Genomic DNA, 72089 nt, shown 5'->3' on the forward strand with positions numbered 1-72089 from the left:
TCATGAGATTTCTCTACTCCCTGTGGTAATACGGAAAAGCCATGAATAAGACAACATGGAAGCTCTAGTGTGCCAAGGGCGGGGCAGTCTGCCCCGGGTGCAGGGAGTTGGGGAGCGCATGGAGCGGCCATGGGCAGAGGTCCACATACACATGGCCATCAACTCCACCAGCCCCTCCCCCCTCTGACCTCAACAAATTCAAAAACAGGTCTACTAGTACTACGTCTATTCTCTCATTATCTGTGAGAAAAATCAACAGTACTGGGCTGAATAGTGAATATAAATGTTACTTTTTCTCTGAGCCTCACGGACCCCCCTGAAACCCATCCATGGACCCCCCCCTAGGGGGTCCAAGGACCCCAGGTTAAGGACCCCTGCTCTAGAAGTACTTTAGAGAATTACCCCAAATATATTTCGAGAGAGAAATTTTCAAAGGTGTTTACCTAGGTCCTATGGCCTAACTCGGTGTCTCTCAAACGTTTTTTTAAGCTCCGGCACACTAAACCGTGCAAAATGATTTTCGCGGCACATTATAATTGAAATTGTAAAATTGCAAAACCAACCAAAAATTAATTTTGAGAGTTATTTATTTAAAGTTCTTTAAGCTATGTATGGGTAATTGTAAGAACGGTGAAACCAAAGCAGATACAACAGAATTGGTAATCAATGGGATGGATGTGCTTGTTTTTGAGTGCAAATTAACTCAAAACGCGGCTCGATAGTCGACAAGCAAGCATGCGTTTCATCATCCACCATCTGCAGTCATTCTCTTTTTTTCAATTTAATTTCTGTCAGAGCTGAAAATCCAAGTTCGCAAAGATAAGAAGATCCAAACGGTAACAAAGCCTTGATAGCTTTGTTGCTCGAGTTAGAATAATTACTGCATAAAAAATAAAAATATAATTACTTGCCATTGGTTTTCAAGGATCAATCACGTCAACGAATGATGCTTATCTGGGCGGTTGTATCCTAATGCACTCAAACGCTCATAATATTGACAGACTCTTGCGTATGTGATGTACATGGCATCTATTCTAGTGTATACTTATGAAGGATATTTTTTTAAAATAAAGTACGGTATGCATGTTTCTTGCCTTATTAACTTTTAGTGTACTTTCTATACTAAACTCAATAAAAAAAATTTTGAACTAAAAAAAAAAAAGTACAATTCCGGAATCTCTTTGGGACACACCAATGTGCCGTGGCACACAGTTTGACAGACAATGGTCTAACTGAAAATTGCACTAATTCAATTAAGCTGAAACTACAGAGGTTCCATAGGGCAATAAAAAGAGACCTTCTTGTGGGCAGGCTTAGGCCAGGAAGGACATGGCCCTGCATATTTGCTTTTCAAATAGAGGCAAGTTATTTTGCAGCATCTCAACCCATGCCTCCCCTTCCCCATGTCCGGAAATGGGGCAAAATATTTTAAATGCTTCAATTCCTGAAGAACACATAGCAAGTTCGTCAAGCAAGAAAGATCTTCCTTTGTTGAAGCCATTCTGGCTGGTCCTCATCAGATTGTATCCATCAAGGTGATCAATGATACGGTCCTTCATCAGCGCCTCTACCATCTTTCCCAGTACCGAAGTCAGACTCACCAGTCTGTAGTTTCCCAGATCTCCCCTCGAACCTTTCTTGAAGATCAGCGTACATTCACCACTTTCCAGTCTTTCGGAATCCTTCTCAATTTGATCAACAGATTGGCTATTAGTTGAAGCAGTTCAGCTATGGCCCATTTCAGTTCCTTGATTAGTCTCAGATGGATGCCATCCAGTCTTGGGGATTTATTGTTTCTAAGCCTATCAATCTGCCTGCATACCTCTTCTATACTGACTGTCAACCCTGTTAGTTTCCCATCTTCATTTCCTGCATATAGCCTGTCGGCTTCCAGTATGTTTTGTATATCTTCTTCGGTAAATACAGACGCAAAAAATGTGTATAGTTTGTTGGTGAAGGCTTTGTCCTCCTTTAGCACTCCCTTTATTCTATGGTCATCCAATGGCCCCACTGCTTCCTTCGCGGATCGTTTCCCCTTAATATATTGAAAGAACGGCTTGAAGTCTTTTGCCTCCTTGGCTATTTTTTCCTCGTAGTCTCTTTTGGTCCCTCTTACCACCTTATGGCACCTGCTTTGATGTTGTTTGTGCTTTTTCCAGTTTTCATCCGTTTTTGACCTTTTCCATTCCTTAAACGAAGTCTTCTTGTCTCTGATTACTTCCTTCACTGCTACAGTGAGCCATGCCAGTTCCTTGTTCTTTTTCCTCTTGGATCCCTTGTTAGTGCGCGGTATATATAGATTTTGCACCTTGGTGACTGTGTCCTTAAAAAGGGGCCATGCTTGCTCTAGCGTTTTTACAGTGCTTATCCTCTTCTTAATCTTCTTCCCCACCATGAGTCTCATGCCTTCATAATTCCCTTTTTGGAAGTTCAGTGCCGTGGCCGTCGTTCTGGATCGATATTTTGCCCCTGTGTCCAGGTTGAAGCGGATCATATTGTGATCACTGTTTCCCAGCATCCCTTCTACTTCTATATCTTGCTCAGGTTCTCATAGTCCATTTAGAATTAAGTCCAGAATTGCATTTCCTCTTGTATTTTCCTTGACAAGTTGTTCCAGGAAGCAATCGCCTACAGCATCCAAGAACTTGATCTCCCTGCTGCAGCCGGAGGTGCCTAGGTTCCAGTCTATCCCCGGATAATTGAAATCACCCATGATAACTGTGTTGCCTCCCTTGCAGTTGCGTTTAATCTCGTCTGTCATTTTTCCATCAATTTCTTCGGACTGCCCTGGGGGTCGGTAGTAGATGCCGATCTTCGTTTCCATCCCATTTGTTCCCGGAATTTTGACCCATAGAGAATCTACCTTATTTTTCATTTCTGGCATGTTCTCTCCGGTAGACTTAACTCCCTCTTTGACGTATAGGGCAATACCCCCACCTTTTTACCTACTCTGTCTCTGCGGTATAGCTTGTTTCCCAGTAGCACAGTGTGCCAGACGTTTTCCTCATTCCACCATGTTTCCGTGATGCCAATGACATCAAGGTTATCTTTTTGTGCCATAGCTTCCAATTCCCACATCTTATTCCTTAGGCTCCTTGAGTTTGCGGCCTGTTATTTTCTTGTATTTCCTTCCCACTTGTGTCCCTATCGATCCGTCTGGATTTCTGTCTTGCCTATGATCCAGTGAGTCTTCCCCGCTATCTTCCTGCACGGTATCCTCTGGGTATACCGGTTCCCAAACCATGGACTCTTGGTCAACTGTCGGCTTTCCCCTTCTTCCTAGTTTAAGAACTTCTCAATTTCTCTCTTGATGTTGCTAAGAAGTAGCCTCGTTCTGTCTCCGCTGAGGTAGAGTCCATCCTTCCTGAATAGCTTGCTCTTCCCCCAGAGTGAAGAGCTTATGTTATGTCATCTAGAAACATACGTAGAAACACAATGGCCCATCCAGTCTGCCATCTGCAACATCCACTAGCTCCTCCTCTTCCTATTGGCTAAGGCTCTTAACATTTGCATCTTCTCTTCCTATAGGCTAAGGCTCTTTACACCTGCATTGTGAGGTCATGGAGCTTTATGATTATAGAAACATGATGGCAGATAAAGGCCAAATGACCCATCCAGTCTGCCCATCCACTATCTCCTCCTCTCCCTAAGAGATCCCACGTGCCTGTCCAATGCCTTCTTGAACTCAGACACAGTCACTGTCTCCTCCACCTCTACTGGGAGACTATTCCAAACATCTACCACCCTTTCTGTAAAAAAAGTATTTCCTTAGATTACCCCTGAGTCTGTCACCTCTTAACTTCATCCTATGCCCTCTCATTACAGAGCTTCCTTTCAAATAAAAGAGACTCGCCTCATCCGCATTTATACCATCTAGGTATTTAAAAAGTATCTATCATATCTCTTCTCTCCCACCTTTCCTCCAAAATATTAAGATCTTTAAGTCTGTCCCCATACACCTTAAGATGAAGACAACTGACCATTTTAGTAGCCTTCCTCTGGACTGACTCCATCCCGTTTATATCTTTTTGAAGGTGCAATCTCCAGAATTGATTCTAGCTTCAGCCTGCACACCAGCATTGGCAGGAAGTGGAGGGGAGAGACAGAGAATTTACAGGCTTTCTCACGTGCTTCCTATTGCTTGGATAAATGAGTACAGAGACTCATTAACAGAAGGTCTTAGTAGAACTACAATGCCCACAAAGCAGCAGCATTAGAAAACCAGGCCTAGATCACAGTAGCCTGTTCCCATGTGTACTTCAAATCCAAGCTAAAAGCCCACTTTTTTTTGAGGCTTTCAAATCCTGACTCCCACTCACCTATGTCATTCCTATCATTCTCTCTGCAAGGAACTCTCCCACCCTCTGTCCAAACTATTTATTTGTTTAGATTTCTGTCCCGTTCTCCCGGGAGCTCAGAATGGGTTACAATTGACATTCACAATAAAGTTACAGGAAATAAAATTATAGGCATTCGAAGAAGGGATCGGTGAGAAGACGTAGAGAGAGAAGGGGAGACAGGAAGAAGGAATACAAGAGTAGAGAAGGGGGAGGGGAGCAAGGAGTTAAAGGAAGGGGAGCAAGGAACAGGAGAGTGGGGGGAGAGAGGGAAAGAAAGAGATAAGGAAGGGGCGCGAGGAAGAGGTTGTCCGGTTGTCGCTCACAAACTAGATTGTACGCTCTTCAAAGCAGGGGCCGTCTATTTACATGTCAAATGTACAGTGCTGCATACGCATTTCAATGTTTTAGAAATGTTAAATAAGAACATAAGAATTGTCATACTGGGACGGACCGAAGGTCCATCAAGCCCAGTCTCCTGTTTCCAACAGTGGCCAACCCAGGTCCCAAGTACTTAACAAGAAGTAAAATGCTAATCTTAGGAATAAGAAGTGGATTTCCCCAAGCCATCTCAATAATGGCTTATGGTCTTCTCTTTTAGGCCCCCTTTCACAAAGGCGATTATCACGGCAGGCTGTGGTAATCGCTCCAGTGCCCATAGGGATTCAATGAGCGTTGGAGCGTTTGTCAAATAGTAGCCGCTACCACGCCTTTGTAAAAGAGGGGGGGGGGTAGGAAATTATCCAAACCTTTTTTTTTTAACCCTGCTAAGCTAACTGATTCCACAACATTCTCTGGCAACACATTCAGGAGTTTAATTACACGTTCTGTGAAGACATATTTTCTCCAGTTTGTTTTAAATCTGCTACTTAGTAGCTTCATTGCATGCCCCCTAGACCTAGTATTTTTGGGAAGAGTGAACAAACGATTCACATCTACCCTCTCCACTAAACTCAATATTTTATAGACCTCTATCATTTCACCTCTATCATTTCACCCCTGAGCTGTTTCTTCTTCAAGCTGAAGAGCCCCCGGCCACTTTATCCTTTCTTTATAGGAAAGTTGCCCCATCCCTTTTATCATTTTCATCAGCCATCATGAAGTTATCCTACTCTAGATTTCATGCAAAGAGCTCAAAAGTCACTAGTTCTAAGGTGTTATCTGGAAAGCAATGTTTGGGCAGGACTCTATAGACAGACCACAAAGTCCTCATGATGTTCTTCACCTTGCTTTCCACCAGTCATAGAGAAACGAGTTTAATTTAAACAATGTGCAGGAGCCAAGCCAATCCTCGACTTATGTCCCCTCTAAGCAAAACGGACGAAGATTCAATGTCAGACAACATGATGCACGACCTACTCCTACTAGAGCGCTGGTCTAGGACCTGGCAACTCAGCTTCAATACCAAAAAATGCAAAGTTATGCACTTAGGCAGCCAAAATCCATGCAAGACTTATACCCTTAATGGTGAGATCCTAACAAGAACGGTAACAGAACGAGACTTGGGGGTGATCGTCAGTGAGGACATGAAGGTTGCCAGTCAGGTGGAGCAGGCTTCATCCAAGGCAAGACAGATCATAGGTTGCATACGCAGGGGTTTCGTCAGCCGTAAGCCGGAAGTCATTATGCCATTGTATAGATCCATGGTGAGGCCCCACCTGGAATACTGTGTGCAATTCTGGAGGCCGCATTATCACAAGGATGTGCTGAGACTGGAGTCGGTGCAGAGAATGGCCACCCGGATGGTCTCGGGACTCAAAGATCTTCCATACGAAGAACGGTTAGACAAATTACAGCTATACTCGCTCGAGGAGCGCAGAGAGAGGGAAGACATGATTGAGACGTTCAAGTATCTCACAGGCCGCGTCGAGGCAGAGGAAGACATCTTCTTTTTCAAGGGACCTGCGGCAACAAGAGGGCATCCGTGGAAAATCAGGGGCGGGAAACTACGATGTGACACCAGGAAATTCTTTTTCACTGAAAGGGTGGTTGATCGCTGGAATAGTCTTCCACTTCAGGTGATTGAGGCCAGCAGCATGCCTGACTTTATGGCCAAATGGGATCGACACATAGGATCTATTCACAAGGCAAAGGTAGGGGAGGGTCATTAGGGTGGGCAGACTAGATGGGCCGTGGCCCTTATCTGCTGTCTATTTCTATGTTTCTATGTTTCTAAGCGGAGAGCATAAGCAATTGCTCATACATTCTAGGAGCGTTGCTCACAGATTTACATGTCCGCTCACAAAAATACTTGGAAATCTGGTTTTTAGAACTTGTTGCACACATGAAATTTTTTTTTTTTTTTTGGAACTTGTCCCTTACACTGAAAGCAATTTGCATGCACTCAGCCAATTCTTGTCCCCCTCCCAACCCCCACCTTCAATTCTTTCCCTTTCCTGGGATTTGCTCTGACTGCTTCGTACGTGCCAGTTGCATTATAAGGCTTTGCCTGAAATGATGTCACCTTCTGGCATGTCAACGGTACCTCTCTGGCCTCTCTCCAGAGGTAAACAAGCTCTGATGAGGGCTGCAGGAAGAGAACTCCGTCAAGTCTTTCATTCACCACTGGGAAGTCAGAACGTCAAGTTTTTCCTGCTTTCTAATGCAGAGATCCAGGACATTGAATGCATAAAAAAAAAAAAAAACCCAGAATAATGCAACATGAAGCTGCAGGTTTTTCTATTTTGTCATGCACCAAATTGTTCTCCGGAGAACATGTTTTTGCAAATGAAGCTGTATCTAGCATTCATGTTATTTTATTTAATTCAATTTTCTATACCGTTCTCCCAGGGGAGCTCAGAATGGTTTACATCAGTGGTCTCAAACTCAAACCCTTTGCGGGGCCACATTTTGGATTTGTAGGTACTTGGAGGGCCGCAGAAAAAATAGTTAATGCCTTATTAAAGAAATGACAATTTTGCATGAGGTAAAACTCTTTATAGTTTATAAAACTTTCCTTTAACAGTTAAAAGGAAAGATATATAAACTATAAAGAGTTTTACCTCATGCAAAATTGTCATTTCTTTAATAAGGCATTAACTATTTTTTCTGCGGCCCTCCAAGTACTCTATTTTTTTCTGTAGCACTCACATTTAAAGTTCAATATTTTTTCTTTCTCAAAACTGGCACATTTCAATCACTAAATTGAAAATAAAATCATTTTCCTACCTTTGTTTGGTAATTTCATCAGTCTCTGGTTGCACTTCATTCTTCTGACTGTGCATCCAATACTTCTTCCCTTCTTTCAGCCTCCTGTATGCTTCCTCTCCTCCAGACCTCATTCCCTCCCCCAACTTTTTCTTTCTTTCTCTGTCTGTCTTTCTCTGATTCCGTGCCCCATTTTTTGCTTTGTTTCTGGTTCCCTGTCCCCCCTCCTTCTTTCTTCCTTCCTCCGTGCCCCATTTTTTGCTTTTTTTTCTGGCTCCCTGTCCCCACCCCACCTTCTTTCTTTCTTTCTTCCTTCCTTCCTGCCCTCCCCCATGCCACCGCCGCTGCGGAATAGGCTGCTGCTGCTGCCGCTATCGGGAACAGGCCATCTCCCTGCTTCTCTTCTGCATGGGGCCGACAAACTCTCGCTGCCCGATGTCAATTTTAATGTCGGAAAGGACGTTCCGGGCAGCCAGGCAGCGATTGGCTAGCCAGAATGTCCTCTCGACGTCAGAATTGACGTCGGGCCGCCAGAGTTGGTCGGCCCTGCAGGGAAGAGAACAGTGGACCGCCCCCCCTTGGTACGCCACTGGAGCAGCAGCGTATCTGGCCGGCTCGTTCGTTCAAAGCCGCGGGTGGCGGCTCCTTGCAAGATCCGCGCCTGCGTCTGAAGCCTCTCTGATGTTGTGACATCAGAGAGGCTTCCGATGCAGGAGTGGATAGCGCAAGGAGCCGCCAACCCGCGGCTTTGAGCGAACGAGCCGGCTGCTGCTCCAAAAGGAAGAGAATGATGGCCTCCAGACCGCGGGCCGCAAATAAAACCTGGAGAGCCACATGCAGCCCTTGGGCCACGTGTTTGAGACCGCTGGTTTACATGAATTTATTCATAGTAAACAATGGCAGATAAAGACCTGAACTTATCCCAGTGTTACTGGGATCAGTTTAAATTAACATAAGCATTGCCATACTGGGACAGACCAAAGGTCCATCATGACGTGTTTCCAACAAAGGACAAGTAGATGGCAGCAGCATAGGGGTAGAGGGAAGGGAGAGAGAATGCCTGACCCCTTCATTCCACTCTTAGCCCCCCCCCCCCCCCCCAATGGACTTCTGGCTACACCCTTGTCCCAGAGATAAGCAGCGGCTTTCCCAGCATATAAGTGGTTTACATTCAGGTACTCGAGCACTTTCCCTATCTGTCCTGGTGGGTTCACAATCTATCTAATGTGCCTGGGGCAATGAGGGGATTAAGTGACTTACCCAGGGTCACAAGAAGCAGCGTGGGTTTGAACCCACAATCTCAGGCTGCTGAGGCTGTAGCTTAAACCACTTCACCACTCTAGAAATCAAAATGTAATAAAAGGGAGCCAGGTTTAGGACAATCAAGCCATTGTGACATCACTGATGAGGTTAGTTCTCAGGCATTGGTGGAATCAGGCATTATGATGTCATAATACCAGCTGTAGTTATCAGGGGGGCTCAGATCGGTTTACATGAATTTATTCAGGTTCTCAAGCATTTTCCCTGTCTGTCCTGATGGGCTCACAATCTATCTAATGTACCTGGGGCAATGAGGGGATTAAGTGACTTGCTCAGGGTCACAAGGAGCAGTGTGGATTTGAACCCACAACCTCAGGCTGCTGAGGCTGTAGCTTTAACCACTGCACAAGTTTTCAAGTTTCAAGTTTATTAAGATTTTATATACCGCCTATCAAGGTTATCTAAGCACCACTCTAGAAATCAAAATGTAGTAAAAGTGAGCCAAGTCTAGGGCAATCAAGCCATTGTGACATCACTGATGAGGTTGGCTCTTATTGGTGGAATGAGGCATTATGACATCACAATACCAGCTCTGGTTATCAGAGGCTGAAGCTTTTCTCACTATTTATTCAATTTTCTCAGGTGAGCTCAGAGCGGTTTACATGAATTTATTCAGGTACTCAAACATTTTTCCCTGTCTGTCCCAGTGGGCTCACAATCTATCTAATATACCTGGGACAATGAGGGGATTAAGTGACTTGCTTTTTTTTTTTTTTTTAAACCAGCTATACTTAAGATCCGGAGCTTAACTATGCAAAAAAAGCATTTTCTCCTATTTTTAAAAAATATGGCTGTGACATCATGGAGTGTTCCCTAGTTTTTATACTTTTTGGAAGAGTAAACACTCGATTCACATTTACTCATTCAGCTCCATTCAGGATTTTATAGACCTCTGTCATATCTCTCCTTAGCCGTCGCTTCTTCAATCTCAAAAGGCACTGTGGCTTATAGAATAACGCATCATCCGGACGTGCACGCCAACTTTAACAAATGCTGATTAACATCGATAATTGGTTGTTAGCAGACAATTATTAATGGTTAGGAGCTCATTATCCAATTTATTTTTATAAACATCTCCAAAGCGCACCTGAAATTAGCGCCATATGTAGAATCCAGGATTAGAACATAAGAACAGCCTTACTGGGTCAGACCAATGGTCCATCTAGCCCAGTATCCGGTCACAAGTACCTATCAAAAACCCAAATAGTAGCAACGTTCCATGGCATCGATCCAGGGCAATGTGTGTCTCACTAGCAATGGACTTTTCCTCCAGGAACTCCAGAATATGTCCAGGCAACAGTGACAGAAGTAAAAAGAGAAGAGCTTCTACAGTAGGAAGGATCCATCTCGGATGATATGCACCTACGAGGGAGACCTACTTCCTTGGGCCTCCTGGACTGCAATGGCAGCTTGGGTGGACTTTAGTTAGGGTTGCCAGATTTTCCACATGCGCAGACTTCCTCCCTGCCCAACGCGATTTGAGGAGGCTTTTCAAAACCCAGACAAAGTGCTGGGTATTGAAAAGCTACCTAGACCCCCAGAGGACATGTCCGGGGAAATCCGGACGTCTAGTAACCCTAATTTAGTCCACTGCAGGCAGAGAACACAAACCCTATAAATACATTGTAGAGGACTTCTTAAGCCTTTATATCAACAAATCTATCGTGTTTTCCTTTTTTTTTTTTTTTTTTAAATCTTTATTTATAATTTTAATAATTGACAACAATTACAAGTCAATAAAAGAAAACATACACTGTAAATTGAAATTAAATCAAATTTCCAAACAGCTAAAGAATATTAAACTATACAACGCATTATTAGTCCACAAATTTGGAGACGAAGCTACGTGTTTTCCTGTATTATACTCCAACAATAACGTTGGCTCTACCCAAAAGGAAGAAATTGGTAACTGAATCAGGTGGGGAAGGCTTCATCCAAAGGCTAGACAAATGATAGGTTGTATCCGAAGAAGTTTCGTCAACCGGAAGCCCGAAGTTATAATGCCGTTGTACAGATCCATGGTGAGACCTCATCTAGAATATTGTGTACAATTATGGAGACCACATTATCAAAAAGATGTGTGGAGAATTGAGTCGGTTCAGCGAATGGCCACCAGGATGGTCTCAGGACTCAAGGACCTCCCATATGAGGAACGGCTGGACAAGTTGCAGCTGTACTCACTCAAGGAACGTAGAGGGAGAGGTGACATGATCGAGACGTTCAAATATGTCACGGGCCGTATTGAGGTAGAAGAAGAAATCTTCTTTCTTAAAGGACCTTCGGCGACAAGAGGACATCCGTTGAAATTCAGGGGTGGGAGATTTCATAGTGACACCAGGAAGTACTTCTTCACCAAAAGGGTGGTCAACAATTGGAATAGTGGGTTGTATCTGAAGAAGCTTTATCAGCCGGAAGCCCAAAGTTATAATGCCGTTGTACAGATCCATGGTGAGGCCTCATCTGGAATATTGTGTACAATTCTGGAGGCCACATTACCAAAAAGATGTGCTGAGAGTTAAGTCGGTTCAAAGAATGGCCACCAGGATGGTCTCGGGACTCAAAGACCTCCCGTATGAGGAAAGGCTGAATAAATTGCAGCTATACTCACTCGAAGAACGTAGAGAGAGAGGAGACATGATAGAGACGTTTAAATATATCACCGGCCGTATTGAGGTGGAGGATGATATCTTCTTTTTTAAAGGTCCCTCGGCCACAAGAGGACATCCGCTGAAAATCAGGGGTGGCATACTATTTTTTCAGTGACTGCTCCTCAGTCTTGGAATGATCTCCCACTGTATATAAGACAGGAAAAGAATTTAGATAAATTCAAGACCAAACTTAAAAGTTTCCTTTTTAATGATGCTTTTAGTGAATAATTAATTCTTTTATCTCTTTTTATCTCATATTTCCTTTTTTTCATTTTGTCTTCCCTCCTAATGTTTTTACCTTATTATATGAAATTTATATTGATTGTAACCTTTAATAATTTCCCTGTTGTTTTGATATTGTATTTACAAATTATTTAATTTAAATGATTTAATCTATGTGTTAGAATGTCCTTATCTGTTTTTTAACTCAATATGATAAATTGTATGTCTGTGTATTATGTTACCCACTTTTTATATTTTTAACAATTTGTACATCGCCTAGAATGTTGAATAGGCGATTAATCAAACTATATAATAAACTTGGAAAGGGTGGTCGATCGTTGGAATGAACTTCCACTTCAGGTGATTCAGGCCAGCAGCGTGCCGGATTTTAAAAGGAAATGGGATACACATGTGGGATCTCTAGGGGGGTAAAAATGTAGATGGGATACACATGTGGTATCTCTAGGGGAGTAAATTCAAGGGGGTGGGGTTGTTAGAGTGGGCAGACTTGATGGGCTATGGCCCTTTTCTGCCGTCATCTTCTATGTTTCTATGTTTCTATGTCTTTCAATTCAGGTAATTGAGCCAGCAGCGTGCTGGACTTTAAGAGAAAATGGGATAGGCATGTGGGATCGCTACAAGGAAGAAATTAGGGGGTGGGTTAGTAGAGTGGGCAGACTTGTTAGGCCGTGGCCCATTTCTGCCGTCCTCTTCTATGTTTCTATGAATGTAATATTTATTCCCCCTCCCCTTTTACTAAGCCACAGTAGAGGTTTCTACGCTGCTCAGATGTTCATTGTAATTCTATGAGCACCAGCGCAATTAGCACTCCGAGCCTCAGTAGAAATGTCTACCATGGCTCACTGGTAGAGCTGCAGCCTCTGCACGCAGAAGCTGGGAGCTCAGATCTCATGCTGCCACCCTGTGACCCTGGGCAAGTCACCCGAATCCTCCAGTGCCCACCCCCCTGAATGTCAGCCTTGAAATGCCAAAGCCAAACATAAAAACATGATGGCAGATAAAGGCCAAATGGACCATCCAGTCTGCCCATCCGCAGTAGCCATTATCTCTTTCTCTCTCCGAGAGATCCCACGTGCCTCTCCCAGGCGTGCTTTAATTCAGACACAGTCTCTGTTTCCACCACCTCTTCCGGGAGACTGTTCCACGCATCTACCACCCTTTTCGTAAAAAAGTATTTCCTCAGATTACTCCGGAGCCTCTCACCTCTTAGCTTCATCCTATGCTTTCTCATTGCAGTTTCCTTTCGTATGAAAGAGACTCGACTCATGCATATTTATATTACATAGGTATTTAAACTTCTTTATCATATCTCCCCTCTCCCGCCTTTCCGCCAAAGTATATAGATTGAGATCTTTAACTCTGTCCCCATATGCCTTATCACGAAGACCACACACCATTTTAGTAGCCTTCCTCTGGACCGACTCCATCCTTTTTATATCTTTTTGAAAGTGTACACTATATTCTAAATGAGGTCTCACCAGAGTCTTATACAGGGGCATCAATACCTCCTTTTTCCTACTGGCTATACCTCTCCCTATGCAACCTAGCATCCTTCTAGCTTTCGCCGTCACCTTTTCAACCTGTTTGGCCACCTTAAGATCATCACATACGATCCCACCCAAGTCCCGCTCTTCTGTCGTGTACATAAGCTCTTCACTCGGGTTTTTGCAGCCCAAATGCATGACCTTGCATTTCTTAGCATTAAATTTTAGCTGCCAAATTTCAGACCATTCTTCAAGGGCAGCATATAAGTCCCCCTTCCCTTCACGTATCCAGGAAAATCGACGCACATTTTCACGGCAAACTAATATCTCTTGAGAATATTCAAATTCATGTAGCAGTAAACAGCGTAGACAATTTGTGCCATAAGATAAACATAAATGTTGTTCTGAATTTTTCTGGCATTTGGAGAAGCTGATTTTAATCTGAATTGTTGTTTTTGACTGCTGCAGCCCTAGTGTAATTCCCAGGTGTCGAATCTGTCTTAGGTTCAATCAGGTAGAGTGATGTGTTGTGAAAGAGATTGCATACGGTTTTAATTTTCTTCTTTTGGCCAAATGCGCTATTCCCGGACACCACAAATCATGTTCGTTCAGGACTAGCCCTTTGCATCGGTTTTATTCAATGCAAAACCCAAAATCTTTTGGGGGGCCTCAATCCAGCTATTTCACATCACAGAGCTCTGCTAAAGCAACTGCTCAAGTTTTGGGGATAAGAAATATACATTCATGACCGCTGCTGTGGTTCCTTCCCCATTGTTTAGATCATGGTGGCACAGTGGGAATTCTGGTGATATTACTGGGTGGTAAATTCTGTGGACCCTCCCACCTTTCTCAGGAGCATATATGAGGAGAATCCCCCTTCCATAGTCTTCAGAATCCCATCTCTTTACCATTAAGGTTACTATATGTCTGGATTTATCCAGACATGTTCTCTTTTTGGAGGGCGTCCAGACAGTTTTTCTAAAACCCGACAGTTTGTCCAGGTTTTGGACTCTCTCTGAGCCCAGCCTTTTTTTTTTCTTTTAACCTTTGCAGGGGCCCAGGAGGGCAGAGGAGGCAGCTGGGGTCACCCACAGGTGGGAGCTGCATCAATTGTGGTCCCACCGTGAATACCAGTGGTCTGTTGCAAGCCGCTGGAGACTCGTGTGGTGCTGGCTGGAGGTGGCAGGAAAGGCCCCGGCTCTGCCTGAGCTCAGGTCCATTTCTGGAGGGCGTCCACGCGTGCACACGATGTCTTTGCGCATACATACGCTCGGAGGCTCTCCAGTTGTGACCCCAAGCTCATGCAGAGCTGGAGCCATTCCTTCCACCTCCAGCCAGTGCCAAATGAGCCTCTAGCAACTTGCAACAGGGGTTCCTGCCCTGGACCACGGCAGGACCGTGATTGACATAGCTCCTTCCCATGGGAAACCCCGCTACCACAAGGTACCCATCTTGCAGGGGGGGAGGGAGGAAAAGAGAGGAGACTAGGCTCTGTGGCTGTTTGTGTGAGAGGTAGGGCTGGAGTGGGAGGAGCGAGGATTGGGGCAGAGCCATGCAACCTCTTTTTTATTTTCAGAAATATGGTAACCCGCAGGAACTCAATTTCCCCATCCCGTCCCCCGTGAGTTTTGTCGCTGCCCCATTCCTGTAAGCTCTGCTTTAACCGCACGAGCCTCAAACACTTACGATTTTAAGTGTTTGAGGCTTGTGCAGATGAGGACGATGCTTACAGGAATGGAGCAAGGACGGGAAAAGAACTCGCCGGGACGGGATGGAAAAATGAGTTCCTGTGGGGATGGGGAAAAATGTGTCCCCCGTGTCATTCTCTACTTGGGAGAATAGTATAGAAAATTGAATAAATGAACAGTGTGAAAAGTTTCAGCCTCTGATACCAGAGCTGATATTGTGACATCATAATGCCTCGTTCCACCAATAAGAGCCAACCTCCTCAGTGATGTCACAATGGCTGGATTGTCCTACACTTGGCTCACTTTTACTACATTTTGATTTCTAGAGTGGTGCAGGGGTTAAAGCTACAGCCTCAGCACCCTGAGGTGCTGGGTTCAAACTAGAGAATGACACAGGGACAAAGAGGAAGAATTCGGGTGGAGGAGAGGAAGGGAGAGATGATTGTCATACATTAAAAAAAAAAAAAATAAGACATCCCCCGAAAATAAGCCCTAATGCGTTTTTTGGACCCAAAATTAATATAAGACACCGTCTTATTTTCAGGGAAACAGGGGTAGTGCTAGAAATGATAACAATGAACCTTTACTGTAGAACCATTAATGAATTATGTAGTAGACTAAAGTCAAGACACGGAGAAGGGACAGATCGTGGAATCAGCAAAAGCACACAGACTAAGTGCGAGGAATCCCAAACAACCACTGGGATCTTTATTTAAAGTGGTTAATAGCCACCGATTCTCTGATTCTATTAGCTGCCTGATCTTTCTGTGGCATGACAACCCACCATCCCTCGGCAGACTCTGGGTTCAGAGTAGGAGAGATTGCCGGCTGGAAATCCTTGGCTGGGAAAGGCAGAGGTTACTAAGCGCTGGTTCTCTTTCCTCTCCCTCACCCCCAGTCCCTGCCCCTCTCCTCCCAGTAAGCAGCGGGGAGAGAATGCTGGCAGCTCTCTCAGACAATCCAGGGTGCTGATCGGTGGCGTAGCCTGAACATGTTTCGGAGAGGCCTTCGGTGATCCTTGGGTGTGCACCGGGCATTTTAAACCTCTGCCACCCCCCGTTTGTCTTCATTTCCACCCCGAAATTAAAATGATCAGTCATTGGTCCCAAACACTCCATATTTAGTCAGTTCAAAAATTTAAATAACAAAAAACACTCATTCTCTTCAGATGGATGGCCATGTATCTGCTCAAAACTATGCCCCATAGAACATAAGAACATAAGAAATGCCTTCACCCGATCAGACCATAGGTCCATCTAGTCCGGCGACCCGCACACGCGGAGGCTACGTAGGTGTTCCCTGATGAAGACCTTGTTTACTTGAATCCCTCAATGTGATTTGCAAGAAGGTGTGCATCCAACTTGCCCTTAAATCCTAGAATGGTGGTCTCCATGGAAGCTGGGTGCTTCGGAACGAAACATAAGAACACTAGTCTTTAAGCCCGTTACATTAACGGGTGCTAGAATAGATGTATCTGTCTGCCTTTCTTTCTTTCTCTCTCTCTCTCTCTCTCTCCTTGGCCGCTTTCTGTCTGTCTGGCTTTCTTTCTTTTTGTCTCTCTCTCTCCCCTTGGCCGCTGTCTGTCTTTCTTTCTGTCTGTCTCACTCCTCGGCTGTCCACCACCACCCCTTCCCTGCTCCCCCTGTCCAGAAGCAGCTCTTCTCCCTGCCTTTTACCTCCCCCCTGTCCAGCAGTACCTCTTCCCTGCTCCCCCTGTCCTGCAGTAGCCCTTCTCCCTTCCTTTTACCTCCATGTCCAGCAGCACCCCTTCCCTGCTCCCCCTGTCCAGCAGTAGTCCTTCTGTGTGTGCATTTCACTCCCACCTACCTGTCTTTCAGTGTGTGTGTGTCTCTATTTCTGTCTGTCTGTCAATGTCCCTGCCCACTGCCTGTCTGTTTATCGTGCCCCTTCTCCCTCCTACCTTTTTTTTTTAATCACAGGCAACGGCACACAGTAACTGCTGCTGCATATAGTACACCGCAATGCACGTACTCATCGTAAACCACCGAACGCGCACATGCTGAATGCGCCGAACCCGCACTAACATTTCTCTGCCGGCCACGGAGCTACTGATCATGGAGGCAGAGATCACACAGGTAGGAATGCACATGCGCACTTAGGGTTTTATTATTAGTGATAAGAATAGCCTTACTGGGTCAGACCAACGGTCCATCAAGCCCAGTAGCCCGTTCTCACGGTGGCCAATCCAGGTCCCTAGTACCTGGCCAAAACCCAAGGAGCAACAACATTCCAGAATCTCAAAGATTAGCAAGATTCCGGAACCCCAACTAGGAGCAACATTCCATACAGAATCCCAAAGAATAGCACGATTCCGGAATCCCAAAGAGTAGCAACATTTCATATAGAATCCCAAAGAATTGCAAGATTCCAGAATCCCAAAAGGTAACAAGATTCTAGAATCCCAAGGAGTAGCAACATTCCATGCTACCGATCCAGGGCAAGCAGTGGCTTGCCCCATGTCAACATTAATCAGAACAAACATCGTTCCCTTGGCCAACAGAGCTCTTTCCCAAGATGAGCTACTCAGACATTAATTTTCTCTCATGTTGCATCTGAAGATCTCCAGGCAGTCTTCAAAGCTCATGCCCACGTGAACTTTGGAATGTCCCAAAGAGCAAGGTTTCACACTCTGTAAAGACCTCACCAAACATCCCACTTTTGTCCAGGCAGGCTAGTTTTTCTTAAACTATGCATCCTCTGAAAGCTGAAAAAGCAGCAGGCACTTGGAGCCAACCCTGAGGCATCAGAAGAAAACATTTGTAACTGATCCCCTCCTCCTCCTCATTAAAGCAATTCATTGTATATGCTAAAACTTTACAATGCTACGGTAAGTGCGGTTTCTGAAATAACTTAAGTTAGCTAAAAATAAATCGACAATTTAACATCATCTCCTTGCATGGTTGTTCCTTCTAGAGTTGGCGTCAGAAAGAACTTTGAATCACCAGCAATGAACAAACAATATGGCTGCCATAAGAAAAACAGTCATCTGTTGAGTGAGCTTTAAATCAGTAAATTGCTTAATCACGTGAGAAAAGCATAAGCAAAATCCAAATCCTTTCCCTAAATCTGAATGAGTTTCACTTGTACAAGGCCATAGGTTCATTAGCAGTCATATTTAAATGTTTGCTTTGATCATTAAGGGGTTCTTTTACTAAAGGGAAAGGGATTTGACACACTGTCTTTCTGTGGTTACAATCTACGGTAGTATTAAGAAATAAAACAAAAAAACAAGTGAAATAGGGTGATACCTTTTTGTTGGACTAACTCAATGCATTTTACGATGAGCTTTCAAAGGTAATCCTTCTTCTTCAGATCAGAAATTAGCAAATGTTGACAAATATCAGTAAATATAAGGAAAAACATGAAAGCATTTTGGGGATAGGAAGTGGGAGGGATGGGTGGGCAGGAGACAGAAAGGTGGCAGAGCAGTTTTACATGTCTATATAGTGGGAAAGCCCAGATCTCTGTTAAGTCCAGTCTGGATCAAAACGGTTTACGAGGGTGGTTTGAAAAGATTGGTCTCAAACTCACGGCCCAGGGGCCGCATGCGGCCCGCCAGGTACTATTTTGAGGCCCTCGGTATTATAAAGAATGATTCTTTATGGAAAACTTGTGCCTTAAATGTCTGGCGGTCGCATTCTGGAACGTTGCCCGCCTCACTGCTGTAACCTCACGCAAGGGCGTTCCTATGTCTGTGCGCATTTGTCCAGTGGTCGCGTCCGCAACCTCCTTCAGCTCTCACCTCCTCCAGCGCCGGACACAACCGCCATCTTACATCAAGCAGTCACCATGAGGAGAGGCGCTGAATTTTGCGACCGTTCACGAGATTACGTACACACGCACAAGCTGCACTGCCTCTAATGGTTACCTTACGTTCTGGAACGTTGCCCGCCTCACTGCTGTAACCTCACGCAAGGGCGTTCCTATGTCTGTGCGCATTTGTCCAGTGGTCGCGTCCGCAACCTCCTTCAGCTCTCACCTCCTCCAGCGCCGGACACAACCGCCATCTTACATCAAGCAGTCACCATGAGGAGAGGCGCTGAATTTTGCGACCGTTCACGAGATTACGTACACACGCACAAGCTGCACTGCCTCTAATGGTTACCTTACGTTCTGGAACGTTGCCCGCCTCACTGCTGTAACCTCACGCAAGGGCGTTCCTATGTCTGTGCGCATTTGTCCAGTGGTCGCGTCCGCAACCTCCTTCAGCTCTCACCTCCTCCAGCGCCGGACACAACCGCCATCTTACATCAAGCAGTCACCATCAGGAGAGGTGCCGAATTTTGCTCAAGAAGCGTGCTTTTGTCTAACCACCCCACCCCCACCCCTCATTAAAAGACAATATGTGAATCATGTAGGGGTTTATTTTTCTCATGAGCCACAGTCAAAACACATGCCAAAGGTTCACTTTTCACCGTACCGGCACCCCCTGAGCAGTCGATTTTTGGTCGCCAAAAGTCGATGCTGCATTTGGAGAATCACTCGGCAATGTTGACGACTCCACCGGAGTGCTCGTTTAAATACCGATGAGCCCATTTGCATGGCAGGATCGGAGACTGCTAGGAAGCTCGGAAAAGGTCATGGTAAGCTGTCTTGATAATCCGCTGCTTAAATGCAGGCACCCTAAACCGGTTTCGCAACCGCGTTAAAGGCAACCTTAAGCTTTGAGAATCTGGCCCTATGTTGTTTGACTCGCTTTTTCACCAAACTTTTCAAACCACCCTCGTATATACAGTTAGTATTTATTTTGTACCTGGGACAAAGGAGGGTTAAGTGACTCTCCCGGGGTCACGAGAATTTCAATCCAGTTCCCCTCATTCTCATGCCACTGTGCCAACCATTTGGGCTACTCCTCCACTAAAGGGCATTAAGCCCTAATGATACCACACCGTATACTACGTGTTATTTTTTTCAAATATTTTTTGCAGGGGGGGGGGTCTGTCCCAGGTGGAAAATGGGCGTGGAAGCATTGTCCAGCGAGCACATTTTGATTAGAGTGTGCTAAGCAGATAACAAGGAGTTTAAGTTTCAAGTTTATTAAAAATTTGTTGTGCACGCAATGTCAAAATACTTCAATGCGTACGACAGTTTAAAATTAGAAGACAAGCAATAAAACAATTTTATACAAATAAACGTACAGTGTATACATACAAATAATCACCGGTTCAAAAGGAAAGGAGGGTGAACTACAATCGTTAAAGAAAATAGAGATACATTTAGGGAAAAAAACATCTGCAGGGTAATAAAAATAATCTTGAAAGTATGGCTAAACCTGGAGATTACGACCTGTACGTAAAGTCTGATTAAAATTAGGTATTAGAGCAAAAGCATTAATGATAGAGGAATTATGCTATCTATGTCTCAAATGCATCCCTATACAAGTAACTTTTTATTTATAACAGTTTTATTGAAGAAATCAGTAAATATACAATAATATAATACAATAAAATAGTCATTAAATTAAAATTCATCATATTAATTTCCATCAAATATCTTTCATTTCTTCAAAATATATTTCCAAAATACCCATTACATCTCTCAATACCCTCCCCCTTAATTCCTATCCCTTTCCCTTTTCCCTACTGACCTCTCCTCCCCATCCTCCTCCAAAATTTAGTTTCTAACTTTTTATTGAAAGAATCATACTAACCCCCCCCAACCCAATGAAAGTTGACAAAAATAAAAAATAATAAAAGAACTGGAATTTTAGATAAATAATCATAGCTTCAATGTAAATCATTAAGAATGAAACTTCTTGCCTTAGTTGAAAGATCCTGAATATACGGATCCCAAATTTCCATAAACATACAAAATACAAGTAACTTTTTAAAGAGCTTTTAAATTTTTCTAGTGAAGATTCACCACGTAAGTAAATTGGTAAGTTATTCCAGATCTGGGGTGCTGTAACCGAAAAGATAGTAGATCTCCTAGTACCTATTACTTTTAAAGAGGGGATAGTCAGCAGATGCTGTTGGGTTGATCTAAGCTTAATTAGTGCTGATAATTGGCAATTCACAACTTTTAATTGACGTTAATTGCACTTAATTGTATGCTAGGCACCTACCTTGGTGAGCACCTATCACTTTGAAGTAGGTGCCTAGTCTGATGCGCCTCCCAGAAAGTAGGCATGGTTAGGGGGCGATTAGTGGGCATGCCTTACATGTAGGTGTCTGTTGCCTGACTTAGGCGCAATCCTTTAAGCCAGTGTATCGCAAACTGTGCGCCATGCTAGTGTGCTGTGGCAGATTCCAGGTGTGCCATGAGACGCTGGCGAGGAAGAGAGGGCCGCCGCGAGAGGCACATTCTGTAGGCAGTCAGCTGGAGCCGGCACCTCTCCTGCTCCACGTGCCTCTCTTTCGTAGCACCCCACCTCCCTCCGAGGGCTCAGGGCCCTATCTGAAGGGCCTTCACGCAGCCGGTGACATGAAGACATCACACATGAGCGTGACATCATTAGAAAACATAGAAACATAGAAAAAGACAGCAGATAAGGGCCGCGGCCCATCTAGTCTGCCCACCCTAATGACCCTCCCCTATTTAACTCTGTGTAGAGATCCCACGTGACGATCCCATTTCTTCTTAAAATCAGGCACGCTGCTTGCTTCGATCACCTGTAGTGGAAGTCTATTCCAGCGATCAACCACTCTTTCGGTGTAAAAGTATTTCCTGGTGTCGCCGTGCAATTTCCCGCCCCTGATTCTCCATGGATGTCCTCTTGTCGCCGTCGGACCTTTGAAAAAGAAGATATCTTCTTCTACCTCGATACGGCCCGTGAGGTATTTGAACGTCTCGATCATGTCTCCCCTCTCTCTGCGTTCCTCAAGTGAGCATAGGCGTAATTTATCCAGCCGTTCCTCGTACGGGAGATCCTTGAGTCCCGAGACCATCCGGGTGGCCATCCGCTGGGCTGACTCAAGTCTCAGTACATCCTTGCGGTAATGAGACTTGAGTCAGTCCAGCGGATGGCCACCTGGATGGTCTCGGGACTCAAGGATCTCCTGTTCGAGGAACGGCTGGATAAATTACGCATTTCCAGATGCCCTTCCGCCGCAGCACAGGGTTTAGTGTGCTGCGGCTTCCGGAAGTTTGCGAGACACTAATTTGAGCCAAGAAAACCATGGCATAAATACAGTGCGCCTAAGGTTCGGATGCCTGTCGACGGCCAAGTTCAATTTAGTTGCCGCTAGGCCCAATTCTATAAAGTAAGCCTAACTTGCACAGAATCACACTTATGCAGCACACAACTCGGTACCTACGTTTTAGGCCTCATTTATAGAATCGGGCCCTTGGTGCCTCCTTAATAGGAAGAGGTAAGAGTTCCTGCATTACTTTTTTGTGGATACGGAACACTAATGCGAAGATTAGCTTCACGATTTGCCACAACAATGAAAAAAAGAGAAACCACTTCGAAAATAGGTCATGGCAAATCAGGGCTTAGTGTGCGGAAAAGTCCTACGTTAGAACGTGCTAAGTCCAGCTCGAAAAAGGCCCAATAGGATATTAAAAACAAGCCGTTGCATGAAAACAAGTTGAGGTGAACGTTTGGAAGGGCAACGTTTGGAAGGGCAACCAAGTGGCCACCTCTCACCTTAACATCTTGTGCAACAAGTCTAGGGCAAGCTCTCTCTCTTTATATTATCCCACAAGCCATTACCATCTCTTTGTAGGTGTCTTTAACTTCCTCAACAATGTAGTCCAGTTAAAACTCACGCATGCTTGCCTGAACGAGTTCAGCAGGTCTGGTGGCATAATATGTCAACCTATCATACGCTGCGAAGGCCTGCAGTCAAACCTCTCTGCATGTGTTACAAAGAGCATACCGTGATATTATGAAATACAAGGAACTGTCCCTGGTGGCTATTTGACTTCTGTAAACAGAAAAGCGTTAAATTAGAATTCCATGTTATTGATTACCATCTCTTTGAAAAGGCCCGAGGCAAAGCCAGATACTGGTGTTATTAATGACATCTTTAAAAGAATATATAGTTCACAGGGAGTGGAGTGGTAGAGCAGAATTGGTTAAATATCAAAAAATATGGGTTTTTCCCGATGCTACAAAGGTGACTCAAGATCGCAGAAAATTATTTTTAGCTATGCAGGAAGAAACAGTTAAAATGGGGGCAAATTTTTTGTTAAATTACCCCTGTAAGTGTCAAATTAAATACGCTGGAATTAAATATGTGGTTTTTTTGCACCAGAGCAACTTCGACACTTTTTGGTAATATTTCAGATAGTAGATCTCCCTATCTTATTTCTCTTGTTTCTCTTCAAGGTAATATTGGGGTCTAAGAAAGAGTATTGGAATACCTGTAAATTTTATATGATTTAGTTCTTAATTATCATATTAGAGTTTTTGTAATTAATGTTTACATGTTTCTTTTTGTAAATCATATTAAGTAGAGTGGGGGAGTTCCCCCCCCCCACATCCCCCATCAATGCCCTTTAATATACGGGTTTTCTTCGGCGCGATTAAGCCCTGCGCTCAGTTGTCCGCGCTCGGTGGTCGGCGCGCCTTTGTCCTCCCGCGCATATATATATATATATGCCTCAGTGATTTTTACGTTCTGATTTACTGTATCGAGTGGATGTTTGTAAGAGATTGAAATACTAATAAATGTGATCTTCTGAAGCAAATCCCAGAGACCATCATTTTCGTCCCGGGTTTGAAGGCTTCAAACCCTACGTCTCCAGACACTGGAGTGACTTCCACAACTTTCCTGGGTTCTACGGCAAACATTGCTTTGAAATAATGAGGGAAGTCTTTTTATGTTGGTATTTAAAATTTGATAGCCTGACTAACCATTCTTAAACATCAAGGTGAGATAACGTTAAAAAACATTACACCATTACAACAAAGATTAATCCTCTAATACAGTGTTCTTCAACCGCCGGTCCACAGTGCGATCGGTGCGGCGTTATCTTCGAGCCAGCTCCCTCTTCCTAACTGATTCAGTGCACAAAGCTACGGCAATGGCTCCTACGGGCATCCTGCGCCTGAACCGGAAACCTTCTCTCTGACGTTGCAACGTCAGAGGGAAGGCTTCCATAAGAACATAAGAACATAAGCAATGCCTCCACTGGGTCAGACCCGAGGTCCATCGTGCCCAGCAGTCCGCTCACGCGGCGCCCCAACAGGTCCAGGACCTGTGCAGTAGCCCTCTATCTATACCCCTCTCTTCCTTTTTCCAGCAGGAAATTGTCCAATCCTTTCTTGAACCCCAGTACCATACTCTTCCCTATTACGTCCTCTGGAAGCGCATTCCAGATGTCCACCACACGCTGGGTAAAGAAAAACTTCCTAGCATTCGTTCTGAATCTGTCCCCTTTCAACTTTTCCAAATGCCCTCTTGTTCTTTTATGTTTTGAAAATTTGAAGAATCTGTCTCTCTCCACTTTCTCTATGCCCTTCATGATCTTGTAGGTCTCTATCATGTCTCCTCTGAGTCTCCGCTTTTCCAGGGAGAAGAGCTCCAGCCTCTCCAATCTTTCAGTGTATGAAAGGTTTTCCATGCCCTTAATCATTCGTGTCGCTCTCCTCTGGACCCTCTCAAGTATTGCCACATCCTTCTTAAGGTACGGTGACCAATACTGAACACAGTACTCCAGGTACTCCAGATGAGACATGGGACGTGCAAGGTGCAATTAGTACTATTATGGGGGCGGGGTCTGGGGTGGAGATTGGGTAGAGATGGGCGGGGTCTGGCCCACGACTTAGCCCAGTGTTCTTCAACCGCCGGTCCACGGACCGATGCCGGTCCACAGAATAATTCTTTTATTTCTGCCGGTCCATAGGTGTAAAAAGGTTGAAAAGCGCTGCTCTAATACAAAGTGACTATGTGCACATATATCTTAAAACAATTATATCCTTATTTTGCCTTTTTGGGTTAACAACTTCTCTCGTAATATAGGCTTCATGGATTATCTGTAAAACATTTGTCTTGTCATTTTGGGCTTCTTTTACTAAGTTGTGTTGGCGTTTTTAGCGCACACAGCATTTTAGCGTGCGCTAAACCCACGCTTCGCTGCTAGAACTAGCACCAGCTCAATGCTGGCGTTAGTGTCTAGCGTGCGCTATTCCACGCGCTAATGCCTTAACACGGCTTAGTAAAAGGAGCCCTTTGTTTTTTCATGGTGATATCCAGTTTCTTTGAATGTATCTTTAGATTGTAACAATTGAAAAATCCAATTAAAAAACAAAACAATTATTTGCAGCAGAACTGGAAACTGTCTCAGAAGCAAAAACTTTCTAGACGGGGTATTAGGGGTCTTCTACTTCAGTCTAGGAAATGAGGCCCGGATTAAGAACATAAGAATACCCTTACTGGGTCAGACAAATGGTCCATCAAGCCCAGTAGTCCTTCTTCACAGTGGCCAATCCAGGTCCCTAGTATCTGACCAAAAACCCAAGGAGTAGCAACAATCCATACATAATCCCAAAGAATAGCAAGATTCCGGAATCCCAGAGAGTAACAAGATTCTAGAATCCCAAAGAGTAGCAACATTCCATACAGAATACCAAAGAATAGTAAGATTCTGGAATCCCAAAGAGTAACAAGATTCTAGAATCCCAAAGAGTAGCAACATTCCATACAGAATCCCAAAGAATAGTAAGATTCTGGAATCCCAAAGAGTAACAAGATTCTAGAATCCCAAAGAGTAGCAACATTCCATATAGAATCCCAAAGAATAGTAAGATTCTGGAATCCCAAAGAGTAACAAGATTCTAGAATCCCAAAGAGTAGCAACATTCCATATAGAATCCCAAAGAATAGTAAGATTCTGGAATCCCAAAGAGTAACAAGATTCTAGAATCCCAAAGAGTAGCAACATTCCTTACAGAATCCCAAAGAATAGCAAGATTCCAGAATCCCAAAGAGTAACAAGATTCTAGAATCCCAAAGAGTAGCAACATTCCTTACAGAATCCCAAAGAATAGCAAGATTCCAGAATCCCAAAGAGTAACAAGATTCTAGAATCCCAAAGAGTAGCAACATTCCATACAGAATCCCAAAGAATAGCAAGATTCTGGAATCCCAAAGAGAAGCAACATTCCTTACAGAATCCCAAAGAATAGCAAGATTCCAGAATCCCAAAGAGTAACAAGATTCTAGAATCCCAAAGAGTATCAACATTCCATACAGAATCCCAAAGAATAGCAAGATTCTGGAATCCCAAAGAGTAACAAGATTCTAGAATCCCAAAGAGTAGCAACATTCCTTACAGAATCCCAAAGAATAGCAAGATTCCAGAATCCCAAAGAGTAACAAGATTCTAGAATCCCAAAGAGTAGCAACATTCCATACAGAATCCCAAAGAATAGCAAGATTCTGGAATCCCAAAGAGTAACAAGATTCTAGAATCTCAAAGAGTAGCAACATTTCATACATAATCCCAAAGAGTAACAAGATTCTAGAATCCCAAAGAGTAGCAACATTCCATGCCACCAATCCAGGGCAAGCAGCATAAGAACATATGAATAGCCATACTGGGTCAGACCAATGGTCCATCAAGCCCAGTAGCCCGTTCTCATGGTGGCTTAGAAAAATGGCGCCAGCTGCTTCTCAATCACACTGAGGTGCCATTAACAGAATCACAGCTACCGGCACCTAAGAAAAAACGTAGGTGCCAGTAATGTAGGCCAGGGTTTTAAAAGTCTACATTACCGGTCAGTGCCTACGTTATAGAAAGCATCAAGCCTAGCGGTGCCTAAGATGATCTCCATCCCTGACCACCTTTGACCTTAGATACCACTGGATGTCATGCTGTAGGTGTGATTTCAGTGCTGACCCTGGTAGGTGCCTCCAGGTGACTACTTTTTTTAATGAGGTATTACCGTGACAATTAAAGCCAATTAAGTCAGGCATTGGTAGGCGCCTACTGGCAGCTAACTTACAGCATAGTACAGTACTCCCCTAAAATTCACGGGGGTTGCGTTCCAGGAGCACCCGTGAACTTTGAAAAGCGCGAAAATTGGATGCGGTTTAGCAGCGGGGATTGGAGACGAGGGAGGGCTGTAGGGGCGACGGCGGTGGCTTCTGCGAGTGCCAATGCGGTGATCGGAGGCGGGAGAGGGCTGCAGGGGCGACGGCGATGGCTTCTGCGAGTGCCAATGCAGTGATCGGAGGTGGGAGAGGGCTGCAGGGGTGACGGCGGTGGCCTCTGCAAGTGCCAATGCGGTGATCGGAGGCGGGAGGCGGCTGCAGGGGCGACGGCGGTGGCCTCTGCAAGTGCCAATGCGGTGATCGGAGGTGGGAGAGGGCTGCAGGGGCGATGGCGGTGGCTTCTGCGAGTGCCAATGCGGTGATTGGAGGCGGGAGAGGGCCGCAGGGGCGACGGCGGTGGCTTCTGCAAGTGCCAATGCGGTGATCGGAGGCAGGGGAGGGCTGCAGGGTCGACGGCGGTGGCTTCCGCGAGTGCCAATGCGGGTGGTGGCGCTTGTAGCTCAGACCCGGGCCGGGATCACTGGTCAGGCAGAGCGGATCAGGGGCCGGAGGAGGCGGACAGTAAAAACCCATGAATGACCAGGGGCACGAACTGTGAACTTCGATTTCACGGGGGTATACTGTATACATTTTTTAGAATTAAACATTTTGAGTATTTTACGCCCATTCTTCATTGAATGGTCTAACTTACAGCGCCATTTACAAAATATGGGCCCTGAGTGCCAGTCTGCCTCGCTACGCCACTGCCTAGGTTTGGATACGCAAATTTGGGTGCGATTCAAAGATGTGTGTGCAGCTGAATTGGTTAATAAGTCATTAGCCCTCAATAATTGGCTGCTAACAACTTATCGGTCAATTGGTGCCAGTTGGGCTTTGGGCATCCATATGGTTTTATGCGATTCGGTAGCAGTGAGCACCCCACTATCACAGCTTGGAACCCAAAAAGGCTCATGGCCATGAGAGTGGCAGAAGTGGGTCAGAGACGTAAGAGCAGAGGGTCGCGTTCTATCAAACGCCTCTGAGGCAGGCAAAATATGGCCCACGTCGGATCCAGCAACAAATTTCATTTGGTCCCTAACCTGAATAGTCCTTGGTGCTTCAACCAGCAAAAGAAAACATCCCTTTTAAAATTGCAGGTGCTCAGGGGACCCCGAAATGGAAAATCCGCCTTTTCTGAAATGCACAAGTTTGAGCTATGAGCTGACAAATCCAAACCCGTGCGGGAATAGGGCAATATAACTTTATATTTCTTCGATAATATGCCTCCTCGTTGCCTGCCAGCAAATGTAGTGCACAGCTTTAAATCTTGGGAGCCAGCCTAAATGGCCTCTCCCCTCCACTGAAACAATAAAATAATTGATATCATTTTCAGCAGACAGAGGGGCTGCTAATGAGCATTTTACTGCGCTGGATGCATGTCAGGGCTGCATACAGCCTTGCAAAGAAACTGATTCCCAGGGCCCTTTCTGCCAAGCTTTCCCAGTGCTGAGAGGCACTAACCTTTGGCAGTCTTACAAAGCCTGAGGCTTCCCCCTTCTCCCTGGTATGCCTGCACTTAACTGACGCCCACCAAGCTGCTGTATTTTGCAGGGTAAAAGCAGATGCAACCCCTAACAATACTCTGGCTGGTTCTCGGTGACTCTCAGGAGGCAAATTAAAGTCTGGGAATGACTGGTTTTAGAGATTTCCCGGTAAAAAGAAAGAAAGAGAACTCCTCCAATGAAAACAATTAGCATCGTGGTACATGAAGGGAAGTCTCCTGAAAAAAATTGGAATATCTTCTTCCCTCATCTCACACTTTTCCTTCACAGTATGGTAGGGTGTCCATCACCTCGAATAATTACCCCCCCCCCCCAAAAGCTTCCCTAGGTGGTCCAGTATGGGTGGCGGAGGCAGGAGTGAATCCCACTCGCTTCTGCCCCTAGTGGCTGCCACAGCAAAATGGTTCCTGATAGGTTTGGCTAGGCTCAGACAAATTCAGAACTGGAAGTGTTCCAGAAAATAGATCGTTCTACTGTAAGTTAGTCACTGTTTGATGTATGCTCATTAGCTAAGACATTTGGGCACAATTGCTTCGACTAAATATTTCTTTAGCAAAGGTAGCAACCATTTCTAATTTTTATGTTTTCTTTTTTTGTCTCTGCAAATATGGGACTCTTTGTTAGACCAACAAAAACGTAGGCCTAACTTAGGCACTGAAACAGTCCTAAGAACATAAGAATTGCCTTACTGGGTCAGACTAATGGTCCATCTAGCCCAGGGGTAGGCAATTCCGGTCCTCGAGAGCCAGAGCCAGGTCAGGTTTTCAGGATATCCATCAATGAATATGTATGAGGTGGATTTGCATGCACTGCCTCCTTGAGTTGCAAATCTATCTCATGCATATTTATTGTGGATATCCTGAAAACCTGACCTGGCTCCGGCTCTCGAGGACTGGTATTGCTCATCCCTGCACTAAGAGAACATAAGAACATAAGAATAGCTTTACTGGGTCAGACCAATGGTCCATCAAGCTCAGCAGCCTGTTCTCATGGTGGAAAAACCAGGTCACTAGTACCTGGCCAAACCCAAAGAGTAGCAACATTCCATACAGAATCCCAAAGAATAGCAAGATTCCGGAATCCCAGAGAGTAACAAGATTCTGGAACCCCAAAGAGTAGCAACATTCCATACAGAATCCCAAAGAATAGCAAGATTCAGGAATCCCAGAGAGTAACAAGATTCTGGAACCCCAAAGAGTAGCAACATTCCATACAGAATCCCAAAGAATAGCAAGATTCCGGAATCCCAGAGAGTAACAAGATTCTGGAACCCCAAAGAGTAGCAACATTCCATACAGAATCCCAAAGAATAGCAAGATTCCGGAATCCCAGAGAGTAACAAGATTCTGGAACCCCAAAGAGTAGCAACATTCCATACAGAATCCCAAAGAATAGCAAGATTCCGGAATCCCAGAGAGTAACAAGATTCTGGAACCCCAAAGAGTAGCAACATTCCATACAGAATCCCAAAGAATAGCAAGATTCCGGAATCCCAGAGAGTAACAAGATTCTGGAACCCCAAAGAGTAGCAACATTCCATACAGAATCCCAAAGAATAGCAAGATTCCGGAATCCCAGAGAGTAACAAGATTCTGGAACCCCAAAGAGTAGCAACATTCCATGCTACCAATCCAGGGCAAGCAGAGGCTTCCCCCGTGTATTTCTCAATAACAAACTATGGACTTTTCCTCCAGGAACTTGTCCAAACCTTTCTTAAAACCAGCTACGCTATCCGCACTTACCACAACCTCTGGCATAGCGTTCCAGAGCTTAACTATTCTCCAAGTGAAAACAAATTTCCTCCGATTGGTTTTAAAAGCATTTCTCTGTAACTTCATCGAGTGTCCCCTAGTCTTAGTAATTTGTGACGGAGTGAAAAATCGATCCACTTGTCCCCGTTCTTCTCCACTCGGGATTTTGTAGACTTCAATGCTATCGCCCCTCAGCCGTCTCTTTTCCAAGCTGAAGAGCCCTAACGGTTTTAGTCTCACACTGCAGGGAAGGCGGCAGAGAGTAGGAGCTCGGGGCAGAGAGCAGAACAGGAGAGTCGGCAGAGACGGGTGCGACTGGTCCCCAGCCCAATCGGTGTCCCAAATTTGCTCGGTGAATCGCGTCCCCGCCTACTTTGCACGCGTTTCCCCTCATTTGCATGCACGGAGTTGAAGCGGATCGCTGGAGAGTTTAGTGAATAATGCAGGAGGGAAATCTGGTCGCAAAGGGGTCGCAACCCGATCGGTTTGTTTTCTGAATCTAGCCCTTTAAACAAATAACTCTCACATTCAATTTTCTGTTGGTTTTGCAATTTTACCATCTCAGGGACAGCGTGCGGCGAAAAACATTTGCCCTGTTTAGTGTGCCAGAGCTCAAAAGGTTTGAGAGACACTGATATACACGTCTCCCTCCGCATTCGCGGTTTCAGCATTCGTGGTTTCGATTATTCACGGTTTTTAGTTTGCTGGCTCCTCCCCCCAAAATTATGTCAGCTTGCCTAGTGAAATCGCCGATTCCCGGCACTTTCTTCACCGTGTTTTGCCTCTCCTTCAAAAACAGGCCAGGTTTCCCACCATGTTACTCTTAGATTAATTCTTCTTTTAAATATGTATTTTTAGCCCAAGTTTCACTTAAATACTAATGTTTGTTGTTGTTTTGTTTTGTTTTTTTAAAAATAATCTTCCTGATGTTGCTCTTCCCTAAGATATTTTTCTTTTGGTTTTTTTTACTTTAAACAAATGTATTTTTATCCTTGTATTCCTTATGTATTATTAATCGTCTATGGATATGTTTTTATGTCTATTGTTCAGATGATTTTATTTAACTTCCAATTTTATTTTTGTGATACGCATTGAAAATATTTGATATTGCGTGTAAATCAAAATTTTAATAAACTTGAAACATGTTATTTGCCGTTTCAGCATATTCACGATGGTTTTGAATAGAAAACGGCGAATAACATATGAAAAAGTTATTTGCGGTTTTCCTGTATTTGCGGTTCCGTTAATCCCCTATCACAGCGAATACGGAGGGAGAAGTGTACAGATAAAGTACCAGGTATGGCTTAATCATCTGCTCGTTGCCAGCATTGAATGCCGGTCCGCATTGCTTATGTTACATCACTCGATTAAGCTCTCAGCCTCTTCTTCACCTCTTTCCCATCAGGTTACATATGGTGCTCAGATCGGTTTTTTTGTCCTTGAAAAAAAACCCCTAATTTTCTCCAGACCTTCCCTAGGCTGGAGCCTGTTGCTTGCATGAGCTATTTTGTTTAGTGAGAACAGAGGACCATTTTCTGACTTATCACTGCTCCTTAGTTGAAGAGGGTAATCCACTCTGTCTCCTCTTAATTAAAGCAAATCTTCCAGGCTCACAAAAGCAGTTCAGAAAAAAGCACTTCAGACCAGTCACTCCCTCAACATAAGAAGCTAATTGATTTTTCAAATGATAATGGTGTTTACATTAGAAAAGACAAACCCTTGTGTTAGGCCCTTTGCTCTCCCAGTCTGTCCTAATCTCATGAATATCAAATGGCCAAAACACCTCCATTGTGGCTTGTGGCTCCTCACGAATGCGGTGTCACCTACTTGATGTTTAACCAGCTAATTGAATAGTTTCTGATTTACATCCTGGGCTGTTTCCTAGCCACAAGGATCCACAAGGATTATTTTTCAGTTCATTGTATTGGGAAAGACCCTGGTTCTCTCCCCGCCCCCAGGCAGAAGGACTAAGGACACCGATCGTGTCCCGACCACTTTGCGACCCCGACCCAATTCACTAACCTTACTCCCGATCTGATCCGCGCCCGGTCTGCGCCTGCAAATGAAGGGTATTGGTTTGTAAATGGAGGAAGGCAGCGATTCACAAAAAAAATTCAGGAATACCGACTGGGCTGGCCGATCAAAAAAATACCAGACTGCTGAGGACCAGTCGCTCACGTCCTTTCCGACTGCCCTTCTCTCTGCCCCAACTCTCCTGTCCTTCCCCGCAGGGTAAGCCCATGGTTTTAACCCACGGGCTAAAACACGGGCTGGCGAAGTCAAAAACTCTCAAGCTCTGTAAGCATGCGCAGACCATCTACAGGCAAAGAAGATGGTCTGCGTAGGCGTCGGGATCGCTCTTCAGCAATCCGTGCGGTCGGTTGGGGGGAGGGCCTGACTCTGATCGCCCCCATTGGCAACCTCACGGATCGGATCGCTAACGGATTGGATCCATGAGCTTAGTAAATCTAGCCCTAAGAGCTTAGATGCACTAAACAGGGTCGGTAAGATCGCGTGGGTTCGCTCCGATCCGATTTTTGGCCGATTCCAAAAGAGCTTCTGATGCACAAAAAAAGTTTGCTTGCAAATGATTTGAGCAGAGGTTCGTCGTAATCCCCGTCTGATCTCGTAAATGAATCGCTGTGAGAGCAACTGTCACACATGCGCAGAGCCGGCAGAGGAAGCCTAGACAGCTGAGAGGCAAAAGAAGCCCTGCCACTCAGCTGTTTAGGACAGGAAACCTTTTTTTTTTTTTTAATGGCCACAAATGTTGTGCATGTGTTATACACACAGAATATCTATCTCATTTTTTAAAGAAAAGCCCCCCCCCCCTCCCCACTGCCGATGAGGGTCCTTTGGTTGTATGAGGCTGTCACCTGTTTTATTTAATATCTACCTTGAGCTCTAGCTGAAGCTTAATGGGGCAGGGGTGTTAGAAAGCCTTAGCACTAACTCTGTCTGCACCTTTGTGTACTTACCAAGAGCTAGATTCACTAAGCTCACCTTTGTTGGCCAATCCATGGCCGAGTCTTGCCGGGCGACCGATTCACTACAAGTCCTGATGCAAATTAATGCAATCGGAGGTAGAGAATGGCACGGGGAAAAAATTTGTCCTCGTCCCTGTGACCACCATCCCTGTCACCGCCCCGTCCCCGCGACCACTGTCCCCGCCCCATCGCCATCACCGCAACCACTGTGCCCGCCCCGTCCCCACAACTACTGTCCACTCCCTCAAGTTTCAAGTTTCAAGTTTATTGATTTTGATATACCAACCATCAAATTAATATCTAGCTGGTTTACAATAAGATTACAGGATAGAAAAGAAAAAAAAATAACAAAAAAGTATATATATAATTAATTTAATAGTATTGTGTGAACATAAATAACATTACAAGACAAACTGGAAAGTGAGGGTGGTAGGGAGGGAAGGTTAAAAGTTACATATTGGAGATAGAAAAAGGTGACAGTGGGGTTAGGATAAAACATGAGGGGGGGTCATAATATCAGAGCTATTTAATGTTTGCAAAAGAGGGAGTAAGTGAGACTCTATATGATATCAAATGCATCGTGGAAGAGGAAGGTTTTTAGTCCTGTCTTAAATTTGTCAATTCGTGGCTCGTTGCGGAGGTACAATGGTATGGAGTTCCAGAGGGTTGGGGCAGTTACTCCTTCCTAATGTGAGGAAACATGCACGATCACGGATCGCGTGGTCCAGAAGCACCCTCCCTCCCGATCGCCGCGTCCTGCCATCTCCCTCCCTCCACCCCACCTTAGGTGCCTGCCGAGTCTGACTTTAATTCTTCTCCCAGCCACACGCTTTCGATAAGCCACGCGCACGGCTGCTTGAGCTGTTGAATCTTCTCCTCTGACCCAACTTCCTGTTTCCGGTTGCATCAGAGGAGATTCAACAATTCAAGCAGCTGCTCACGCGCGACTTATTGAAAGCGTGCTGGCTGGGAGAAGAATTAAACTCGGATTCGGCAAGCACCTAAGGTGAGGTGGAGGGAGGAAGATGGCAGGACGTGGGATGCAGCGATCGGATGGGGATGCTGGACCGCTTTTTACAGAGCGGTTCACAAAATAGACCATACACAATAAAAACCATAAACATACACTCAATAAATATTTATTTATAGTAGTAACATTCCATGCTACTGATCCCAGGGACAGGCAGTGGCTTCCCCCAATGTCTGTCTCAACAGCAGACTATGGACTTTTCCTCCAGGAACTTATCCAAAACTTTTTTTAAACCCAGCTACACTAACCGTTGTGGTACTGTAGAAGAGGGGAAGATTTCAAACGTAACCATTAGGGAAGTCCACAGAAAGAAATGCAAAAATTTCTTTCATGTCCAAGAGATTATGATGGGGCTAGAGAGAGCCAGAGTCTTGAGGCCAGGTTGACGAATCTTAAGAGAGAAATTGGTAGGTATGGACAATTTTAAAAAGGAAACAAAGCTGAAGAAGCCGTTTTCCTGGATTTTTATACCAACAACAGTTTCCAGGTACAATAGTTGTAAAGTCAATGCCCTTTTCATCTTACCGCATCATAAGACCATAAGAATAGCCTTACTGGGTAAGAGCAATAGTCCATCAAGCCCAGTGGCCAATCCAGGTCCCTAGTACCTGGCCAAAACCCAGAGAGTAGCAACATTCCAGCATCTCAAAGAATAGCAAGGTTCCAGAACCCCAATGAGCGCAACATTCCAGAGCTGAGATTATGACGTCATAATGCCTCATTCCACAGTGCGTCAGAACCAACCTCATCAGTGATGTTACAATGGCTTGATTGTCCTATACTCGGCACAGCCATACTGGGTCAGACCAATGGTCCATCAAGCCCAGTAGCCGGTTCTCACGGTAGGCAATGCAGGTCCCTAGTACTTGGCCAAAACCCAAGGAGTAGCAATGCTTTCCCAAGGCTCTTCTTGAGAAGTTTGCTTTTGTGAACAGTGTTTTTGAAAATTCTCTTCCATTGTACACTTTGGTTTCTCAACAGCCAGGAGATATGTAAAGCGTAAACATGTTTCATTCCAAACATTCACTCCTTTTCTGAAATTCCAAAACATTAGCCTAGAGACGCAACAGGGGCAGAAAGTGTCTCTTCACCCGATGACACACAGGTTATGAATATGAACCATAAATGATTCTATAAAATGCAAACAACCCGTACGCACATGCAGGTATGTGTCGAAAGCCATGATGAGTGCAAAGGATCTGCAGAGGTCACAGTCGACTGTGTTTCACACCCAGCCAGTCTTGGCTTGAACTGAGCATTGGCGTGATCGTTCTGGCAAGACAGGTCTCAAAAGAACTAAACCAAGGGTGGAGGGGAAGCAGAATAAGTGTGAATGTTTGCATTCTAGTTGTCAGCACACAAATGTTTTGATGAGAAAATGGAACATTGCCGGCATACACCCTCATGTAGCTAGAAAAGTCTTTCATTTTGAGCTGCATTGATGTTTAAAAGAATAGAAAAATGCTCAAGAAATTCACCATGAAGCACTTGCACGTGATATTCAGGGATATTTCTTTATATGAATAGAATGAAATTCCCACCTGACTCGACTTGGAGCCAGGTCAATGGCTGACTGTCCGCTCATGGAATTATTTTTCCCAAAATTCAAACTCTGATATTCAAGCTGGCTCAGAGGATATTCAGCTTTATCTTACATAGAGAATGACACGGAGACAAATTTTTCCCCGTCCCTGCAGGAATTCATTTTCCTGTCCCAGTGAATTCGTTTCCTGTCCCTGACCCCGTTCCTTCAAACTCCGACCTCATCTGTACAATCCTCAAAAACTTTAAAATCCTAAGTAGCAACATTCTAGAGCTGAGATTGTGATTTCATAATGCCTCATTCCACCAATGCCTAAGCTCCGTCTTCATCTGCGCAAGCCTCAGACACTTTAAAATCCTAAGTAGCAACATTCTAGAGCTCAGATTGTGATGTCATAATGCCTCATTCCACCAATACCTAAGCTCCGTCCTCATCTGCACAAGGCTTAGACACTTTAAAATCCTAAGTAGCAACATTCTAGAACTCAGATTGTGATGTCATAATGCCTCATTCCACCAATGCCTAAGCTCCGTCCTCATCTGCACAAGCCTCAAACCCTTTAAAATCATAAAAAGCAACATTCTAGAGCTCAGATTGTGATGTCATAATGCCTCATTCCACCAATGCCTAAGCTCCGTCTTCATCTGCGCAAGCCTCAGACACTTTAAAATCCTAAGTAGCAACATTCTAGAGCTCAGATTGTGATGTCATAATGCCTCATTCCACCAATGCCTAAGCTCTGTCTTCATCTGCAAGAGCATCAAACGCTTTAAAATCATAAGTGTTCAAGGCTTGTACGGTTAAGGCAGAGCTTACAGGAATGGGACAGGGGCAGGGAGAAAACTCGCAGGTGCGGGACAGGGAAATCGAGTTCCTGCGGAGACAGGGAAAAATTTGTCCCCATGTCATTCTCTATTCTTACAGAGATGAATTCCCGTGCATAATATTTCCGTTGTACTAATAAAGTTCAAGAAAGAAACACACAAGACCTTATTCAATATATCCACCACCGACTAGAATGGTGCCTAGTCTGATTCTCTAATAGGAGCGCACGGCTTCTAGAATCACGCTACGTGCCGACGCATCACGTGGAGGGACATTTGGGGGAAAAAAAGGCATCTAAGTTCAACTTGGATGTTTTCAGCTGAACGTCCAAAGTTGGAGGTACAATAATGGCCATTTTCAAATGGCAAACTTCTGGACATCCAAATATTATTTAAAAAAAAAAAAAATCAACTACTTTCTTGGCCTCCGGGACATCTAACTTTATACCCCATTTTCGATCAGAAAAACATCCGTTGAAAACATCCTAATGTTGACCATTTGGATTTGGGTGAGGCCCAACGAACTCCGACCGCATATGGAGGGTCTCTGAGCATGTGCGAATGACATCATGCACATCTGCACATGCTCCAGGCCCTCCGGACGCGACCAGAGCTCGTTGCGGAAGAGAGGAGGCTTGCTGGGGGCAGAAATGGGGCCATATGCGGAATGGGGCGGGGCTGGAAGCAAAACGAGCTGGGGTCATGTGTTCAGGGTTTTCCTTTGTAAAATATGGTAACCCTAGGTTGAGCGAAACATAGCCCCTCCCAACTGGTCTATATGAGCATCTATAGGTAGCAGGAGTGGACCCTATGTTCAGGGTCATTTTGCATTTGAGATACTGCCTTTCTGTGGTACAATCAATGCAGTTTACATATTATATCCAGGTACTTTACTCCCAGTGTGCTCACAATCTAATGACACGGTGACAAAATTCATCACCTTTCCCGTCCCCGCAGATAACCACGGGAAATAATCCCATGTCATTTTTCTAGTGTCTATTTCAACCTCGGTCCTTCTACACCAGCATTCTTCAAAGCAAAGCTTGCGGGTCAGTGGTTGTGCCCAATTATTCTCTTATTCTACCCTCTCTCCTTATAGAATGACATGAAGATGGTTTCCCGCAGTTATCCTCGGGGACGGGAATGGTGATGAATTTTGTCACCGTGTCATTCTCTATTTTTGTACTTGATGCAACAGAGACTTGCCGAGGGTCAGAAGGAGCTGCAGAAGGAATTGAACCCTGTCCCCCGTGTTCTTAGCCCTCTGTTCTAACCATTAAGCTACTTTACTTATCGACCCCCCTGTTACACCAAGCCCAGGTAAAAGAGACCCAGTGGGAGCAGCCAAATTAGTATAGGAAAGCTCTTTCTTCTAGGCCAGGGCTGCCCAAATTCGTTCCTTGAGATCTACTGGCAGGCCAGGTTTTCAGGATATCCACAATGAATATGCATGAGATAGATTTGCCTGCACTGCCTTCTTGGTATGCAAATCTCTCTCTTATGCATATTCATTGTGGATATCCTGAAAACCTGGCCTGCCAGTAGATCTCGAGGATCAGACTTGGGCAGCCTTGTTCTAAGCACTCGCTAAAGTTAGAAGGGAAAAGATTCCGTACAAACGTAAGGAAGTTCTTCTTCACCTAGAGAGTGGTAGAAATTTGGAACGCTCATTTGAGAACTGAGGGTCTGGAGTCTTTGGAGTGATCTATTGTCTAGGGATTCTAGGAAGTTCTGTGGTGCAGAGCTGTTTCCAGTCATTGTTCCTGATATACAAGCCCGAGGTCATAATGCCTTCATACAGATCCATGGTGAGACCCCATCTGGAATATTGTGTTCAATTCTGGAGGCCACATTACCACAAAGATGTGCGGAGAGTTGAGTCGGTTCAGAGAATGGCTACCTGGATGGTCTCAGGACTCAAGGATCTCCCGTATGAGGAACGGCTTGGTAAGTTGCAGCTATACTCACTTGAGGAACGCAGAGAGAGGGGGGACATGATCAAGACATTCAAATATGTCACAGGCTGTATCGAGGTGGAGGAAGATATCTTTTTTCTTAAAGGTCCCACGGCAATAAGAGGGCATCCGTTGAAACTCAGGGGTGTGAAATTTCATGGTGACACCCGAAAATATTTCTTCACCGAAAGAGTGGTTGTTCGCTGGAATAGTCTTCCACTAGAGGTAATTGAGACCAGCAGCGTGCCAGATTTAAAAAAAAAAATGGGATTGGCATGTGGGATCTCTTCACAGAGGGAGTTAGGGGGTGGGACATTGGTATGGGCAGACTAGATGGGCCATGGCCCTTTTCTGCCGTCAGTTTCTATGTTTCTATACAGCACTGTCAGGCTCTGTGTGAGGAAGCTGTGAGGCTGAGACTGTGAAGTAATTACTGAGGAGTTACATTATTTCTGAATCAAAAATACTTGGATATGCAGATAAAGCTGAGGTGGCTTAGATATTGTTCTGAAACTCTTGGAGCTGATTTCATATCAGAATCATTTTTGGGGTTTTCCTGGGAGAGTCAGCTTAGGGATAAAATAATTATCTGTTCTTTTGCACCTGTAGTTAGAAATACATGGCCTCAGCCTAAGAAGACACTGACTTTAGCCTACATTCATCTAGGGAGGTTAGGGTTTTGCTTCCTTTCATTTGTTTACAGATCGGATAGTAGCAACCATCCGGATCTTCAGAGGAGCTACTGGTTCCAGACAGGAGACAGAGCAACTCAGTGGTACCCAGTGCAAGAAAGTGATAATACCGGTGAAAACAGTTTTTTAAAAAATATGTTATTCAAAGTATTTGTGTGCATGCATATATAGATTTTTTTTATATATTTTATTGAACTGTGGGACTGAGAAACACTCTCTAGTAAGAGTCACCTAGTCAAATACTTACCTGTGGTTTTGGATATACTAAAACAAAGTTGGAATTAAGCTGAAAGGCATGACATGTTTGAGGTTTGAATATTATCACCAACTATAATGGTTTAATCAATGTAACTTTGATCATGCATGAATAGTAAACTAGCCTTGCGATTCATTTATATTTAAATTAAATTTATTTTGTTTAAACAGCTTCTGATAACAATTGTTGGACATACTTGTTTAGTTTTTTTTCATCCTTAATTGTTATTGTTTTTTTTAGTTCCAACAAATAAATTCAAATATTTAACCTCTGTGTTGGTGTGAATTGAATAGGAAACTTATTGAAACATCTGACCCTGATTATAACATCAAAAACAAAGAAAAGACTGCAGAGTAGAATGTACAAGGTGAAGGGATCTTTATTAAAATTATAATCCATAAAAAACGGCTCTCATACATTTAACTGGAATAATTAAATTGTAATGTAATTGCATCACCTCACCACTAGGGGTTTTTTTTACATGAAATTCAAAGAAAAGGACAAAACAGAAAAGGCCTCAGAGAAAAAAAAACAGATTTCCCTGTCTTGCTTTCCACACTGTTGTTCTTTATCTTGTCTCATTCCTCTACATTGCCTTTGTAAAAGTACTTGCATCCCATTGGCTTCTCACATTCTTACTCACTTGGAGAAGCGTTTGCTAGCAGTGCTACTAACGGGTCCTTTTCCTAAGATGTGGTAGCCGATTTAGCGCGTGCTGAATGCTAACACATCCATTATGTCCTATGGATGCGTTAGCTTTTAATGTGCGCTAAATCAGTTAGCTTGTGCTAAAATGCTTAGCACGCCTTTGTAAAAGAGGGAACAGAAGAACATAAAAATTGCCGTTGCTGGGTCAGACCCGTGATCCATCGTGCCCAGCAGTCTGCTCCCGCGGCGGCCCTTAGGTCAAAGACCAGCGCCCTAACTGAGACTAGCCTTACCTGTGTTTATTCTGGTTCAGCAGGAACTTGTCTAACTTTGTCTTGAATCCCTGGAGGGTGTTTTCCCCTATTTGAATCCCTGGAGGGTGTTTTCCCATATAACAGCCTCCGGAAGAGCGTTCCAGTTTTCCACCACTCTCTGGGTGAAGAAGAACTTCCTTACGTTCGTACGGGATCTATCCCCTTTTAACTTTAGAGAGTGCCCTCTCGTTCTCCCTACCCTGGAGAGGGTGAACAACCTGTCTTTATCTACTAAGTCTATTCCCTTCATTATCTTGAATGTTTCGATTATGTTCCCTCTCAGTCTCTTCTTTTCAAGGGAGAAGAGGACCAGTTTCTCCAATCTCTCCCTGTACGGCAACTCCTCCAGCCCATTAATCATTTTAGTTGCTCTTCTCTGTACCCTTTCGAGTAGTAACCGTGTCTTTCTTCATGTACAGCGACCAGTGCTGGACACAGTATTCCAGATGGGGGGGGGGGGTGCCATGGCCTGGTACAGCAGCATGATAACCTTCTCCGATCTGTTTGTGATCCCCTTCTTAATCATTCCTAGCATTCTGTTTGCCCTTTTTGCCGCCGCCGCACAATGCGCGGACGGCTTCATTGACTTATCGACCAGTACTCCCATCGAGAGGGTAAATATTTCTCAAAAGGGTGATGTGGGGTCATTAAAACAACAACCTGTGTGTTTTTCTGTGCCACTAAGGGTTAGGATGGGTAACAGGAAAAACTTCAGGTGCCCTGTTTACTCTATACAAATGTACAGGGACATGTTTCATGGGTATATAGCGCTTACTATAGGGGAAAACACCCTTCAGGGATTCAAGACAAAGTTAGACAAGTTCCTGCTGAACCAGAACGTACGCAGGTAGGGCTAGTCTCCGTTAGGGCGCTGGTCTTTGATCAGAGGGCCACCGCATGAGCGGACTGCTGGGCAAGATGAACCACTGGTCTGACCCAGCAGTGGCAATTCTTATGTTCTTATGTACCTAAGTGAAAAACTGCAGTTTCTTCTCATACAAGGAACATAAGAATGGTCCTGTTTTCAACAGTGGCCAACTTAGGTTTCAAGCACCTAACTAGGTCCCAAGTAGCAAAACAGATTCTATGCTGCTCATCCTAGGAATAAGCAGTGGATTTCCCCCAGGCCATCTCAATATTAGCCTATGGACTTCTCTTTTAGGAAATTATCCAAGCCTTTTTTAAACCCTGCTAAGCTAACTGATTTCACCATGTTCTCCGGCAATGAATTCCAGAGTTTAATTACATTACATTACATTAGGGATTTCTATTCCGCCTGTGCCTTGCGGTTCTAGGCGGATTGCAATAAAGAAGATTTCTGGGCATTTCCAGTAGAATTACATTACAGTAGAAGAGTAAATTACAGGTAACAGTAAAGAGTTACAATACATTCGATATCACAGGAGATGTTACATAGCAACTGAATCAAGTTACATCGGGTGGAGAATAAAGAATTACAATACATTCTAGATTACAAAAGATGTTACATGACTGAATCAAGTTTCTTCGGGTGGAGAGTAGCATCATATGCCTATAAGCGAAGGTGTATTTATAATGTTGATGATTGCATGATGTTGGTTACTTAATGTTGATGATATGGACTGTAGAAGTGTTTAGTTTGGGTTGGATAAAGTTTGTTACGTCGAGTACCTTTGAGAGGTGGGTAGGTGAAAATGTTCTGTGTTCTCCTTCTTCTGGATAAGAGGTAGTAGTGAAAACGGTTGTTTAGGTAGCTGGGTGCCGTGCCATGGGTTACATTGTATGCAGAAAAACTTTCTCCAGTTTGTTTTAAATCTACTACATTGATATCTCTCTGGAATTGGTAAAAGCTTCTCCCTCACTTCCACGTCCCACCCCCCCTCTCCCCCTCCCCCATTATTTTCTATCTATATATAAGTATGTGTCAGTCAAAATTGTTAACTTAGTACAAGGACTTGAAGGTATAGTAACCAGCTCTCCCTGTATTACTTTGGAAATATTTATAGCACAGTGCTTTTGATTTTTAAGTAATTATTGTTAAAAACAACAGGAAATGGTGACACATAATAGCTACCAGCAAGAAATCCCAGGACAAAACCATTTCCTGCTTTACAAATTAATGAGTGCATTTTAAGCACAATCAAATATCAGGTTTCTTTAGGCTCAGTTGAGATATTCTCATGACAGTGCGAGAAGAACTGATTTCTTGCTTCGTAATTGCGTTTGAAATGTGCCATCCTTGGGGTCCTGAGTTGACATCTACAATTGTATTCTGGAGACCACATAAGACCTTTGCTCCAAGATCCACCCATGGCCCAGCTGCTAAACAGGACCTTTGCAGTCTACAGAATTTCAGAGTGCTCTAGACTGTGGTTAAGAGGGTGGTGTATTTGTCTAGCCACTGCCTCTCTATATAAAGTTAATATATAGAATTAAAGGAAAACAAACAGAAGGAATAAAGGTAATACCTTTTTTATTGGACTACTGCAACTTAAATGCATTGTTTGATTAGCTTTCGAAGGTGATTCTTCTTCCTCAATATATATCAGTATATGAAAGTGAAACATCAAAGCATTTCAAAGCCTCACAGGAGGAGGGTTGGGTGAGGTGAGAGACATGGGGCAGATGATGAGAAGGAGACAAAAAGTCATAAAAATTCATGGCCTGTAAAGTGCTAGGAAGCCAAGATCCTTATTGAGTCCTGTTTTGTGAGGGTTAAGATAGTTATAGTAACATAGTAGATGACGCAGATAAAGACCCGAATGGTCCATCCTGTCTGCCCAACCTGATTCAATTTAAGTTTTTTTAATTTTCTTCTTATCTATTTCTGGGCAAGAATCCAAAGCTTTACCCGGTACTGTGCTTGGGTTCCAACTGCCGAAATCTCTGTTCAGACTTACTCCAGCCCATCTACACCCTCCCAGCCATTGAAGCCCTCCCCAGCCCATCCTCCACCAAATGGCCATATACAGACACAGACCGTACAAGTCTGCCCAGTAACTGGCCTTAGTTCAATATTTAATCTTATTTTCTGATTCTAGATCCTTTGTGTTCATCCCACGCTTCTTTGAACTCAGTCACAGTTTTCCTCTCCACCACCTCTCTCAGGAGCGCATTCCAGGCATCCACTACCCTCTCCGTAAAGTAGAATGTCCTAACATTGCCCCTGAATCTACCACCCCTCAACCTCAAATTATGTCCTCTGGTTTTACCATTTTCCTTTCTCTGAAAAATATTTTGTTCTACGTTAATACCCTTCAAGTATTTGAACGTCTGAATCATATCTCCCCTGTCTCTCCTTTCCTCTATGGTATACATATTCAGGGCTTCCAGTCTCTCCTCATACGTCTTCTGGCGCAAGCCTCCTATCATTTTCGTCGCCCTCCTCTGGACCACCTCAAGTCTTCTTACGTCCTTCGCCAGATACGGTCTCCAAAACTGAACACAATTCTCCAAGTGGGGCCTTACCAATGACCTGTATCAGTTTATCATTTTGATTTCCAAAGTCTTACGCACCTGGATTGTTTTAAAATTTCCTTTCAGTATTTTCACCATAAAATCATCGCTGTAATGTTCTAGTTTGTTGAAGTGTTCTACTGAGGTTTTGTTTTCCTGTATCTTCCTGCCCTCCATTGTCCTCCCTACCCTCTTCTACCCCCTTCTTCTGTAATGTCGCCAAGAGCTTGTATAGGTATGAGCGATACACAAATGGAAGAAATAAATAAATAAATATCCTGGTTAGCATTAGTTAGTTCGGTGCTTGAGTCCTAGTGACTTGATAAATTACAGATCTAAAAAGAAAATGGTTTTGTGCTAGTCCGGAAAGGTCCTCCAGCGTCATCCCCATGGTTGTTTTCAACGTATCCATCCATCTGGTTGCAGATTCCTTCGATCTTCACTTGGTTCCTTCACTTGGTTCCTTCGATCTTCCCAAACATGATGTCCTTCTCCAGTGATCTCTCTCTTCTCATAGTATGACCAAAGTAAGACAGTTGTAGCTTCATCATTTGGGCTTTCAGTGACACAGCCGGTTTGATCTCTTCCAGAATTGATTTATTAGTTCTTTTGGTGGTCCACGGCATGCGTAAAATCCTTCTCCAACACCAAAGCTCAAATGAGTCAATCTTCTTTCTGTCTTGTTTCCGTAGTGTCCAGCTTTCACATCCATAATTGACCAATGAGAAAATGACTGGGTGGGCAAGTCTGATCTTCATCTGGAGTGTTATTTCGAAGATCAGACTTATCCAGGCACTCATTTTCTCAGTGGTTGGGCAATGCGTTTTTTAATATATCTGTGTAAATTAATCCTAGTTTTTGGAATCTGGCTTGTTTCTCCAGTGTAGCACCCTTCTTTACAACTTTTGCATTGAATGATGTATTCCACGTTGGAAGATGAACATGTGAAGGATTCCCTTATGCTGAATGTTTTTCCCAGATGAGAGACTATGGGGGGGTCCTGTGAAATGTGTTGCAAAGTTTGCAGTTTGGTATATTGCAGGGGTGTGTGCCGTTCTCTTCCTTGTGAGCTTGTGTCTGGAGTGTGGTTTTTTTCACCAGTTTTTCTTATAGATTAGCTGGCTGTCAGAACGTCAGCATGGGTGGAGCTAGGAATATTTATTTCATTAATTCATCCTCCTGTAGTAATGTAAAGGGAATGTAAAATTTTCTAGTTGGCTCTCCTACTGGAAAGAGTCAAAGGAAGAGTTAATAACATAGTAAAATAGTAACAGAAGGCAGATAAAGACCTGAATGGTCCATCCAGTCCGCCCATAAGTGATATTCATTTAACAAAATACATGATTAGATTAACTTGTCTCTTCTTTGATATTTCTGGGCCGTAGACTATAAAGTCTGGTATTGTCCTAGGTTCCAAATGCTGAAGTTGCCATCTAATCAAGCCATTGTGACATCACTGCTGAGGTTGGCTCTTAGGCATTGGTGGAATGAGGCATTATGACATCACAATCTCAGCTCTGGAATGTTGCTACTCTTTGAGTTTCTGCCAGGTAACATAGTAAAATACATCAGATAAAGACCTGAACAGTCCATCCATAAGTTATATTCATTCAAAAATACATGATTAGATTAATTTATCTCTTCTTTGATATTTCTGGGCCGTAGACTGTAAAGTCCACCTGGTATTGTCCTAGGTCCAAATGCTGAAGTTGCCGTCCAAGCTCACTCCAGCCTATCCAACCATCCCGTTGTTTGCAGAACATCTACTGTAAAGTCTGGCCAGTAACGTCCTCATGTTCCAAGTTGGTGGAGTTCCCATTGATGTCCTCCCCAGCCCAATCCTACGCCAAATTATAAGAACATAAGAATTGCGGCTGCTGGGTCAGACCAGTGGTCCATCATGCCCAGCAGTCCGCTCACGCAGCGGCCCTCTGGTCAAAAGACCAGCGCCCTAACCGAGACTAGTCCTACCTGCGTACGTTCTGGTTCAGAAGGAACTTGTCTAACTTTGTCTTGAATCCCTGGAGGGTGTTTTCCCCTATAACAGCCTCCAGAAGAGCGTTCCAGTTTTCTACCACTCTCTGGGTGAAGAAGAACTTCCTTACATTTGTACGGAATCTACCCCCTTTCAACTTTAGAGAGTGCCCTCTCGTTTTCTCTACCATGGAGAGGGTGACCAACCTGTCCTTATCTACTAAGTCTATCCCCTTCAGTACCTTGAATGTTTCGATCATTGCCCCTCTCAATCTCCTCTGTTTGCGGGAGAAGAGGCCCAGTTTCTTTAATCTTTCGCTGTACGGCAGCTCCTCCATCCCCTTAACCGTGCAAGTCTGTCCAGTACCAGCCTTAGCTCTTTAATTTACATTCTTCGTTTTCTAATTAGAGATCCTCTATGTTGATCCCAAGCCTTTTTGAATTCCATCACCGTTTTCATCTCCACCACTTCCCTCGGGAGGGCATTCCAGGCATCTACCACCCTCTCCGTGAAAAAGAATTTCCTAACATTGCTCCTGAGTCTTCTTCCCCGCAACCTCAAATTATGCCCTGTGATTAGCAGGTTTTTGAATGAAAAAATGTCCTGATGAACCGGGTTCAGTTCCTACTGCAGCTCCTTGTGACCGTGGGCAAGCCAGTTAACCCTCAATTGCCCCAGATATAAAGCCCTAGATTGAGATTGCCTGCATTTATATCCATGATCCTTTTAAAATTCATTTTTGTTGCAATTCTCAAATAAATTACAGAGAACTAAGGGTATGTTTGAACAAATAACGTCTCCAAAAAGAAAGGAACGTTTTCAATCACTATTGTACATGGCTGAACTGAAACAATGGCTGTCTTATAATAAACCACATTTTAAAAAGATGTTCTTACATGAAAGTAACATCTCTACACATGTTGTCAAAATGCTCGGAATTGAAAGGAATCAGGTTTCAGGTTTCTTAAAACTTGATATACAGGCCTCAAGTTATACTTAGAGAGCGGCTTACATAAAAGAATAAAATCCAAACTTAATAAGGGTTGAGAATAAGAGGAAGGAATGGTGTCTACTCCCAAATCCTGGGCCAGTCGGTATCTGGAGGGGGGGTTGATCAGGCAGGTCTAACTGTTTTCACGTAAATGGGACCCTCGTTAAAAGAGCACGAGTTAGTGGTGATATAACATGTCTTAATGGTAGCCCATGTTGATAAAAACACCCTTCACGGTTTAGGAAAATAAAAATGCTTGGTCCGTTGGCCTATCGTATCAAGCAGCCACATGGGGCAAAGACTTGGAAAAACTAATTATACACGCAAATAACTATGGTGAATTTAGGAAACATCTAAAAACATACCTGTTCTTGAAGTACCTAGGTAACGAATCTGCACAGTCGACCCCATCACAATCTCACCCCCCAAATCCGATCCCGTAAACTGTCAACCACTAATCTCTAGCTATGAATGTTCCATTCAATTTGTAGAATCTTCTAATTCATTGTAAACCGCATTGAATCTTTTTAATTCATTGTAATTCATTCTAATTCATAGAATCTCTCTAATTCATTGTAAACCACATAGAACTTCACGGTCCTGCAGTATATAAACTGTTATTATTATTATTATTATTGACACATGGAAAAATAGCTATGGAGGCTGCGATTTGGGAATTTTTGTCTTCTTGAGAAATTGCAAATGACGTGTAGCAGTTTTCACACTCGTGGTGCACTTTGGTGTGGCAGTTCGTAAATCCCTTTTCGTTAGGTTTCACTTGGGAGATTGCCACTAAGGGCTCCTTTTAGCGGCTAAAAAAAACGTACCTTTTTGGCGCGCGTTAACCCCCGCGCTAGCCGAAAAACTACCACCTGCTCAGGAGGAGGCGGTAGCGACTAGCACGGCCGGAAAATTAGCACGCGCTATTACGCGCATTAAACCGCTAACGCGGCTTCGGAAAAGGAGCCCTAAGTAGCTAAACTTGATCCAGCTTGCGGGTAGACTCATCTGTTGGCTCCAAATATACCAGTGACATCACTTTTATGTCATTCAGTCGGTGGAAGAATGATGTCACCACTCCATTTTAGGAGACAGGGTTTGATACCGCACCTACATCGTTAGTTTCATTTATTCGAATGGTACAGAATTAACATGATGAATGCGTTGTTGTTGTTTTTTTGATGTAGAATAAAATATTTAATCGCAAATAATGGATGCCTCATTTACCTCTCCTGAGCCTGGCCTGGTGCTTCGCGGCGACCGCAGCAGGCAGAAGGCTGGCTCTGCAGGACCGTGAAACAAGACGTTTCGCTTTGTAGTGTTGCAGGTCTAGCCTAGAGGTCTGCATGGGAATGGGGATCGCGGGAATCCCCTCTTAACCCACGGGACTCCCACGGAGACCCCCCTCTGGCCCACGGGACTCCCACGGGAATGGAAGGCTTTGGAAGCAGGGTTCGTCCATATAATATAATGGACACGACAGCCTTAGTAAAAAAGGGGGTTTATAAGTTAATTACCTGAACAGAAAACAAAAAAAGGGTTCCACAAGGAAAACAGCAGCACAAACACAAAAGAAACTGTGGAATTGATGATCCTGTCAGAAGTAATTGCTGCTTTTTATGGGGACGGGCGGGGATGGAGGCAATTCCTTGCGGGGATGGGATGGGTGGGGACGGAGAGGATCCTGACGGGGATGGACAAGATCCTGGCAGGAACGGGTGGGGACGGAGAGGATCCTGACGAGGATGGGTGGGGACGGAGAGGATCCTGACGAGGATGGGTGGGGACGGAGAGGATCTTGGCGGGGACGGGTGCGGATGGGTGGGATTTCTGTCCCCGTGCAACTCTCTAGTCTAGCCTTGTGTCTGCCACTCACATTAGGAGGCCCCTTCCTACTCCCTGTACCGCCATGATGATACCAGGCAAAGAAAAGAGCAAATCTATGAGCCCCACTATCAACAGATGTAGAGCATTAAGAATTACTTCCGGTTCACTCTTATGCTTCTTCTGATGGGCAAAAGAAAAAAAAAAAATGTTGAAAAAAAGAAAATCCTCTCTATAAGTAGGAGGAGCTTTGGTTAGCAGCGTCTGAATTCCTCCGTCTTGGTTCCTGAGAAAAGACCTCACTGTCACTGCTTACACCCAGACAAAATACACATAACGGCTTTAATGGAGGTAACGCTGAGCAATTGAACCTATCACTTTTCCACATAGTCCCCACGCAAGACAACGCATTTGTTGCATCGCTCAACTAGCTTCAGCGTTCCTGCAAAAAAATAAATTTATCGGCTGCTCCCGAAAGCCAGCTGAGCGCCACTTCCTTTACTTCATCATGCTTTGCCTTTTGCTTTCCGGGTCACAGTGATGCACCCATGCCTCGTTGCCAGTGATAATTTTCTCCAGAGAACAGTACTCCCCTGAAATTCCATGAGCAACCGCGAACTTCGAAAATCTGCGAATATCGGAGGCGGGGTTTGGAGGCGGGAGAAGGCCGCAGGGGCGACTTCTTTTTAAACTTGCATCTCGCCGGAGGTGCCGAGGACTCCTGTCCGTCCGCACTTGGCTGCCGATCTGCTCTGCCTCCTGCCATCTTGTGCTTTTGAGACTTTCTTTGGAGGCATTGTAGTCTAAAAAGCACGCACGGGGAAAAAAAAATCCACGAATGACTGAGTCCGCGAAATCGGAACCGCAAATTCGCGGGAGTAGACCGTACTCGGATCTTCTTCACATCAACTCAGGAAACTGGGTCGCAGCCTCCATTACATTTTCTTAAGTATAGCGGTGAACCGTTCCATAGGGTGGAAAAGAGAAATGGATTGGAACAAAAAAGTAATTCTTATTTAGCGTTTTCAAAAACAGACCTTTCTGTTCAATGTGTAATTAGAGTAGTTCTAAATAACTGATCCAAATCCTACTGTAAACCACATCGAATTCTATGGTTAATGGGGATGAGGCGGCATACAAGAGGAAAGAAAACCAAAAACATAAGGGCCCGACTAACTACAAAACCATCATTGCTGACTCATCCGAAAATACAGTTCTGTCTTAGCAGGGTATGTTGAAAGACTCCATTGTTTATTCCATAGACAAATTGATTGAATTTTATTTCCTTGTCTAAGCCTTTGGTGAAGCCTTCATGGAAGCATCTGAGCTTGTGAAGCAGGTGGCAAAAGTCTCTGGCTTCCCATGTCATAAGTAGCAGTTATGCAACAAAGAGGCGTCATCTTAATGGCAGGAATTCACAGATCTGAGTCCCATGGCCCCGGGGCCCCACCTTCACTTTTTCAGCCCTCCGCCATTGTTCCGAGAGCAGGTGAGTGGCAGCTGACAGGTCGACACTGGAGTCTGCTCCACGCTCGCCTTGCCCACTTGTCTCCCCTCCAGGAGGGCGCGGAGCATTTTGTAATTGAAGTAGAAAAGCCTCTAGGATTACCTGTGAATGAGACAGCGCATTGTTCCATAAGTGTAACATTGATCTCTTACATAAAAGCAATCACTTAACAAATATACTTGTAATTTGCATTTTTTTCTGGGTTATTTTTTTTTTTTTTTGGTCATTGTCTTGGGAAGAATGAAACAGCTCAGTGGAGGAAAAGAGAATAAATAGATTAGACCTAATTTAAGCTACAAGGGGATGTTTTCCAGCAAAGGCTCTTACCACAGGCTCAGAATGGGGGTGGGGGGGACATCATTATTTGGAAGATTATTTAAACCTTTAACCCTTTCAGGACCAAGGGACATATTTGTCCCATAACTTTAAAATCCTATAAATTTTGATTGGGATAGTCTACAGTTCTAAATTTGATATGTACGGATTCCATATGATACTGCCTTTATGTAAACAAACTGGTTCCGACATTCATTCATTAGCGTCGTTGCCAGATTGACGAGAAGATTCACTTGCCACACTGTCCATAAGCCAGAAGTGTGATTTTTTAAAATAAAAATAATGATATTTCACAAAAAAAATCAATTTTTTGGCATCTGCAAGCCCTTTTTACCATAAAAATGTCGTCAAAACCACAAAAATTGGCCTACGATCCTTATGGTCCTGAAAGGGTTAAGCATTTAATTTACTTCATGTTTGTTTGTTCTTGGTGGGGGTAATTTACAAAAAGTCAACTAAAATTAGATGCTGAGCACTAAAGCTCTGATTCTATAGTATAAATCATAGGCGCTGAGGAACACGGAAAACAGCGCACGTCATGTTTATACACATCTAGTGGCACTTAAACTGGACTTCGGTAACCTTAGACGCACCCTATGTTTGCCTGGGTTTTCTTAACCTAAATATCAGCGAAACGCGCCCATCGTCCGCTCCTAACCACGCCTACTTTCTGTTAGGCGCCTTGGACTAGGCGCTTGCCTGAAGGTGCCTGCCATCCAATTCTAATTTAAGCCAATTATAGCATAACAATAATCTTATATGCCGCTTCAACCTCACAGCTCAGCGCGGTTTGCAAGAAAGAGAGCTGCGCATACGCAGGGAAATGACAATTCTAGATAAAGAATTCAAGGAGAAAAAAAATGGAAATATAACAGTTGGGATGCTAAGAATTCTTCGTCAAAAGATGGGTTTTTAATAATTTCCTGAGGTTAATGTAAGATTGAGAACTGGAGATCAACTTGCCAAAGGGCAGCTTGGTAAGCCAAACTTCGGCTGGAAAATCTTTTAAATCGGCAACCCCTAACCGCAGGAAAAGCGAAAAATTCTAATTTCACGAACAAGGCGTCTACCATTTGCAAAGAGGAAATGCTCAGAGATGTAAGTTGGAATTAAACCATGAAGAGTTTTATAACAAAAACACCCAAATTTAAATATAATTCTCAATTATGAGGTATCGGCGCCAGTTCAGCTTTTTAAATAATTAAGCTAAGCGCCTAGATAACCTCCTAGAAGCTCCAATCTAGGGGCCTAAATTTAGGAAACGTTTTTAGAATCTGGGCCTCAGGGCAAATTCTAGATCGACAATTACCGTTATAGAATACAGGTGTCTCTCCATATCTGTGGGGGTTAGGTGCGCAGCCCTCTCGCGAAGACCATAATTTCGCAAATAACTTTCTTCCCCTATATTTGCAGAGCCAGCCCCCACAGTGAGTCGGCAGCAATCCCGCTGTCTGATTGGGCAAAGGATTTCAAAGCCAGCCTCCACAGTGATGTCAGCAGAAGTCCCGCTGTCTGATTGGGCACAGGATTTCAAAGCCAGCCTCCACAGTGATGTCAGCAGAAGTCCCGCTGTCTGATTGGGCACAGGATTTCAAAGCCAGCCTCCACAGTGATGTCAGCAGAAGTCCCGCTGTCTGATTGGGCACAGGATTTCAAAGCCAGCCTCCACAGTGATGTCAGCAGATGTCCCGCTGTCTGATTGGGCACAGGATCTCAAAGCCAGCCTCGGCGGCAAAGAAAGCAAATAGAATGTTGGGCATGATAAAGAAGGGAATCACGAGTAGATCGGAGAGGGCCATAATGCCGCTTTATAGAGCAATGGTGAGACCCCACTTGGAATACTGTGTCCAACATTGGTCTCCCAACCTAAAGAAGGATATAAAACTGCTGGAAAGGGTGCAGAGACGAGCAACAAAACTAGTTAAAGGTATGGAGAATCTGGAATACGAGGATCGACTTAAGAGACTGGGATTGTTCTCTCTTGAGAAAAGGAGACTGCGAGGGGATATGATTGAGACCCTCAAAATACTGAAAGGAATCGACAAAATAGAGCAGAAAAAACTATTTACATTATCCAATTTGACACTGACAAGAGGACACGAAATGAAGCTAAGGGACAAGTTCAGGACTAATATCAGGAAGTTCTGCTTCACTCAGAGAGTGGTTGACACCTGGAATGCTTTCCCAGAGGAGATTATTGCGGAATCGACCGTCCTAGGATTCAAAAGCAAACTAGATGCACATCTCCGTACAAGAGGCATAGAAGGATATGGGTGACTAAAAATTACGCCAGGTGTACACCTGACAGGGCCTCCGCGTGTGCGGATCACTGGACTTGATGGACCGAAGGTCTGATCCGGAGATGGCGCTTTTTATGTTCTTATATTCTTATGTTCACAGTGATGTTGGCAGCAGTTCAGAGAGAACATACACTGAGAGTCAGAGCAGCAGTTTTAATGTAAAAAAAAAAACCCCAGTGTGCAGCATGAGTGCAATTGAGCAGGTGAGGAGGAAGAAGAAATAGCAGATTAGGGAACAAGGGAACTGCATCGGTTTGGGAGGGTGGTACACTCGTGAATAACTAGGGTTACCATATTTCCTCTATGAAAAAAGAGGACATCTGGTTCTGCCCCAGCCCTGCCCCAGCCCTCCTCCAGCCCCCCCTTCCCCCCCAACACACACAAACCTCCCTGAGCTTGGGACTGCGTCTGCACTTACACAGATGTCGATGTGATGACATCACATGCATATGATGTCATCATTTTGAAGTACATGCATGCACGAACGCCCTCCAGATGCAACCCTGAGGTTGGGGACGTCCAAAACCCAGACAAACTGCCAGGTTTTAGAAATCCCTCTGGGCACCTGGACTATCCTTTTAAAAAAAAAAAACCATGTCTGGGTTTTCCCAGGCGTCTGATAACCCTACAAATAACAAGTCACAAATGCCAAACCCGCAACTATGGAAGGAGACCTGTACTAACATAAGTCCTCATTCAGCCCCCCCCCCCCAAAACCTCTTCTCCTCTCAGGGCTATGTCTGGAGGGTCTGCAAGCATGTGTGTGACGTGATGATGTCCCATGCATGCATGTGTGGATTCCTTCCAGACACAGTCCCGAGCTCCTAAATCCAAACTGCCAGGTTTTCAAACTTTATCCGAACACTCATACAGTCCTTTAAACAGAGGGCATGCCTGGGTAAATCCAGACATATTGTAACCCTACTCTCTCTCCCTCCCTTTCCACCCCAGCCTATGCAGCAGATTCTCTCTCTCCCTCCATCCCTCCTCCTTTCCCACCCTCCCAGTCCATGCAGAAAATTCTCCCTCCCTCCCTTACCACCACCTACCCCCAGCCCATGCAGCAAATTCTCCCTCCCTTCCCCCCAGCCTGTACAGCAGATTCTCTACCTCCCTCCCTTCCCACCTCATGCAGAAAATTCTCTCCCTCTCCCTCCCTTCCCACCCATCCCAGCCTGTACAGAAGATTCTCTACCTCCCTCCTTTCCCACCCCCCTAGCCCATGCAGCAAATTCTCCCTCCCTTCCTCCCAGCCTGTACAGAAGATTCTCTCCCTCCCTCCCTTCCCATCTCATGCAGAAAATTATCTCCCTCTCCCTCCCTCCCTTCCCACCCATCCCAGCCTGTACAGAAGATTCTCTACCTCCCTCCCTCCCTTCACACCCATCCCCAACCCATACAGCAAATTCTCCCTCCCTCCCTTCCTACCCACCCCAGCTGTACAGAAGATTCTCGACCTTCCTCTCTTCCCACCCACCCCAGCCCATGCAGCAAATTCTCCCTCCCTCCCTTCCCCCCAGCCTGTACAGCAAGTTCTCTATCTCCCTCCCTTCCCGCCCCATGCAGAAAATTCTCTCTTTCCCTTCTCATACCCCAGCCCATGTACCATTTCTTCAGGTTGCCAGCAACAGTTCCTACATACTGCCGGCAGCTAACTCAGAAGCCTTCCCTCTGGCACACAATGTAAACGCGTCAGGGGGAAAGCTTCTGGGTCAGCTGCCGGCAGCTTGTACAAACTGTCTGGTGGCCTATGGCTACTGTATGTCCAGCCCTGAAGCCAAACTGTGTGGGCCAGGCCCGCCCATGACAATGCCCCTGCTTCACCCATCTTTTGCGAATGCCCTTGACTCATCTATGTCCCTCCCCCCTAGCCACACCCTCTTTTGAGTTGCATACATTCCAATTTAAGTACATATAGCCAGATCAGTGCCCAAATCAAAATTCATGCCAATTACCTGTTTGTTAGCTCCAATAATTAAATCATTGGAGCCCATTAATTAATTATTTTGGTGCCCAAATTTGGACAACTTTAAAAGAATCCAGAGGGAAATGGTTAAAAGGGCTTCATATAGCTAGACTGATATAGATTTACAGTATATGTATGCCTGTGTCTCCATTCTCAGAGGCTGAAGCAGGGGAAAGTCCTGAGATTAACACCTCTGAAACACTTTGCATCTTATACTATAGGGGCGGAAGCATCAAAAAGCTGTGAAATTTTTGAAGAGACTGAGGTGCTGCAATCTTCCTGCTACTGATAATAGACTACAATATCACATATGCAATATGAATGAATCAAATGCCTTTATGCATACTAAACGAAAAGATGACAGGGAGCTTGTGGCACAATGGTTAAAACTAGAGGCTCAGCACCCTGAGGTTGTGGGTTCAAACCTTGCGACCCTGGGCAAGTCACCAAATCTCCCCCCTATTGCCCCAGGCACATTAAAGAGATTGTGAGCCCACCAGGACAGACAGGGAAAAATGCTTGAGTACCTGAATAAATTCATGTAAACCAATCTGAGCTCCCCTGGGAGAATGGCATAGAAAATTGAATAAATAAATAGTGTGAAAATAGAGGGGTATAGATAGAGGATTGCTGTACAGGTCCTGGACCTGTTGGGCCGCCGCGTGAGCGGACTGCTGGGCGCGATGGACCTCGGGTCTGACCCGGCAGAGGCATTGCTTATGTTCTTATGTTCTAAACGTTCCAGCCTTTGATAAATAGAGCTGAGATTGTGACATCATAATGCCTCATTCCACCAATAAGAGCCAACCTCATCAGTGATGTCACAATAGCTTGATTGTCCTTTACTTGGCTCACTTTTGCTACACTTTTATTTCAAGAGTGGTGCAGTGGTTAAAGCTCCAGCCTCAGCACCCTGAGGTTGTGGGTTCAAACCCACACTGCTCCTTGTGGGTCACTTAAGCTCCACTGCCCCAGGTACCTTAGACAGAATGTGAGTCTACAGCAGGGGAGTCAAAGTTCTTCCTCGAGGGCCGCAATCCAGTCGGGTTTTCAGGATTTCCCCAATGAATATGCATGAGATCTATTTGCATGCACTGCTTTCATTGTATGCTAATAGATCTCATGCATATTCATTGGGGAAATCCTGAAAACCCGACTGGATTGTGGCCCTTGAGGAGGGGCTTTGACGCTCCTGGTCTACAGGGACAGACAAGGAAAATGCTTGAAGTACCTGTGTATAAACCGTTTTGAATATGGTTGTAAAACTCCCAAAAAGCAGTTATACAAGTCCCAAACCCTTTCCCTTTTCAAAAATTCAGCTTAGGTGTTTCCGATAGCAGTCTGAAACCAAAGCGAAATGATAGCTCTCACCTGAAACATCAGGCCTCCTGCCTCGCCCTATCTTAGTCACTAGTCCTGGTCTCTCCTGTGCCACAAACGCATTGCCTCAGTCACCGGGCAAGATCCATTTGTGTATTCGCTCAGCCGATAACTTTTCCAGCTCTCTCTCGGCTCGGTGCACTCCATCGGTGCACTCTATTTGGGACTGACCTACTGAGATGCTGGAAGAGTGCCAAGAAAACGGATCCCTTATCGCAGCATTGAGGTGAAAGTCCATCTGCAGAAAGGGAAGTTCTCCGGAAACAATAGTGTGTTAGAATGAATTTAACTTCCTAAAATAGAAACAAGTAGGACTAGAAGATAACTCTATGCCCTCTGAATAACCTATCAGTGGCCCTCTAAGTAGCTGTTTTTTAAAAAAAAAAAATTAAATTATTTTATTAGTTATTGTAATATGTTTTGTATTGTAAGATTGTAATTCATTACTTGTATGGCTTTATTATAATCCGCATAGAATTGTAGGTTATGCGGAATACACTTCTCCCTCCGTATTCGTGGTTTCAGCAATCGCGGTTTCGACTATTCACAGTTTTTAGCTTGCTGGCTCCTCCCCCTAAATTACATCAGCTTGCCTAGAGAAATCGCTGATTCCAAGCGTTTACGGAGAAAATTGCCGATTCCCGGCACTTTCCTCACCATGTTTTGCCTCTCCTTCAGGAACAGGCCAGGTCTCCTGCCATGTTATTCGCGGTTTCACCATATTCACCATGGTTTTTAATAGCAAACAGCGAATCACTTATGAAAAAGTTATTTGCCGTTTTCTCTGTATTTGCGGTTCTGTTAATCCCCTATCGCAGCGACTTCGGAGAACCTCTCGTTCAGATTAAATTCGCTTTTCTGAGATAGTTATGCTTCCTCAAAATAATTGAAGTGGAAAAATAATTGAAGTATATCAGCTTAAGGGCTCCTTTTACTAAGGTGCTCTAGCGTTTTTAGCGCACGCACGAAATTACCGCGCGGTATGCTTCTAGAATAATGCCAGCTCAGTGCAATTTAGCGCGCGTTAAGGCCCTAACACTCCTTAGTAAAAGGAGCCCTAAGTCAGGGGTGTCCAATGTCGGTCCTCGAGGGCCGCAATCCAGTCGGGTTTTCAGGATTTCCCCAATAAATATGCATTGAAAGCAGTGCATGCAAATAGATCTCATGCATATTCATTGGGGAAATCCTGAAAACCCGACTGGATTGCGGCCCTCGAGGACCGACATTGGACACCCCTGCCCTAAGTGAACAGACGCTGATATTGTGGTCACTTTTTAATTTTGGGAGCCGTGATCTTTATTTATTCTTCAATGGTCTTTCCATGTTTGAAAAGACTCAATGTCAAGAGCATTCTCTATCAATTGAAGGTCTTTTTGCTCTTATTATTAATACCTCAAAGTTCTCCCCGTTCCTTACGATCTACCGACCAAAAACTTATTTTCATTCCTTCTTTAAAAGAATCCTACTATACAAGGAAAACTAATTTTGCTATAACAGCCCCCACACTATGGAATTCTCTCCCTCAATTTCTCCGAGATGAAATTCATCTACCTAAATTTAAAACTAATCTTAAAACTTTCCTATTTCAGGATGCCTTTGACAAATCCTAATCTTTTCTTTATCTATTTATTTACTCATCTTTTCCCTAACAGCTCTCCTTTATTTCAGCGCATATCTTTTATACCATGCACCCTTAACCTTCATGTCCTATCCCTTCCCTCTATCTCATTTCTTCTAATATTATGTAACTTTTTCCTTCCTTCCCATTCATCCTCACGGTCATGTTTGTCAGTATATGTCTAATATGTTTTCTCTAATTTTTCTAATACACCAATAACTAGTTTCTGCTCTCCTATTTTAAATTTTTATTGTTAACCGGTCAGATATTTGTTTTATGATCGGGATATTAAAAATCAATAAACTTGAAACTTGAATTTCATCACCTGTGGTTTTTCTTCACTTCATATAATAATAATAATAATAATAACAGCTTATATACTGCAATACCGTGAAGTTCTATGCGGTTTACAAAGATTAAGCAAAGGTACAAATTGATTGACTTTAAGAGGGGAGGAAGAAAGAGGGTTAATAGGACAGGAAATCCATTTTTGAGGAGAGAGTGATCAATAGAACAAGTTAATCGCTATAGAGGGGAGAGAGAAGAGAGGATCAGTTGTCTAGATACTTTAGGAACAGGTGTGTTTTCAGACGTTTCCTAAATTCCCCATAAGTAGTGGGCGAAAGCAATTGTTCTAGGTCTTTACCCCATGATGCTGCTTGGTGCGAGAGAAGACGTTCATGGTGTTTTTTCAGTTTACAACCTCTCACTGGGGGGGAAACGAAGTTGGAATGTGAGCTTCTCTTGTGTCTGTTGGCTGAGAAGACGAAAAGGTCAGTTATATATTTAGGGGCAAATCCGTGTAGTGCTTTGAAGCAGAAGCAGGCAAATTTAAACTTTACGCGCGCCTCCATTGGCAGCCAATGCAGCTGCCGGTAGTAGGGTGTCACGTGGTCAAACTTCCTCAGCCCAAAGATCAGTTTGACCGCTGCATTTTGCATCAATTGTAAACGCTGCATGTTCTTTTGGGAAATTGCTAAATAAGTGATGTTACAGTAGTCAAGTAGACTTAGTACGAGGGATTGGACTAGGGTTCTGAATGCCGATGTATCGAAGTAAGCTTTAATGGATCTGAATTTCCAGAGAGTAAAGAATCCCTTTCTGATTAAGGAGTCTACCTGGTCTTTTATGGTTAGGCATTGATCCAAAGTTACACCTAGTATCTTAATGGTGGGCTGGATAGGGTAACTAAGTTTATTGATACATAGTGGTGATTTGGTGTCAAGCGGATGTGGCGAAGCAACAAAGAAAGTTGTTTTTTTCCGAATTAAGTTTGAGCCTAAAGTTTGTCATCCAGTGCTCCATCATGTGTATGGCTTCTGAAGCTTTGGGAATAGTTTCAGAGACAGAATTAGCGAATGGGATGATAATCGTAAAGTCATCTGCATAACTAAATAGTTTTATTCCCAGTTGGGTTAGCTGCGTGCCCAGTGAGGACATATAGACTAGAGAATGACACGGTGACAAAATTCATCACCGTTCCCATCCCTGCAGATAACCGCGGGAAATAATCCCATGTCATTTTCTAGTGTCTATTTCAGCCTCGGTCCTTCTACACCAGCATTCTTCAAAGCAAAGCTTGCGGGTCAGTGGTTGTGGCCATTCATACTCTGATTCTTATGGGAGCCAAGGATAATGAAGCCATTGTGACATCACTGATGTGATTGGCTCTTAGGCACTGGATGAATGAGGCATTATGACATCACAATATCTGCTCTGGATACCAGAGACTGTCATTCTGTAGTGTCTGTTTCAACCTCGATCCTTCTACACCAGCATTCTTCAAAGAAAAGCTTGCAGGTCAGTGGTTGTGGCCATTCATACTCTGATTCTTATGGGAGCAAGGATAATGAAGCCATTGTGACATCACTGATGTGACTGGCTCTTAGGCACTGGTGGAATGAGGCATTATGACATCACAATATCTGCTCTGGATACCAGAGACTGTCATTCTGTAGTGTCTGTTTCAACCTCAGTCCTTCTACACCAGCATTCTTCAAAGCAAAGCTTGTGGGTCAGTGGCTGTGGCCATTCATACTCTGATTCTTATGTGAGCCAAGGATAATGAAGCCATTGTGACATCACTGATGTGATTGGCTCTTAGGCACTGGTGGAATGAGGCATTATGACATCACAATATCTGCTCTGGATACCAGAGACTGTCATTCTGTTGTGTCTGTTTTAACCTCGGTCCTTCTACACCAGCATTCTTCAAAGCAAAGCTTGCGGGTCAGTGGTTGTGGCCATTCATACTCTGATTCTTATGTGAGCCAAGGATAATGAAGCCATTGTGACATCACTGATGTGATTGGCTCTTAGGCACTGGTGGAATGAGGCATTATGACATCACAATATCTGCTCTGGATACCAGAGACTGTCATTCTGTAGTGTCTATTTCAACCTCGGTCCTTCTACACCAGCATTCTTCAAAGCAAAGCTTGCGGGTCAGTGGTTGTGGCCATTCATACTCTGATTCTTATGTGAGCCAAGGATAATGAAGCCATTGTGACATCACTGATGTGATTGGCTCTTAGGTGGAATGAGGCATTATGACATCACAATATCTGCTCTGGATACCAGAGACTGTCATTCTGTAGTGTCTGTTTCAACCTCAGTCCTTCTACACCAGCATTCTTCAAAGCAAAGCTTGCGGGTCAGTGGTTGTGGCCATTCATACTCTGATTCTTATGGGAGCCAAGGATAATGAAGCCATTGTGACATCGCTGATGTGATTGGCTCTTAGGCACTGGTGGACTGAGGCATTATGACATCACTGTATCTGCTCTGGATACCAGAGACTGTCATTCTTTAGTGTCTATCTCAACCTCAGTCCTTTTACACCAGCATTCTTCAAAGCAAAGCTTGCGGGTCAGTGGTTGTGGCCATTCATACTCTGATTCTTATGGGAGCCAAGGATAATGAAGCCATTGTGACATCACTGATGTGATTGGCTCTTAGGCACTGGTGGAATGAGGCATTATGACATCACAATATCTGCTCTGGATACCAGAGACTGTCATTCTGTAGTGTCTGTTTCAACCTCGGTCCTTCTACACCAGCATTCTTCAAAGCAAAGCTTGCGGGTCAGTGGTTGTGGCCATTCATACTCTGATTCTTATGTGAGCCAAGGATAATGAAGCCATTGTGACATCACTGATGTGATTGGCTCTTAGGCACTGGTGGAATGAGGCATTATGACATCACAATATCTGCTCTGGATACCAGAGACTGTCATTCTGTAGTGTCTGTTTCAACCTCGGTCCTTCTACACCAGCATTCTTCAAAGCAAAGCTTGAGGGTCAGTGGTTGTGGCCATTCATACTCTGATTCTTATGGGAGCCAAGGATAATGAAGCCATTGTGACATCACTGATGTGATTGGCTCTTAGGCACTGGTGGAATGAAGCATTATGACATCACAATATCTGCTCTGGATACCAGAGACTGTCATTCTGTAGTGTCTGTTTCAACCTCGGTCCTTCTACACCAGCATTCTTCAAAGCAAAGCTTGCGGGTCAGTGGTTGTGGCCATTCATACTCTCTGATTCTTATGTGAGCCAAGGATAATGAAGCCATTGTGACATCACTGATGTGATTGGCTCTTAGGTGGAATGAGGCATTATGACATCACAATATCTGCTCTGGAGACCAGAGACTGTCATTCTGTAGTGTCTGTTTCAACCTCAGTCCTTCTACACCAGCATTCTTCAAAGCAAAGCTTGCGGGTCAGTGGTTGTGGCCATTCATACTCTGATTCTTATGGGAGCCAAGGATAATGAAGCCATTGTGACATCACTGATGTGATTGGCTCTTAGGCACTGGTGGAATGAGGCATTATGACATCACAATATCTGCTCTGGATACCAGAGACTGTCATTCTGTAGTGTCTGTTTCAACCTCGGTCCTTCTACACCAGCATTCTTCAAAGCAAAGCTTGCGGGTCAGTGGTTGTGGCCATTCATACTCTCTGATTCTTATGGAAGCCAAGGATAATGAAGCCATTGTGACATCATTGATGTGATTGGCTCTTAGGCACTGGTGGAATGAGGCATTATGACATCACAATATCTGCTCTGGAGACCAGAGACTGTCATTCTGTAGTGTCTGTTTCAACCTCAGTCCTTCTACACCAGCATTCTTCAAAGCAAAGCTTGCGGGTCAGTGGTTGTGGCCATTCATACTCTGATTCTTATGGGAGCCAAGGATAATGAAGCCATTGTGACATCACTGATGTGATTGGCTCTTAGGCACTGGTGGAATGAGGCATTATGACATCACAATATCTGCTCTGTAGACCAGAGACTGTCATTCTGTAGTGTCTGTTTCAACCTCAGTCCTTCTACACCAGCATTCTTCAAAGCAAAGCTTGCGGGTCAGTGGTTGTGGCCATTCATACTCTGATTCTTATGGGAGCCAAGGATAATGAAGCCATTGTGACATCACTGATGTGATTGGCTCTTAGGCACTGGATGAATGAGGCATTATGACATCACAATATCTGCTCTGGATACCAGAGACAGTCATTCTGTAGTGTCTGTTTCAACCTCAGTCCTTCTACACCAGCATTCTTCAAAGCAAAGCTTGCGGGTCAGTGGTTGTGGCCATTCATACTCTGATTCTTATGGGAGCCAAGGATAATGAAGCCATTGTGACATCACTGATGTGATTGGCTCTTAGGCACTGGTGGAATGAGGCATTATGACATCACAATATCTGCTCTGGATACCAGAGACTGTCATTCTGTAGTGTCTGTTTCAACCTCGGTCCTTCTACACCAGCATTCTTCAAAGCAAAGCTTGCGGGTCAGTGGTTGTGGCCATTCATACTCTCTGATTCTTATGGGAGCCAAGGATAATGAAGCCATTGTGACATCATTGATGTGATTGGCTCTTAGGCACTGGTGGAATGAGGCATTATGACATCACAATATCTGCTCTGGAGACCAGAGACTGTCATTCTGTAGTGTCTGTTTCAACCTCAGTCCTTCTACACCAGCATTCTTCAAAGCAAAGCTTGCGGGTCAGTGGTTGTGGCCATTCATACTCTGATTCTTATGTGAGCCAAGGATAATGAAGCCATTGTGACATCACTGATGTGATTGGCTCTTAGGCACTGGATGAATGAGGCATTATGACATCACAATATCTGCTCTGGATACCAGAGACAGTCATTCTGTAGTGTCTGTTTCAACCTCAGTCCTTCTATACCAGCATTCTTCAAAGCAAAGCTTGCGGGTCAGTGGTTGTGGCCATTCATACTCTGATTCTTATGGGAGCCAAGGATAATGAAGCCATTGTGACATCACTGATGTGATTGGCTCTTAGGCACTGGTGGAATGAGGCATTATGACATCACAATATCTGCTCTGTAGACCAGAGACTGTCATTCTGTAGTGTCTGTTTCAACCTCAGTCCTTCTACACCAGCATTCTTCAAAGCAAAGCTTGCGGGTCAGTGGTTGTGGCCATTCATACTCTGATTCTTATGGGAGCCAAGGATAATGAAGCCATTGTGACATCACTGATGTGATTGGCTCTTAGGCACTGGATGAATGAGGCATTATGACATCACAATATCTGCTCTGGATACCAGAGACAGTCATTCTGTAGTGTCTGTTTCAACCTCAGTCCTTCTATACCAGCATTCTTCAAAGCAAAGCTTGCGGGTCAGTGGTTGTGGCCATTCATACTCTGATTCTTATGGGAGCCAAGGATAATGAAGCCATTGTGACATCACTGATGTGATTGGCTCTTAGGCACTGGTGGAATGAGGCATTATGACATCACAATATCTGCTCTGGATACCAGAGACTGTCATTCTGTAGTGTCTGTTTCAACCTCGGTCCTTCTACACCAGCATTCTTCAAAGCAAAGCTTGCGGGTCAGTGGTTGTGGCCATTCATACTCTCTGATTCTTATGGGAGCCAAGGATAATGAAGCCATTGTGACATCATTGATGTGATTGGCTCTTAGGCACTGGTGGAATGAGGCATTATGACATCACAATATCTGCTCTGGAGACCAGAGACTGTCATTCTGTAGTGTCTGTTTCAACCTCAGTCCTTCTACACCAGCATTCTTCAAAGCAAAGCTTGCGGGTCAGTGGTTGTGGCCATTCATACTCTGATTCTTATGGGAGCCAAGGATAATGAAGCCATTGTGACATCACTGATGTGATTGGCTCTTAGGCACTGGATGAATGAGGCATTATGACATCACAATATCTGCTCTGGATACCAGAGACAGTCATTCTGTAGTGTCTGTTTCAACCTCAGTCCTTCTATACCAGCATTCTTCAAAGCAAAGCTTGCGGGTCAGTGGTTGTGGCCATTCATACTCTGATTCTTATGGGAGCCAAGGATAATGAAGCCATTGTGACATCACTGATGTGATTGGCTCTTAGGCACTGGTGGAATGAGGCATTATGACATCACAATATCTGCTCTGGATACCAGAGACTGTCATTCTGTAGTGTCTGTTTCAACCTCGGTCCTTCTACACCAGCATTCTTCAAAGCAAAGCTTGCGGGTCAGTGGTTGTGGCCATTCATACTCTGATTCTTATGGGAGCCAAGGACAATGAAGCCATTGTGACATCACTGATGTGATTGGCTCTTAGGTGGAATGAGGCATTATGACATCACAATATCTGCTCTGGATACCAGAGACTGTCATTCTGTAGTGTCTATTTCAACCTCGGTCCTTCTACACCAGCATTCTTCAAAGCAAAGCTTGTGGGTCAGTGGTTGTGGCCATTCATACTCTGATTCTTATGGGAGCCAAGGATAATGAAGCCATTGTGACATCACTGATGTGATTGGCTCTTAGGAACTGGTGGAATGAGGCATTATGACATCACAATCTCTGCTCTGGATACCAGAGACTGTCATTCTGTAGTGTCTGTTTCAACCTCAGTCCTTCTACACCAGCATTCTTCAAAGCAAAGCTTGCGGGTCAGTGGTTGTGGCCATTCATACTCTGATTCTTATGGGAGCCAAGGATAATGAAGCCATTGTGACATCACTGACGTGATTGGCTCTTAGGCACTGGTGGAATGAGGCATTATGACATCACAATCTCTGCTCTGGATACCAGAGACTGTCATTCTGTAGTGTCTGTTTCAACCTCAGTCCTTCTACACCAGCATTCTTCAAAGCAAAGCTTGCGGGTCAGTGGTTGTGGCCATTCATACTCTGATTCTTATGGGAGCCAAGGATAATGAAGCCATTGTGACATCACTGATGTGATTGGCTCTTAGGCACTGGTGGAATGAGGCATTATGACATCACAATATATGCTCTAGATACCAGAGACTGTCATTCTGTAGTGTCTGTTTCAACCTCAGTCCTTCTACACCAGCATTCTTCAAAGCAAAGCTTGCGGGTCAGTGGTTGTGGCCATTCATACTCTGATTCTTATGTGAGCCAAGGATAATGAAGCCATTGTGACATCACTGATGTGATTGGCTCTTAGGCACTGGTGGAATGAGGCATTATGACATCACAATATATGCTCTAGATACCAGAGACTGTCATTCTGTAGTGTCTGTTTCAACCTCGGTCCTTCTACACCAGCATTCTTCAAAGCAAAGCTTGCGGGTCAGTGGTTGTGGCCATTCATACTCTCTGATTCTTATGTGAGCCAAGGATAATGAAGCCATTGTGACATCACTGATGTGATTGGCTCTTAGGCACTGGATGAATGAGGCATTATGACATCACAATATCTGCTCTGGATACCAGAGACTGTCATTCTGTAGTGTCTGTTTCAACCTCAGTCCTTCTACACCAGCATTCTTCAAAGCAAAGCTTGTGGGTCAGTGGCTGTGGCCATTCATACTCTGATTCTTATGTGAGCCAAGGATAATGAAGCCATTGTGACATCACTGATGTGATTGGCTCTTAGGCACTGGTGGAATGAGGCATTATGACATCACAATATCTGCTCTGGATACCAGAGACTGTCATTCTGTAGTGTCTGTTTCAACCTCAGTCCTTCTACACCAGCATTCTTCAAAGCAAAGCTTGCGGGTCAGTGGTTGTGGCCATTCATACTCTGATTCTTATGGGAGCCAAGGATAATGAAGCCATTGTGACATCACTGATGTGATTGGCTCTTAGGCACTGGTGGAATGAGGCATTATGACATCACAATATCTGCTCTGGATACCAGAGACTGTCATTCTGTAGTGTCTGTTTCAACCTCAGTCCTTCTACACCAGCATTCTTCAAAGCAAAGCTTGCGGGTCAGTGGTTGTGGCCATTCATACTCTGATTCTTATGGGAGCCAAGGATAATGAAGCCATTGTGACATCACTGATGTGATTGGCTCTTAGGCACTGGATGAATGAGGCATTATGACATCACAATATCTGCTCTGGATACCAGAGACAGTCATTCTGTAGTGTCTGTTTCAACCTCAGTCCTTCTATACCAGCATTCTTCAAAGCAAAGCTTGCGGGTCAGTGGTTGTGGCCATTCATACTCTGATTCTTATGGGAGCCAAGGATAATGAAGCCATTGTGACATCACTGATGTGATTGGCTCTTAGGCACTGGTGGAATGAGGCATTATGACATCACAATATCTGCTCTGGATACCAGAGACTGTCATTCTGTAGTGTCTGTTTCAACCTCGGTCCTTCTACACCAGCATTCTTCAAAGCAAAGCTTGCGGGTCAGTGGTTGTGGCCATTCATACTCTGATTCTTATGGGAGCCAAGGATAATGAAGCCATTGTGACATCACTGATGTGATTGGCTCTTAGGTGGAATGAGGCATTATGACATCACAATATCTGCTCTGGATACCAGAGACTGTCATTCTGTAGTGTCTATTTCAACCTCGGTCCTTCTACACCAGCATTCTTCAAAGCAAAGCTTGTGGGTCAGTGGTTGTGGCCATTCATACTCTGATTCTTATGGGAGCCAAGGATAATGAAGCCATTGTGACATCACTGATGTGATTGGCTCTTAGGAACTGGTGGAATGAGGCATTATGACATCACAATCTCTGCTCTGGATACCAGAGACTGTCATTCTGTAGTGTCTGTTTCAACCTCAGTCCTTCTACACCAGCATTCTTCAAAGCAAAGCTTGCGGGTCAGTGGTTGTGGCCATTCATACTCTGATTCTTATGGGAGCCAAGGATAATGAAGCCATTGTGACATCACTGATGTGATTGGCTCTTAGGCACTGGTGGAATGAGGCATTATGACATCACAATCTCTGCTCTGGATACCAGAGACTGTCATTCTGTAGTGTCTGTTTCAACCTCAGTCCTTCTACACCAGCATTCTTCAAAGCAAAGCTTGCGGGTCAGTGGTTGTGGCCATTCATACTCTGATTCTTATGGGAGCCAAGGATAATGAAGCCATTGTGACATCACTGATGTGATTGGCTCTTAGGCACTGGTGGAATGAGGCATTATGACATCACAATATATGCTCTAGATACCAGAGACTGTCATTCTGTAGTGTCTGTTTCAACCTCAGTCCTTCTACACCAGCATTCTTCAAAGCAAAGCTTGCGGGTCAGTCGTTGTGGCCATTCATACTCTGATTCTTATGTGAGCCAAGGATAATGAAGCCATTGTGACATCACTGATGTGATTGGCTCTTAGGCACTGGTGGAATGAGGCATTATGACATCACAATATATGCTCTAGATACCAGAGACTGTCATTCTGTAGTGTCTGTTTCAACCTCGGTCCTTCTACACCAGCATTCTTCAAAGCAAAGCTTGCGGGTCAGTGGTTGTGGCCATTCATACTCTCTGATTCTTATGTGAGCCAAGGATAATGAAGCCATTGTGACATCATTGATGTGATTGGCTCTTAGGCACTGGATGAATGAGGCATTATGACATCACAATATCTGCTCTGGATACCAGAGACTGTCATTCTGTAGTGTCTGTTTCAACCTCAGTCCTTCTACACCAGCATTCTTCAAAGCAAAGCTTGTGGGTCAGTGGCTGTGGCCATTCATACTCTGATTCTTATGTGAGCCAAGGATAATGAAGCCATTGTGACATCACTGATGTGATTGGCTCTTAGGCACTGGTGGAATGAGGCATTATGACATCACAATATCTGCTCTGGATACCAGAGACTGTCATTCTGTAGTGTCTGTTTCAACCTCAGTCCTTCTACACCAGCATTCTTCAAAGCAAAGCTTGCGGGTCAGTGGCTGTGGCCATTCATACTCTCTGATTCTTATGTGATCCAAGGATAATGAAGCCATTGTGACATCACTGATGTGATTGGCTCTTAGGCACTGGTGGAATGAGGCATTATGACATCACAATATATGCTCTAGATACCAGAGACTGTCATTCTGTAGTGTCTGTTTCAACCTCGGTCCTTCTACACCAGCATTCTTCAAAGCAAAGCTTGCGGGTCAGTGGTTGTGGCCATTCATACTCTCTGATTCTTATGTGAGCCAAGGATAATGAAGCCATTGTGACATCATTGATGTGATTGGCTCTTAGGCACTGGATGAATGAGGCATTATGACATCACAATATCTGCTCTGGATACCAGAGACTGTCATTCTGTAGTGTCTGTTTCAACCTCAGTCCTTCTACACCAGCATTCTTCAAAGCAAAGCTTGTGGGTCAGTGGCTGTGGCCATTCATACTCTGATTCTTATGTGAGCCAAGGATAATGAAGCCATTGTGACATCACTGATGTGATTGGCTCTTAGGCACTGGTGGAATGAGGCATTATGACATCACAATATCTGCTCTGGATACCAGAGACTGTCATTCTGTAGTGTCTGTTTCAACCTCAGTCCTTCTACACCAGCATTCTTCAAAGCAAAGCTTGCGGGTCAGTGGCTGTGGCCATTCATACTCTGATTCTTATGGGAGCCAAGGATAATGAAGCCATTGTGACATCACTGATGTGATTGGCTCTTAGGCACTGGATGAATGAGGCATTATGACATCACAATATCTGCTCTGGATACCAGAGACTGTCATTCTGTAGTGTCTGTTTCAACCTCGGTCCTTCTACACCAGCATTCTTCAAAGCAAAGCTTGCGGGTCAGTGGTTGTGGCCATTCATACTCTGATTCTTATGTGAGCCAAGGATAATGAAGCCATTGTGACATCACTGATGTGATTGGCTCTTAGGCACTGGTGGAATGAGGCATTATGACATCACAATATCTGCTCTGGATACCAGAGACTGTCATTCTGTAGTGTCTGTTTCAACCTCAGTCCTTCTACACCAGCATTCTTCAAAGCAAAGCTTGCGGGTCAGTGGTTGTGGCCATTCATACTCTGATTCTTATGGGAGCCAAGGATAATGAAGCCATTGTGACATCACTGATGTGATTGGCTCTTAGGCACTGGTGGACTGAGGCATTATGACATCACTGTATCTGCTCTGGATACCAGAGACTGTCATTCTTTAGTGTCTATCTCAACCTCAGTCCTTTTACACCAGCATTCTTCAAAGCAAAGCTTGCGGGTCAGTGGTTGTGGCCATTCATACTCTGATTCTTATGGGAGCCAAGGATAATGAAGCCATTGTGACATCACTGATGTGATTGGCTCTTAGGCACTGGTGGAATGAGGCATTATGACATCACAATATCTGCTCTGGATACCAGAGACTGTCATTCTGTAGTGTCTGTTTCAACCTCAGTCCTTCTACACCAGCGTTCTTCAAAGCAAAGCTTGCGGGTCAGTGGTTGTGGCCATTCATACTCTGATTCTTATGTGAGCCAAGGATAATGAAGCCATTGTGACATCACTGATGTGATTGGCTCTTAGGTGGAATGAGGCATTATGACATCACAATATCTGCTCTGGATACCAGAGACTGTCATTCTGTAGTGTCTGTTTCAACCTCAGTCCTTCTACACCAGCGTTCTTCAAAGCAAAGCTTGAGGGTCAGTGGTTGTGGCCATTCATACTCTGATTCTTATGGGAGCCAAGGATAATGAAGCCATTGTGACATCACTGATGTGATTGGGGTGGAATGAGGCATTATGACATCACAATATCTGCTCTGGATACCAGAGACTGTCATTCTGTAGTGTCTGTTTCAACCTCGGTCCTTCTACACCAGCATTCTTCAAAGCAAAGCTTGCGGGTCAGTGGTTGTGGCCATTCATACTCTGATTCTTATGTGAGCCAAGGATAATGAAGCCATTGTGACATCACTGATGTGATTGGCTCTTAGGCACTGGTGGAATGAGGCATTATGACATCACAATATCTGCTCTGGATACCAGAGACTGTCATTCTGTAGTGTCTGTTTCAACCTCAGTCCTTCTACACCAGCATTCTTCAAAGCAAAGCTTGCGGGTCAGTGGTTGTGGCCATTCATACTCTGATTCTTATGGGAGCCAAGGATAATGAAGCCATTGTGACATCACTGATGTGATTGGCTCTTAGGCACTGGTGGACTGAGGCATTATGACATCACTGTATCTGCTCTGGATACCAGAGACTGTCATTCTTTAGTGTCTATCTCAACCTCAGTCCTTTTACACCAGCATTCTTCAAAGCAAAGCTTGCGGGTCAGTGGTTGTGGCCATTCATACTCTGATTCTTATGGGAGCCAAGGATAATGAAGCCATTGTGACATCACTGATGTGATTGGCTCTTAGGCACTGGTGGAATGAGGCATTATGACATCACAATATCTGCTCTGGATACCAGAGACTGTCATTCTGTAGTGTCTGTTTCAACCTCGGTCCTTCTACACCAGCATTCTTCAAAGCAAAGCTTGCGGGTCAGTGGTTGTGGCCATTCATACTCTGATTCTTATGTGAGCCAAGGATAATGAAGCCATTGTGACATCACTGATGTGATTGGCTCTTAGGCACTGGTGGAATGAGGCATTATGACATCACAATATCTGCTCTGGATACCAGAGACTGTCATTCTGTAGTGTCTGTTTCAACCTCAGTCCTTCTACACCAGCATTCTTCAAAGCAAAGCTTGCGGGTCAGTGGTTGTGGCCATTCATACTCTGATTCTTATGTGAGCCAAGGATAATGAAGCCATTGTGACATCACTGATGTGATTGGCTCTTAGGCACTGGTGGAATGAGGCATTATGACATCACAATATCTGCTCTGGATACCAGAGACTGTCATTCTGTAGTGTCTGTTTCAACCTCAGTCCTTCTACACCAGCATTCTTCAAAGCAAAGCTTGCGGGTCAGTGGTTGTGGCCATTCATACTCTGATTCTTATGGGAGCCAAGGATAATGAAGCCATTGTGACATCACTGATGTGATTGGCTCTTAGGCACTGGTGGACTGAGGCATTATGACATCACTGTATCTGCTCTGGATACCAGAGACTGTCATTCTTTAGTGTCTATCTCAACCTCAGTCCTTTTACACCAGCATTCTTCAAAGCAAAGCTTGCGGGTCAGTGGTTGTGGCCATTCATACTCTGATTCTTATGGGAGCCAAGGATAATGAAGCCATTGTGACATCACTGATGTGATTGGCTCTTAGGCACTGGTGGAATGAGGCATTATGACATCACAATATCTGCTCTGGATACCAGAGACTGTCATTCTGTAGTGTCTGTTTCAACCTCAGTCCTTCTACACCAGCATTCTTCAAAGCAAAGCTTGCGGGTCAGTGGTTGTGGCCATTCATACTCTGATTCTTATGGGAGCCAAGGATAATGAAGCCATTGTGACATCACTGATGTGATTGGCTCTTAGGCACTGGTGGACTGAGGCATTATGACATCACTGTATCTGCTCTGGATACCAGAGACTGTCATTCTTTAGTGTCTATCTCAACCTCAGTCCTTTTACACCAGCATTCTTCAAAGCAAAGCTTGCGGGTCAGTGGTTGTGGCCATTCATACTCTGATTCTTATGGGAGCCAAGGATAATGAAGCCATTGTGACATCACTGATGTGATTGGCTCTTAGGCACTGGTGGAATGAGGCATTATGACATCACAATATCTGCTCTGGATACCAGAGACTGTCATTCTGTAGTGTCTGTTTCAACCTCGGTCCTTCTACACCAGCATTCTTCAAAGCAAAGCTTGCGGGTCAGTGGTTGTGGCCATTCATACTCTGATTCTTATGTGAGCCAAGGATAATGAAGCCATTGTGACATCACTGATGTGATTGGCTCTTAGGCACTGGTGGAATGAGGCATTATGACATCACAATATCTGCTCTGGATACCAGAGACTGTCATTCTGTAGTGTCTGTTTCAACCTCAGTCCTTCTACACCAGCATTCTTCAAAGCAAAGCTTGCGGGTCAGTGGTTGTGGCCATTCATACTCTGATTCTTATGTGAGCCAAGGATAATGAAGCCATTGTGACATCACTGATGTGATTGGCTCTTAGGCACTGGTGGAATGAGGCATTATGACATCACAATATCTGCTCTGGATACCAGA

Source organism: Geotrypetes seraphini, chromosome 9 (genome assembly GCF_902459505.1).
Source record: "Geotrypetes seraphini chromosome 9, aGeoSer1.1, whole genome shotgun sequence".
Taxonomy (NCBI): Eukaryota; Metazoa; Chordata; class Amphibia; order Gymnophiona; family Dermophiidae; genus Geotrypetes; species Geotrypetes seraphini.